We start from the raw sequence: 72,089 nt of genomic DNA, 5'->3' as shown, positions 1-72,089 counted from the left end.
TCCACTTGAGGCAGGAACTCTCCACCAACCTGAAGTGGGCAAACCACCCTTTTCCGACTGAGGACCATGGCCTCGGATTTGGAGGTGCTGATCCTCATCCCAGCCGCTTCACACTCGGCTGCAAACCGTCCCAGTGCATGCTGAAGGTCCTGGTTAGAAGGGGCCAACACGACAACGTCATCCGCAAAGAGCAGAGACGAAACCGTGTGGTCCCCAAACCTGACACCCTCCGGCCCCTGCCTGTGCCTAGAAATTCTGTCCATAAAAATTATGAACAGAACCGGCGACAAAGGGCAGACCTGCCGGAGTCCAACATGCCCCGGGAACAAGTCTGACTTACTGCCGGCAATGCGGACCAAACTCCTGCTTCGGTCATACAGGGACCGGACAGCCCTTAGCAAAGGACCCCGGACCCCATACTCCCCGAGCACCCTCCACAGGACGCCGCGAGGGACACAGTCGAATGCCTTCTCCAAATCCACAAAACACATGTGGACTGGTTGGGCAAACTCCCATGAACCCTCCAGCACCCTGTAGAGGGTATAGAGCTGGTCCAGTGTACCACGGCCCGGACGAAAACCAGACTGTTCCTCCTGAATCCGAGGTTCTACTATCGGCTGTATTCTCCTCTCCAATACCCTGGCATAGAATTTCCCGGGGAGGCTGAGAAGTGTGATCCCCCTGTAGTTGGAACACACCCTCCGGTCCCCCTTCTTAAAAAGAGGGACCACCACCCCGGTCTGCCATCCCAGAGGCACTTACCCCGACTGCCACGCGATGCTGCAGAGGCGTGTCAGCCAAGAGAGCCCCACAACATCTAGAGACTTGAGGTACTCAGGGCGGGTCTCATCCCCCCCCCGGTGCCTTGCCACCGAGGAGTTTCTTGACCACCTCGGTGACTTCAGCTTGGGTGATGCACGAGTCCTCCTCTGAGCCCCCAGCCTCTGCTTCCTCAATGGAAGACGTGATGGCTGGATTGAGGAGATCCTCGAAGTATTCCTTCCACCGTCCGACGACATCCCCAGTTGAGGTCAACAGCCGCCCATCGCAACTGTAAACAGCGTTGGTAGGGCACTTCTTCCCCCTCCTGAGGCGCCGGACGGTTTGCCAGAATCTCTTCGAGGCCAGCCGATAGTCTTTTTCCATGGCCTCACCAGACTCCTCCCAGGCCTGAGTTTTTGCCTCCACAACCACCTGGGCTGCAGTCCGCTAAGCCTGCCGGTACGTGTCAGCTGCCTCAGGAGTCCCATAAGCCAACCAGGCCCGATAGGACTCCTTCTTCAGCTTGACGACATCCCTTACTTCCGGTGTCCACCACCGGGTTCGTGGATTGCCGCCTCGACATGCACCGGAGACCTTGCGTCCACAGCTCCGAGCGGCCGCTTTGACAATGGAGGTGGAGAACATGGTCCACTCGGACTCAATATCTCCAGCCTCCCTCGGGATCCGGTCGAAGTTCTGCCGGAGGTAGGAGTTGAAGATCTCTCTGACAGGAGACTCGGCCAAACGTTCCCAGCAGACCCTTACAGTACGCTTGGGTCTACCGAGTCTGTCCAGCTTCCTCCCCCGCCATCGGATCCAACTCACCACCAGGTGGTGATCAGTTGACAGCTCCGCCCCTCTCTTCACCCGAGTGTCCAAGACATACGGCCGCAGGTCAGATGAAACGACCACAAAGTCGATTATTGACCTACGACCTAGAGTGTCCTGGTGCCATGTGCACTGATGGACACTCTTATGCCTGAACATGATGTTCGTTATGGACAAACCGTAACTAGCACAGAAGTCCAATAACTGAACACCACTCGGGTTCAGATCAGGGGGGCCGTTCCTCCCAATCACGCCCCTCCAGGTGTCACTGTCATTGCCCACATGGGCGTTGAAGTCCCCCAATAGAACGACGGAGTCCCCAGTCGGAGCACTTTCCAGCACCCCTCCCAGGGACACCAAGAAGGCTGGGTACTCTGCACTGCCGTTCGGCCCGTAGGCACACACAACAGTGAGAGACCTATCCCTGAGGCGAAGGCGCAGGGAAACGACCCTTTCGTTCACCGGGGTAAACTCCAACACATGGCGGCAGAGCTGGGGGGCTAAAAGCAAACCCACACCAGCCCGCCGCCTCTCACCATGGGCAACTCCGGAGTGGTGAAGAGTCCATCCTCTCTCGAGGAGCGTGGTTCCAGAGCCCAACCCAAGCCAAGTCCTTTATCACAGTAAACACATTAACGAAGTAAACAATGTCCACAGCAGTGTAGGGATGCTATTGACCATTTAACCGTTAACCTAAAGTAAGAACTTTGACCGATTAATACTACCAGTTAAACGGTTTAAATGTTTTTAACGCTTTTTTGTTTGTTTGTTTTTTGATGCATGGTTAAGAAAAATATGCTGTATAGCATTTGTTCACGGAGCGCGTTGACATGTGCAACCACAAACCAGATATATCTCGCAAAATGAAGCAATGGAAAAGCTTACTGTGTGGGACAATTTTGACAGAAAAATACAGCAGTAGTACAAGCTCCTGACTGGTGGAAAGCAAATGAACGGCACTTCCCGAGGCGTTATCTCTGTATTCCCCGGACATCAGTGCCATCTGAAGCCTTGTTTAAGGCTTTTAATAGTGTGGTTTTGGTCAAGTTTACTAAAGTAAACATTTTCGCGTATGTTCTTCTCGCCACTGTTTCCTGATGGTTTATAGAAAAATTACCCCGAGTCGTCCTCTGTCGTTTCAAAGAACAGCACAACGGAGAGCGCAGGAGGTGCGAGCAAGCACGCTGCGGAGACAGAAGGATTGACGTTGTTTTCTGCCGCGGGTTTAACTGTCAACAGGCTGCCCTCCAGACGAAGAAGAAAAACGATTCCGGTTCTTTAAAGCTAACGGATTCAGTGTATTTTCGTTTTGTCATCTTAATTTGGTTATTATTTAAGTTAAAAATATTTAGTGTAGGCCTATGTATTTTATTATTTTTATTTATATTTTATCTGATCTATATGTCTGTAGATTCCTTCACGCACAACTCGTATTATCTCGGATGTTTCATACGCAAATGTCTTAACAGCGGCTGTTGTTTAGGGTCCTTGTCATCACGAGACAAATCGGACTGAACATGTAGCTCGACTCAATCGCCTTTTTTTGACTTAAAGTAGCATACTGCCACGTTTTCTGTTCATGAGTTACATTTTCACTTTCAACGGCGGCATCATTACGTTCGACCCGCGGGGCGCACATAGTACAAGCCTAGGGTTCGGTGCATCCCTACAAAATAATAGTCCTCCATAGCACCGTTTCTTAAACTGTACAGGGCAGGTCCAAGATTGGGCTTTCTTCTGTGCAACTTAACGGTTTACAGAAAAATGTATATCATGAATATGAAATATTAATCAGCACCCAGCCTGTTTTATTTAGATGGGTGGAGTTAAATCTGTGTGGTGAAGCTGCACTAAACAGCGCAGAGCAGGTGTAAAGCACAGCAATGTTCAGTCAAGTGCAAATACGCAGCAGTCATAACTTTTCTTTACAATAAGCTCATATTTGAACAAGGATTGGTCATTGCAAATACTGTCATGCAGATCGGCGGAGGGTGGGAACCGATGGTGAATATAAATTTTATTGTAACTAATCATAGCTGCGAGCCAGATGATTGACAGGACGAGCGGAGGCACAAGCGCAAAACCACTTTTGTTAATAAAAAAAAAACACAAACCACAAACTGAGGGTTCCCCGTTTTAAAGGGGAATTTCCAAATGTTATTTATTTGTTATAATTTGGGTATAGCTATTTTATGTCATCCGTTATTCGTTTGTTTTTTTTGTGTTTTTTTTTTACAAACGTTTAATATACACAAGTTTTTTTATTGTACTATTTTATTGTTCACAGCCAGGATAACTTATGTGCAGGTGTTCAAATACTTATGTGCAGCTGTATCATACAAATAAATAGTTCAAAAATCATACATTGTGATTTCTGGATTTTTTTTAGATTATGTCTCACACAGTGGACATGCACCTACGATGACAATTTCAGACCCCTCCATGATTTCTAAGTGGGAGAACTTGCAAAATAGCAGGGTGTTCAAATACTTATTTTCCTCACTGTATGTTCTAAATATAATATTTTAAATATAGAAATATGAAATGTTGGGGGAAATGTAATTATCACAGGCCTATGAAACTGTAAAACTGCCAGTATAGTTGGTGGCGTAATGGTTGGTAGTTGGTTTCCTCATTGTAAATCTAAAAATCTCATTACATTATTAGGCAATTGTAATTACAGTGTAAGTGGATTTTGATAAATGGTAAGACGGATTTTGTTGATACTGATTTAATTCTTATAATAGCCATAGTGTATCGTGGTAAATAGTGTAATTACTTAAAAAGATGGTCAACAATATGTAACTTTACTTTATAAGAGGTGTGCCCTAAAAAGGGAGTATGCAACTTTGAGAACACCAAGGAAAGAGCACATTCTTTTGTCTGTTTGGATACTTCAAACACAAGTTTGCACTCCGATTTGACAGAAAAACGCGCATCCTCGACGCGTGATTTACCATAAAAATGTGTGTTTTTAATGTGCGCTTTGGGGTCACGGAAAACGCATGTCGGAAACACATGTTTTTTAAAATAGCAAATCACACGTCAAGATCGGAAACGCACGTTTTCTGTGACCCCAAAGCGCGCGTTAAAAATTTAGTCTCCTAGCTAAGGAGCACCAGGTCGTGCTGACTTACCTTTTTGTTCTCCAAGAGATCGTGGTGGGCAGATATTGCGGCCACATAAACTTTAAGGGTGGAGGGAGACAGCCTTCGCTCCAACCCTTCTTGGAGGAATGAGAGCACAGACCCGATCGGGCATTTCCAGGGGTCTTCTTGGCAGGAAGAACACCAGGTGACGAAAAGGTTCCACTTCAACGCATAGGCATGCTGAGTGGACTCTGCCCTAGCGGAAGTGATGGTAGCAACCATCGTGGATGGTAGGGCACTCAATAGATCAGCCTGGAGGCTGATGTACGCTACTGACCGTGTAGTCTGACCGGACTAGTACATGTTGACCGTTCAGCAACACTAGGAAGCGGTGCAGGGCGAACCGTACTGCCAGCAACTCAAGGCAATTGACATGCAGGAGGAGCAGGGGTCCAGTCCAGGAGCCCGCGGCAGCATGTTCATTGCACATGGCACCCCAGCCCGTGGAGGAGGCATCTGTTGACACAACAATATGCCTGGAAAGTCGTCCTAAGGGCCACAAGGTTCGGCCACGGGGTGAGGGTCTGCAGGCAGGCCCGAGTCACTGGGACCCGGAGCGTGCCCGAATGCCATGCCCATCTCGGGACTCAATCACGAAGCCAAAGCTGAAGCGGTCTCATATGAAGCTGGTAAGCAGCACGCACATGGCGACCGAGTCGGAAACCATACTGAGAAAGAGATCCTCTGCACGGGGCAGAATGGCTCTTCTCCCAGTTGACCCGAAGGCCCAGACGGGCTAAGTGCCGGAGCACTTGGACTCTGTGTATGCACACCTGCTCTCGAGAGTGACCCAATATGAGCCAGTCGTCGACATAGTTCAGGATGCGAACCCCATGCTGCCTGAGTGGCGCAAGGGCTGCCTCGATAGACTACGTGGAGTCACGAGGGGACAGAGCTGGCCCGAAAGGGAGGACCGCATACTGAATGTCCGCCCCTCGAAGCAACCCGTAGGAACGGTCCGTGTCGAGGAAGGAGACATGGAAGTAAGTGTCCTTCAGGTTGATCGCTGCAACCAATCTACCGGACGAACACGGAGGGCGGGATCAGTGGCGGCACGCAGCTCATAGAAGAGCCCTGGGTCAGCTCCACCCTTGTGCATGTGCAAAGGGGCGGCGGCCTGCCCCGTAGCTCTGCAGGACCACGCCACCGAAGTAGACGAGCCCACAGGCTTTGGGAGGGTGCTTAGGACAGCCACGCCACGTCAAAGCCCTCTGTGGACGCCCTCCGTTATGCGTAACAGAGAGTTCAAAAGTGGGGGGGGGGCAGTGCACCCTATGTAAGACTAGAGTAATTTTCCTCTTTGTACAGTAATAATTTGATAGTGATAAAATGTAATACAAACACTAATTTCATTCAGGAATTTCATCCCAGGAAGTTCTCTCTCAGAACAAAACAGAACCGGTTTGGCACAGACTACCCAGCATTGGGTTATTTACATATTGACCCAGCGCTGGGTAGGTATGTGTTGGCCTAGCAGCTGAGTTACAGAAAAACTACCCAGCACTGTGTAAAACATTAAAAAAGAACCCTAATACAATGACCCTGCAGGCTTGAGTTAAAAAAAATAACCAAGCATTTTTAGAGTGTAGGCTATATGCTAAGTGGTTACTGGTGAACATTTTCAACACTTTGAATTAACTTTATGAATTCTGCTGGGTTCTTTTCGGGCATGAGTGTTTGATTTCACACATCCCTTTCATCAGCTCACTGAAGAGAAAAGAAAGGTTCGAATGTCTTTCTGAATACCTGCTGCTGGGCCAGTACTGCTATTACTTGAAGAAGAAAAAGATATGTTTCTGCTGTTATTTGCTTGCATGCAAAATTGGATTTTTATCAGTAGCAATGTATTTGCTCTTCAGAATCCAAAGGTCCATAAATATTTATTTCACCTTAAACTTTTTGGTGCCTCATCGTTTAATTAAGGGAATATTTAGAAGATTTAAGATGAGTAGTCTAAATTCAACAGGAAACCCCTCTCACAAACCATTTTAGATTTGTTACGGAAATGTGAGCTTTTGTAGACTTTTCCGCTAGGCCCAGTAATGTTTAGTCTGGGAAAAAAGACATTATCACACTTAGGTCTAATAAAGGGTTGTGTGTTCTTCTCTTGTAATTGGCAGGCATTCTGAGGTATAAGACCGCTAATTAGTGCCATGCTTTTGTGCCATTTCTGAGCTGTTGATAGTTTGCCGGTGTTCTTAAATAAGTGTTCTCTTACTCTAAACTACAGACAGCTAATCAAGTCTCCCTCAGGACTGCTTTCTCTAATGATAATTGCTATAAGGCTCAGTGATGAAACGCATCACCACCTCACTGATCTGGAACCAGTAATGAAGTTTCTCTAACAACGTCTGCGATTACAATTTATGGTAGCAACAGCAATTTCTAGGACTTGCATATCAGACCCTACATAAACTGCTATCCTTAACATTGAGCTCTCAGATAAGAGTCACAATGGGCACTTTGCAATACAATATCTGCTATCTGCAATTACACAAAAGAGACCTCAATCACTTTTGTATGAGGTGTTGGAATACGGAGAAAAAGGTGGAAAGGAAAAGCCCAGGTAATTGTGAAGCCTATCTTTGATGCCAAGGGAGAGATTGTCAAAGTACTATGGAAATTTAATATCCGGTTGATAAATCATTCCTCGCCTCTGGTGCTCAATCACAGTGGATGTGAAAGACAAAGGCAAGATGGTTTCCTTTCACTGTTCTGCTAATTTAGTAAAGCGGTAATGAATTTCAGCTCATCACAAGGGCTAGAAATATCCCTCTCTCATTTTCACAGAATGTCTTATGCCAGGAGTTTTCAAACTTTTTGATGTAAAGGGACCCCAAACATGATCTTTCCTTTTCCATTGGCACCCTTTCTTAACTGGATTTTATTTAGTCAATTCAATATTCGTATGAATTGTAATTCAGATGAACACACACACACATATATATATATATATATATATATATATATATATATATATATATATATATATATATATATATATATATATATATATATATATATATTTTTTTTTTTTTTTTTTTTTTTTTTTTATGGACACATTGTTTTGTAATAAAACTCTTTTTATTATTACATTTAAATTAATTAAATGTATTACATTTAAAATTACTAAATTAATTGTGACTATTTTAAACTACATAAAATGGATTGAATAGTAAATAAATATTAACACAACTTTGACAGCCCTAAAAACTTTTTTACAGTATACCGGGGTTTTTTATATAAAAGACAAATATTTTTTTTTAATTAATCACATTCACATGTATCCTGCCACTCCTTTATGTAATGGCCTTAAGTCTTGCACATGGGTGAGAGATGAGACCAGACAGCTATACATGTACACCACCCCTAACTGCCAAAGGTCCAGAATTTAAGTCCATTTTTTGTAATAAACAGGTGATATTTTAAGTAATGACGGCCAACAATTCGAATCCGGACCTCTATTTTTCCGATGTGTAGGCTATAAATGTTGTGAAATAATTGCCTATAGTATTACTTTAATGCAGTAGATATTGCACAGCACCAAGATCTTCTCATCTGAACTGCCTGCGGTCTGTCATCGCTCGTCAACGTAAAAATATTTGAGAGGACCAATCAAAACAAAGTAGGCAGGCTTTATGTTCACTGACGGTGCTGACCGCAAATTCCAGCGTTACGCTTCAGTAAATGCTCATAAAGTGCGAGATAAGATGTAAGTAGCTAAACTAAACATTTCATATTTGGCAGCTGTTTTTGGAATGAAATGTTAAACGATCGATAAAAATAATAAGGCAAACTAGTAAACCTGTCTAAATTTGCCATTTTTAATTTAAAATTAAATATGTATATATATTCATATATAATTTACGTGATTTAATGTAATAATTAGTAACTGTCAATGTGAGAGGACAAGAAACATTAACAAATCCATTTTCTTCATATAATGCATACGATTAATAATAAATGTGCACATATTGTGAATTAATTAAAAAAATCTTAGAAAGTGATTAATAAAAAATATTCTAAATATAAATTTACCCTTGTTTTGTTGACTGCTGTAGGAGGGGAAGAGAGGGCAAGATAAGGAGAATGAGAGAAAAAGAAAGAGTGATGGAGATGAGGAGAGAGCAGGAATTGACAAATAATTTACTGCCCACTGACTTAGTTTTAAAGCCATTTCTCATAATTTGTTTGGCCTTCAAACGTCTTAAAATGCACATATGTAGATCAGAGAAATCCAAATTTTCTCGGGGGAGCATGCCCCTGAACCCCCCTAACTACCTAGGTTGTGTGTACAGCAATGTATAGGCCAAAAAATTAAAGCACCTTTGTTTCCTGAACAATTATACGTTAGTGATCTTACAAATGTAAATTGAGTGATTTTTTCAAAACTTCAGGATTCACAACATGAAACAAACAAGTTAGCATCAAGCTTTGTCACGTGAATTTGTGATTTAAACTTTGTGGGGAAGTTTTAATTATTTATGCCAAATATCTGTGTTTGGACTGAAAAAGGTGGTATATGATCTTGGTTAGTAATTTGACAACATTGTAGTAAAGATGTGAAAAAGGTCCCCTTTTTGGAAAAAAGAACCCCTCCTTTCACTAGGCTGGCTACGGGCCTGCATGTAGGTGAGTGGTGTGTATATATTATATTTATATATATATATATATATATATATATATATATATATATATATATATATATATATATATATATATATATATATATATATATATATATATATATATATGCAGGTCCTTGTTAATTAGTGACAGTTGCAGGGAATCAGTACTCGGGTGAGATGGAACAGAGAGGCATGCTGCGTCTCAATTTGCCTACTTATACTACAACCTAAAAGTATGTACTATTTTTGTATAGATACTTTTGACTGTGTAGCATAAGAGTATGCAAACTTTGGGACATACCACTTCGTCATCTTTAACGGACAGTTGTGTCGCTTATTTACCTGCATCCTTTCACCATTTAAACTGCCCTGTCAATCATCTTGTAACAGTTAAAATCCTCCACATTCAATTTAATTTCCTACCGTATCGGAGAGAAATTAACTAGCATGTTGATCTGCCATTCGTGGGTCTTTCATGCGGAGACTCTCCTCAGGTGTTTGCAATTTAAATATAATACTGCATTTAAAAGTTAATGGCCAAACATATCGTTACAAAAGTTCACAATGCTGTTGCAGATTAAATATAATGTGGGTAATATTAAATGTCAAGTTAGATACTGATAATTATTCACTCAAACCCCTTTATCTAAACCTCTACTTAACCTTTGGATTTGCAGGTCCGTCATGTTTGTAGTTTTTTGGGGGTTTTTTTTACACTTTTTATCCGCATTTGTAGTTCTAATTTTGTCCAACTCTCAAAAGGTTGTGGGCAATATCAGCCATTAGAGTGTGGACGGATCTACACTTCAAATTCTAAACGGAAATAGTAGACCATCCGGGTATCTTTGGAATAGCCTACTCATTTCAACATACTACCTGATGCTACGTCTGACGCTGATGGGATGGCTGGATCTGTGACACTGTCATTGTACACTGTCATTGTAATCAAGTCAAAGGAAGTATTTCAATCTCTTTATAAAAAATATTTACTTTGTGTTAAGTTATATTATTAAAAGTGTATATCAATGTATTAATCGATTTTACAGCAATTGTGTGTGTATTATTTTTTTGGGGATGCCACAATTCTCAATATAATATTGAACAGTTCGGTACAGCAATCACGGTTCAATACACACTTGTGAATTGCATTCACACCTTCATCAGTTTTGCATTTAATTAATTATTTTTATTTCTCTCCGAATTGGCTCTGTTTGAGTCAGTGTTAATTTTGACAGCATATATTGATTTAGTTTTAGTCATAGTCTTTTGACTAAAATGCCATTTAGTCTTAGTCATATTTTAGTCACCTGAATTGTTTTTAGTTTTAGTCTAGTTTTAGTCGACTAAATATCATAAGATTTTAGTCGACTAAATCTACAGTAGATTTAGTCTCCTAAAATCTAATGAGTTTAGTTAAATTGTAATACATTAAGAATTTAAGCATTACAAAACCGACTGTCACTTGAACTGACATTTTGACATAATTTTGTTTTTGACATTAAAAATACTCAAAAGAAGAGGTCAATTCACTTTTCTTTTCTTTTTTCTTTTTTTTTTAAATCAATATAGTTTTTATAACTTTGTATTCCTGTTTTATTTATCTGGGAGTTACCTTTAGTTTATTTATTTTTTTAATTTCAGTTAACATTTATTTAATTTCAAGTAATGAAGATTTTTTTTTAATGGTTTTAGTGAACTATAGAGATCGCTAAGACATGTGACCAACTGGCACGGCAACGTCATCAGAATGCAAAGAATTATGGGTACGTTTGGCCCGTTTACATGGCCTGGCATAGCAGGCTAGTGTTCCGGCATGAAAATAATTAAACATTAGAGAGAAAAGCAGAATATAATCCTACAAAATGCAGCGGGCTAAAGAAAACATTGTCAGACCATATTGCCTAAAACTAAATCCTAATGCAAAGACTAGATCTGATGAGAAAAAGGGAATCAAATGACTGGATCCTTACGAGCTGAGCGACTGGTCAAGGGACATCAAACTGTTGCCCAACTTCCAGCACCCATATATATATATATATATATATATATATATATATATATATATATATATATATATATATATATATATATATATATATATATATATATATATATATATATATATATATATATATACAACTACATGATATTAAGTGTTGTTAGTGCGTACACACACGCAAAATTTTCAGAATTCAAGTCGCTGCAGTCTTTTTTACAGATGGATGGGTCTAGCACCTGGAGATTGTAAAAGTGGGGTAGAAAACTGTCGTCCGTTCAAAGTTATGCTAAGTTTTAAGCACCACACTCCTCGCTCTCTCTCATCTATCTGCATACAGTCAGAATTCAACAAACCTGCGTGCGTGTGTGTGAGTGAGGCCGGCTACACACTGCAAGCGCGGCGTGTCCGTTTTTATTTCGGCTCCCATGTTAACAGGTTAGAGCGTGCACACTGCCTGCGTGAGACGCGGAAAACGCGTGCATGCTAGAAATAGGTCAGACGCCTATCTTTCACGCGACACGCAAGCGTGTTGGAAGCGTTTAACATGTATAGGCCTTCCACTTCGTCACCTAGCAGCAGCATCGCCGCGTCAGACACGCTTCTGGTGTGCAAAGACACAGAAAACGCCACGCAGCTGACACACAACAGAAACACCACGCTCACAGTGTGTAGCCGGCCTGAGAGATGGGGAAGCGGGCGCAATCCAACAGTGGACACATAAAAATATACTCCGTCATTTTGTTCATACAGGACATCATTCAAACTGCAAAGTGTTTACTTATATTTGTATATCCCGTTCTTAAGCTTTATGCCACTTCTATCGTGAGAACGACTATTGCAGTTTATTACACAGCAGGTAGACGGCATCAACACTGCGTTCTTCCCTCCATGCAAACTAAGAAGTCTGGCGACCGGCGCCCGTTTGTGCCGCGGATTCCCAAAATGCTTTGCGTTTACCACTGGGAATACGTCATGATGACGACACATTAGCAATCTCTATTATAACCCTGATACTTTATTGAATATGTGTCAAATACTGGTCTTTCCTCCTGACTATGAATTAAATGGGAATTAAATTAAATATAGTTTATTGTGTAAGCAAAAACAAATATTTAATGCGTGACTTTTAATTATAAACAAGCTCGAAATACACCGGGACTCTTATTTTGAAATGTATGCGCCTTACTATTGCAGTTGCAGAATGCTTCAAGTTCAGATGAGGGAGATAAAATATGCATTGTTACATCCGTCTAAAAAATATTACTATATAAACATCGTAAACATTGTCATTATTCCTCAGCATTAGTTCATAAACAATTGCCTGCATAAATGTGAGCTATTCATTGATTGATTGAACCGCTCTGGAGTGCTGTATTGGGGATGCCTGAGCCTGTAGAGCGTGCAACAGCGCCGTGTTCTCCAGCGGTTAGATCAGTTCAAATCAAATGTGCGCATCCGTTACACAGGATATCAGTTCTGAATGGATCTCTTCCCTAATCGTCCCTCCCTAACATTTTTGTCTCGTTTTTATTTGTTGACGAAAATGACAGTACGTTTTCGTCATAGTTTTTGTCATCCAACACTAGTTTTTATTTAGTTATCGTCTCGTTTTCGTCAGTGAAAAATGGTTGTTGATGAAAATTATGACGAAAATTATTCGTCAACGAAATTTACACTGGTTTGAGTGTGCCTGTGAGTCTACGTGCTGTGAGCAAATTTCCAATCACTGTGCACTAAAGTTAGGGGGTGTTTAGCCACGCTTGCAATGCTGGTGTCAGATTTAACACTTTAACAGAGCGGTGAAGTTAGTCTGCAGTGCACACCGACATCTTTTAAATCTGTGGTGTGGGTGGAGTGTGCGATATCACACCCCATGCCTTGCCGGTTAAACATTTAATTTGAGTGTTTCTCCACTGTTTTTAACATGCGTTTTTCTGGGCGTGCGCACTAAAAGCCTGTCAAAAACGTGATTATCTGACTTTTTTTACATTTATTCATTAAAAATTTTATTTATTTCCACATTTATTCATTTCTACATTTATTTATTTCTACATTTATTTGTCCGTAGGGTAATGAGGAGGGCGTAGTTTACCTCAGACATATCAATCGAGCTCAGAGTAGGCGAGGACGAAGCGTTGAGGCCACAGTGAGTATAGCCTACTGACATTGATACTGTCTGTGACTTGGATAGGTATATGGACAAAATCTTAAATCTTACTGTGTGACATGGATAGACTACTCTTTATTCCGGACATGGCCGTAGAACATTGTCTGGTCTGGATTTGTAAAATATCCTGGGCCAACAAACATGAACAGCAACATCTTCAACAGACAGGGACTCTGAAATGGAAGTGCTTGATATTTTCCATTACCGGTCAGAACACACGGAATGGAAAAACGAGACCACAAATTCACTTCACATTCATATTTCCTATTTGTACATGCACAACATGTAACAAACGCTTAAAATACAAGGCATATTTCAAAGATCCAAAAAAGAACGAGTTGTCGGTTACAATAGAACATTTTGTTGCGTCACTTCACGTGTGGACATGTTACAGCATCACTGAATATAATGGGGTTTTCTAGGTGTGGTCTTATTATTAATCACACATCTTAACGACTGAAACTTTCTAAGACTGAACTGAACACAAAGACTGTTCCCTTCAACTGGAGCAGATTTTAATCTTTGAAAGTCAGAGAAGAGCACAAACGTTTACGACTGAGTCAGTCCAAACAACACACTTTAAGAGACTTGTACCGAAACAAACATGTATGTCAAAAGACAGCTGCCAAAACTTATTTGCAGTGCAATTTCCGCAGAAGAAAAAAAACAAGAAAAAACCCTTCCAACAAGGTGTTTTTATTTATTTTTATGAAACAGTAAACATAAAATCATAAAACCCTTTTTTTATCTTTAAAAAGTTATCTAAAAGACACATTTTATTATGCATTTCCTGATCCATTAATTACAACATTTTAGTGCAATTTTTTTTAAACCTATAAATCAAGCAAGGCCTAATGTAGTTATTCACAAATCAGGAATTAAAAATGAATTGGTTTGTATGTGCAAACACGCTCTTTTTCGTTCTGTTTCCAGAGTTACCGGTTCTAACGAAATAAAATTACGCTTTATTGTTCTGAAACAGATGTCATTCAAAATGTAATTTTTTTTATTTTATCAGTCTACAGTAAGTGTACAACGCTCCCAAAATCATTTAACGGGATTGACAACACTGGAAACTCTTTTGGACAGAAGAGCTGCAAAGATATTCAAATAACTATTTCCTCATCATATTTCCTCTGATATATTTGATATAGTTAGTGTATATTTATAAAAGAATTTTCTTTTTTTATTCGTTATACTTTTTTAATCAACATTAGGCTATCAATCATTAACATTAAAATTACTATCCTGAAACAAGTGCCGTTAGGCTATAGCCTACCATTTTTTTTTCTGTTTAACTTTTATTAGACTCCAAGTCGAAATTAAAGAAAAGGGCGTTTTTACACTGGGCACGTTTGCTGCAGTCCAAGTCTGAGCACGTTAGTTCCAGGTTTCCCCCGCAGCGCTGGTCAACTTGATTCTATAGACCAATTTACAGCCTACGTCACACTGATGTCATGCAGGTTCAACTGCGCATGTCGGTTACAAAAGACGGTCTGAAATGTGTTATAATGTATGAAACACATTGGTTTAAATCGTGCTTTAGGCTATACATATAACAACAGTGGAATGATTTCAGCAAATAAGCAGTTACATTTGATTAAATGTTTGATTAAATTGCTGACACTGAATGAAAATAATGAAAATTCTAAAGAAATTTGAGAAAGTTTAAGATTAAGTTTAAGATATTTGTTTATTTTCAAAATGTAGGCATATATATATATATATATATATATATATATATATATATATATATATATATATATATATATATATATATATATATATATATATATATTATAACAACTTCAACTCTACAAGAAGGGTTGAATCATTATTACAAGGGGAGTTCGCCTATTGTTTTCTTTTAATAATATGCAAAGTATGTAATACACAAAAAAAGATTCCAACCATATCAATGGCCCCCAAAATACTAGATTGAAAATATAAATCAGGTTAGACACTTGCCAAGATAATATCTGTGGACTCTCTTTTCATACGTAAATAAATTAGTCCACATAGGAAAAGTTCATGAGTAGGCTGGTTGCTCACAACACAAGAGCTCTAAGTCCAGGTAAACAAAAAGTAAAAAGATGATACTCAACAGTCCTTTTCTTGCTTGGTGGTAGGTAGGAAGTTTAAAGTCCTGATGAAAAAACAATGTCCACTTAATGAAAAAAGAAATAAATCCACTGGATCAGAGCCTTACAAAAAATAGGGTATCCTTCAGCCGTAAAAGGTCTCCAGAGTATACTCCAAAATCCTAGTCCAGAGCGGGCACACATGAAACAGCTCCAAAGTCAATCATCCAAAATCTCTTTTTACCCAGAGTTAAAGGGTAACTAAACCCCTGCTCAGAGCTTAACTCCACCCACTGGCAAATTTTGAAAAATGCAGAGCCCAGCGGAGACAGAGGGGATGAACCGAGGGCGGGGCTGAGCGGAGGGCGTGCACCTGAGACCCGCAGTAACGGGTTGATTGACAGCTGTCTGACTCGCGAGTCGCAAAGATGAAGAATGACTGGAGTGACGCCAGCTTTGCAACAGAGCGGTCATTTCTCCTACCTTCACCTGAAGTGGAGGAGGGTGGATTGTCTGTAGACACAAACCCGGAGCCTTATCAATGCGAGCCGCTGGCTCAAACTGCGTTAACTCCCGATGCAGACGATGCTAGTGAAGCAGCCGCGCAAGAGAACTGACCTAATCTATCTGTGTCCGCAGCAACCACTTGCGTGTCAGGGTTTGAAAGCGCGTCTCATGTATGAAAATGATCTGTACACATGACGGGCGGCAATAATATCGCAAGAAAAGCCTGACGTGTACTGACAACTGCATTATTTAACCGTATTTTCTTCAATACAATGTTAAAGCAAGTGTCAAGTCAGTTTCATTCATAATGTTTCTACTTCATGTAATATGACAGTTCATACTGGAGTGAAGCCGTTCTCCTCATGTGATTGGGGGAAACATTTCTGAGGGCGTGGTGAGCTCGTGCTAGGGGTGCGGATAGTGAGCCGTTGGAGGTACCATCCTACGTCACGATGACCCACAACGTCCAATAGGAAAATTCAACTGCAGTAGCAACCGTTCAACCTTAAGAGGGCAGCACTTTGGCGGTTTTACACCATATTTTATAGAATTAAAACACTTTATACTCAAATGTCAAAACATTTACTCGAATCAATGAACAGCATTAATAAAGCCCCAGTATAACAGATCATTAACTAAAAAAAGTTGGTTTAGGGTTTAGTTACCCTTTAAGTCTCATTTACCTTTACTCTGACCATTACTCTGAGCTGTTAGCAAAAAAACCATGCCAGCTCACCAAACACCCTGTACAACAAAATGGCCGCCATTCCCCTTTAAAGGTCAGCCCATCACAATAAGAGTCCTTAGAGGCCAACAAAAGTCCCCCTAATTCTCCCTCAGACAAAAAAAAAACACATGTAAACGCTCCAAATTAACATACATGCAAAAAAACCTACAATTGATCATTTAGGTATGCCACCTGTACATATACCAGGACTTTTCCCCACATATAATGAACATAGTGCAGGGCTTTACTGTAAGAGTGTTACAGAGTCCCCTCCCCCTGCCGAGGGCTATTTTGGAAATTCCCCCCAAAATATTGTGAGGTTCACGACATTCACATTGTCCATCTTTTCCCCAGAACCCCATTCAACAAGATAGTTCACAGGCCCCAATTTCTTCTTTACCTCCACTGGGCCCTCCCATTTACGGGCTAGTTTAGATGAAAATAAATTATCAGCTTTTGAAATCGGATGAGCACGGACCCAAACCAGGTCTCCCTCTTGAAACTGTACAAATTTTCGTCTGGCATTATAAATACCTGGTTTGTTTGGCGTGCGCTTTCCTTATCGACTTTAGAGCATCCTGCTAGAGTTGTTGCTGCCGTTCTACAAGGGAATATCCTGACTGTCCCGAATTTGGAGGATGAGCAACAAGTCGTTCCAGGGGTCCTTTCAACTGCCTGCCCAGTGCTAGTTCAACAGGTGAGTGTCCTGTGGTCTCATTGCGAGCAGTATTAATTGCAAAACGAAATTCAACCAGCCACCTGTCCCAGTCCCGATGGCTTTCACCTACAAAGGATGCAATCATGGTCTTGATGGTTCTGTTGACTCGCTCTGAGAGATTTGTTTGGTGGTGAGCTTCCTTGTTATTCCCTATCTCTTACATAGATCCTCCATCAACTGGCTTAGAAACCTGGGCCCGCGATCTGATAGTAGGAATTTTGGAACTCCCCACCTCGTAAACACCTCTTCTTGTAGGATCTGGCAGATTCGATGTGTCTTGCGATCTCTGATGGAAAACAGTTCTACCCACTTGGTGAAGTAATCAACTACTACCAGAATATATACATTTCCCTTTTTACTTTTGAGAAGGGGCCCCCTAAGGTCCACCCCTAGCATGTAGCGAGGCTCTTCCACCTCCGTGGACTGCAGGAAACCTGAGGGTTTGGTGTTGCTGGGTTTGTATTTCTGGCAGACTGTGCATTCCTTCACATACTTCCATACATCTTTACGCACTTCAGGCAATCTCTAGGATTTTCAGAAGTGTCTTCATTCGACCCAGATGTGCCCCAAGCGGATTGTTATGGAAATAATTGATGAAGGTAGTGGTAAGAGTCTTGGGAACTACTAGCTGGTACTTTGTGCCTGCAGCAAAGGGTGACACCCTGTACAACACCCCTTGCTGGATTTCCCATCTAATGCGGTTGCTGTCATCCGTGATCCCAAGCCTCCCCTTTAATTCACTCACCTCAACATCCTCACTCTGGGCTTTCAATATTTCTGCCATGGTTGAAGGAATGTCCAAATTCCAATCGGAGGAATTCTTGTCAACATACACTGCTAAGGGGATGCTGCCATGTTGAGCTCTCGACAAGGCATTGTGCGCTACGTTCATCCGTCCCTTTCGGTATTGTACCTGGAAGTGAAACCGCTGGAGCCTTAAGGTCCATCTTGTCAGCCGGGAAGTGGTTTTGGGAGAGTTAAAGGCCCAGGTCAAGGCAGCATGGTCTGTATACACAACGAATGGTACTCCTTCCAGGTAGTGGTGCCACTTTTCAACAGCCCACACCACAGCAAGGCACTCTTTTTCTGAGGTTGAGTAATTCACCTCTGCTCCCCTCAATCCTATCGATGCATACGCAACCACCTTTTCTTCTCCCCCGATGTTCTGTGTCAGAACTGCTCCCAGGCCAATTGAGCTAGCATCTGTCTGTACCTGGAAGGTTTGTGATAGATCAGGTTGAGCTAGTACAGGGGCATGTTGCAGTGCCTGTTTGAGACTCTCAAAGCTTAACTGGGTTTATTTGGTCCATATCCATTTCACTCCTTTCCTTTTAAGGTGGTTCAATGGGGCAGCCAGTTCAGCAAAGTGTGAGATAAACTTGTGGTACCACCCAACCAACCCCAGGAATCTCTAAAGTTCCAACAAGTTTTGTGGGGTTGGGTAATCACTGATGGCGGTGAGCTTGTCTAAGTCGACTTTTACTCCCTCCTTGGACACAACATGTCCCAAAAACTTAAGCTCTGCTTTCATGAAGTGGCATTTTTTTAGATTTAGGGTAAGATTAGCCTCCTTCAGTTTCTGAAAGACAGCTTCGAGATCTTTCAAATGTTGTTGTTGGCTTGGGGAGTAGACAATTATGTCATCTATGCAGACGAAGCACACATTTCCTCTTAGCTTACCCAATACTCTCTCCATCAACCTCTTGAACGTGGCCCCAGCATTTTTCAGCCCAAAGGGCATGGTCAAGAACTGAAATAACCCAAAGGGGGTTACAAATGCTGTCTTTTCCCTGCTGCTTTCTTCCATTTCGACCTGCCAGTAACCAGATTTCAAGTCGAGAGTGCTGAAATAATGGGCACTTTGCAATGACTCCAGTATATCGTGGATGAGAGGCATCGGGTATGCATCTTGGGGAGTCTTGGAATTAAGTCGGTGGTAATCCATGCAGAAGCTTAGATTTCCGTCCCTCTTTGGGACCAATACTACCGGAGAAGCCCAAGGGGATTGAGACGGCTCAATGATACCTTCCTGCATCATCCTATCGATCTCCTTTTCCATCACCTCTTTCTTCAAAAGAGAAACTCTGTAGGCTCTCGACCGAACTGGAACGTCATCTGTAGTTATGATCCGATGGATGGCTTGATTGGTTCTCCCTAGAGTTTCAGAACAGACAGTCAACCATTTATTTAGGAAGGGCTGGAGGATGTCTTGCTAAACTGTCTTTTCTGATAGGGGCTACCACAGTGGCTATCTCCAGCTCCCCTCCCTTCTCGATTGGAACAGCCATGAACAAAGAGGTAACCAGTTCCCTTTTCAGAATGCACTGCTGCTCCCACTGTGGTTGCTGTAGAAAAGGGTAGACTTGAACTTGCCCTTTGACCTTGAGCTCATAGCGGCAACGTTCAGCTGTACCCCAGTTTGTTTCAAGAAGTCCAAGGATCAGAAGAAACGCAAGGTGTTTATTTGACATTATATAGGTGTCAACGGTCCAGACCATTCCATGCCACTCATAAACCACGGGGATTCTACCCTCTGATACGTGAGACTGTCCATCTGCCACCATGAACGTCCTGCTCGAACTCTGCTGGAGTCGATCTTCTGTTTTTTTTTACAGCCTCCAATAACTGTTCACCAAACACCCTGTACAACAAAATGGCCGCCATTCCCCTTTAAAGGTCAGCCCATCACAATAAGAGTCCTTAGAAGCCAACAAAAGTCCCCCTAATTCTCCCAGATTAACTTATTTATAAAATTAATTCTCCCCTAAACGCTCCAGATTAACATACATGCAAAAAAAAAAAAACATTTTCCGTCAGTGAAACAATACTACAGCCTGTAAAACATTTAAATAAATATCAGTAAATAATGGTAATTTAAATTATATAAGAAAGTTAAATATTTGTTAATATATTGGTTTTATATATCCCCACAGAGGTGCTCATAGGCCGCTTTGCTCAGAAAGGGATGTATACACGAGCAGGAAAGAGCATAGTTTTTCTAATATCTTCATGTTTTCTCCTGATGTAATAAAACTAATAATTGTAGTAAAAGTTGTGAACAGCGAAATTATCTTCTGCAGGGTCAAGAACTTTAGGCTTTGTTTGATTATGCGCTGCGAGAGAAAGCAAAACTAAAAATATCCGGCATGTGTGAAATGCGCTATACACAAACCTGACACACCTTAACAAGCACAAACTGTGTTAAATAGTTTGAAGTAAAATGTATCTGTCCTACGGCACAGTTTTCTACTTTACCACAGTAAATTATGCGAACTCCTAATTAAAAGCAAACAAGGAAGAAACGTGCATATGCTAATCCCCTGTGAGAGACGTAAATGAAGATTTTGGAAAATAAATAAGAGATTCCATGTCCAGTAGAATAAAATGGAGTAAGCCTATTGTTAAATTCATGGAAAATCGGGTGACCCAACCCGCAAAACGTAGGCAAAGCTTAAATTTGGCTCAGCTCACAAAATGAAGGTAAAATCATCAACAACATCATCCCTTACATGTGTTTTATTGAACTAAATACATTATAATCAGCTAAAACGAATGCGCAGGTTACTTTGCACCCGAGTCTGTGTTTCACACAATGTTCACGCGAATCGTGGCACAGTTCAAATATGTTCAAATATGTGTTGTAGCGTTTGTCACATGTTGTGCATGTACAAATAGGAAATATGAATGTAAAGTGAATTTGTGGTCTCGTTTCAAATGCATTGCGTCGACGTCACTGTAGCCTATATGTGCGCTGCTTCCTTTCCATGTGTTCTGTGTTCGCCCTTGCCTACTCTGAGCTCGATTGCTATGTCTGAGGTAAACCACGCCCTCCTCATTACCCTAAGGACAAATAAATGTAGAAAGAAATGTAGAAATTAATAAATGTATAAATAAAATAATAAATATGGAAAAAATAAATATATACATAAATAAGGAAATAAATGTATAAATATTGTTTTGCTTTTCTATGTATATTTATTTATTTAGGCTTTATTACATTTATTTGTATATTTATATATTTATTTATTTATTTATTTATTTATTTATTTATTTATTTATTTATTTATTTATTTATGTATCCATTTATTTTTAATATTGGCAGCTTTGGAATTCCATAAGACAGTTAATACAAATTATTTCCTTCAATGGGGACCAGCAACTGTTTGGTTTCCAACAGTCCAACGAAAAAAAATTACTTTAATCAGGTTGAGCGTGAAAACTTGAGCGTGAGTAATCGATGACAGAATTAAAATTGAGTGAACCATCCCTTTAATATTAATAAAACAACAAAAGACAGAGAAAATCACTCACTGCTCTTGACTGAAAAACTAATACAGTAGCTTTAAAAGGTCAGGCCTCAGACGTGAACTCACGAAGCACCACATTCTGACACATAACCCGGAAGCGAGGAGCTTTGTTTACAAGCAGAAGACGCGCCGTATGCTGTTGAATTCTACATTGATCGTGCTTTAGGTCTTGGCGTAGTGCTCAAAATGGGGCTAAAGGGTGCATTTCATGGATTCACGAACGCCGGCGCTACATCATATTCTTGCGCATGCGTCATGGTGTTTCGTGAGTTCACGTCTGAGGCCTACACGGAAAACAAGGACATGTTGAATAAAGTAGTTTTTTTTCTGCGCACAAAAACTATTATCGTCGCTTTATAAAATTATTGTAGAACCACTGTAGTGAGATGGACTTTGTAACAACGTCTTTAGTACCTTTTATGGGTCTTGTGACTGCAAGTTACATGACTGCCAATGGAGGCCTTTCTGAGCCATCGGATTTCAACAAAAATATCTTCATTTGTGTTCCGAAGATGAACAAAGGTCTTATGGGTGTCGAACGACATGCGGGTAAGTAATTAATGACAGAATTTTCATTTTTGGGTGAACAAACCCTTTAATAAGAATCAATGTATATTTTATAGTGAAGTCTATGTAGTGTTTTATTTTTACATTTATTCATTCAATTTCATACTTAAATGCTGCTGTACAGCTATGAGCTGCTAGTGTAAATCTTTATATACATTTATTTTATATTATACAATACACTAGGATTGTGTACAAGGGTTTTTTAGATAAAGTTTTAAGTTTAAGTAAGGTTTTTCAAGTCTTTTAAGTAAAATAAGAAAGAATTGCAATAAAAATGTTTTTATTTTTTTCTCCTCAACCTCTTTCTGTTCCTGTCGCCTAAGAATAGAATAGCAAAAAACTGATGTGACAGGCCATCAGAACCGAACCGAAAACCATGGTTAAAAAATTCTTGCATCCCTTATTTGTATATAAAGGATATACAGTATATATATATATATATATATATATATATATATATATATATATATATATATATATATATATATATATATATATATATATATATATATATATATCCTTTATTTATATATATATAGATAGATAGATAGATAGATAGATAGATAGATACAAAAAAAAAAAAAAAAAAAAAATATATATATATATATATATATATATATATATATATATATATATATATATATATATATATATATATATCCTTTATTTATATATATATATATATATATATATATATATATATATATTTTTTTTTTTGTATCTATCTATCTATCTATCTATCTATCTATCTATCTATCTATCTATCTCTCTCTCTCTCTCTCTCTCTCTCTCTCTCTCTCTCTCTCTCTCTCTCTCTCTATATATATATATATATATATATATATATATATATATATATATATATATATATATATATATATATATATATATATATAGCACCTCAGATAATTTAATAAATAAATATATCCAGCAGTTGCAGCGTGAGAGTAGCTGGACCGTCTCATTAACAGCGCTGACAAACTATATTGGCGCTTTCGCCGCTCTATTGAAGTGGTAACGATCGCCAGGTATCCGTTTTATCCATTTGAATTTGATACAAGCGCAACATCATGTGTACAGTAAAGGCTCTGTGGAGAAACTAGCTGAACCAGACCTCTAGCTCCGACCATGTAAACGTAAGTGTTGAGGTAAACTATAGGCTGCCTACACGACTGTAATCACGACTGTAGTCAGCTATGAGGTCGCCGTGGTCAAGACCTCTGTATTTTTCAGAGGTGTATGTATATAATGTTGTAAAATAATTTCATCAGATTGGGTGATAAGATAATTAATGTGTATGTACATATTAGGGATGCCACAATTCTTAATATAATATTGAACCGTTCGGTACGGCATTCACGGTTCAATATGTGCTTGTAAATTGCGGTTTTGCATTTAATTAGTTATTTAATTAATTAATTTATCAATTCTTTTTCTACACATTCTATCATTTGCCTCCATCCCAATACTGAACAACACGACATACATTCACATCACACGTTAGTGGTAGAGTTATACTCACGGAACACTAGAGTTATTCACAATCACGAAAGTTTATTATTTGCATGTGTTTTAAAGCCTTGCGCGTAGGGCACCATGCGCTTTTCGGAGCGCGCGCACTAAAAGCCTGTCAAACAAGTGATTACTGGACGAAGTAGTCTTACTGCGCTAATACTGTCAAATTCACACAAGGTTAACATAAACACAGTCGGTTATGTCTAAAGTGAAAGTAAAATCGGCGTGTGTGTGTATATATTAGATGCACGCAGGTCTTAAGGCTGATTTATACTTCTGTGTCGGACCTACGCCGTATCCTCTACGCCACAAGTTACGCGTTGGTTTTCATTTATACTTCTGCGTTGTTGTCTGCGTCAATGTGCAATTCCACATGTAGACGCTAGTAGGCAGTGTCCTCGGGCATGATGGTGTAATCAAGACAACAGCCGAAGAAAGAAGCCGCTCGTTGTGTAGAATATGTACATTCATTGTCGGAGTATCAGCAGTGAGATAGCGGCTTTTCTTGCAGCTAGAGTTGTTGTATGTAATACAAATTAAGCATCTCTAGTTGATTAGTAGAGTTACATAAGAGGCGATTCGGCACTGGAATGCGTTTATAAAATCATGCAGAGCTCGTGAGAGACTTCATTCACGAAATTTACCCTATGTGTCCCTTTTTCTTGATATGCATTCACTGATTAACATCTTTGGTTTTAATGAGAAAATAAATAAACTATACTCAGCGGATCTATGTATTTATTTACTAATGTAGCGCCCCCTACCTGTCTTTACTGTAATTAAGTAGGACAGCGCTCCAGATTCATTAGCTAAATGCCTACAGATGTTGAAGTTAGGCCCCTCTGAAGTCACAATGAAATGCTGTTCTGTTAGAAAGTTACTTAAAATTAAACTCTCTATATGCACCCAAGATAAACTGGTAATTATAACAGATATAGAAAGAATACGCTGGTAAGAATAACAAAATGTAAAGGATTTAATTTGAAATAGAAAAAAATAAATAAAAATAAAATATATATGAATATCAGAATGTGAAGTAATTCACACTATCACATTCATAAATCACCCAAATAACACTATCACACTGATAAAACAATATATCAGGTAATATAAATGACTTAAGTAGTCAATATGTCACCAAACCACTCAAAAAGGCATGAACAGGGTTAATACACTGGAATTAAGTTATTAAGATGACTCGCAGAGAGTATAAAACGTCACTCTGAATATTACCTGTTTTCAGTGCACTGAATGTTATTGAAATGAACCAACTGGTATACCAATACTGATTTTAAATGATGTGGGCCCACACACTCACACCAGTCATAAACAACCCACCCCGTTGCAGGCCTGAATCGTAGCTTGTGTTCGTGGTGGCCGGGAAACTGAAAATGGCCCCTTCACTCTCCTGAGCACAAATAAAATCAATAAAGATACCTCACTTTCAACGGAATCCTGTAGGTGGCCTCGCACAGCTCTTTGCGCGCGCTCTCTCGCTCTCCCCGTCTCGCGCCGTTCCTCGCTCGCTCTCGCTCTCGCTCCCGCTCCGCGCTCTCTCTCTCTCTCGATCTCGTCCTCGCCCAGCTCCGCGCGCTCGTCCTCGTCAGCCGACAACACGCACCTCCCTCGTAGCCAGAGGAACCCCAAATAACGTGGGTATTTGGGGCGCTATCTGGTCCTCAATGTCTCCCTCGTTGTGTAAGAAAACCACCGCGTGAACAGTCTTGCGAGTCTTTGAGTCTATAAGCGGCTATATTTAATGCTGATGCGTCAGCCCCGCTAAACTACATAAAATGGCCGCGGAAAACTGGATTAAAGGCAGCGATGTTAACCGAACACCCACAGAACTGAGTAACAACCCAAATCACTTCCACTTCAACACTTGTGTGTCGTACACAGGTCGCTATATACACACTATTATATATCGATGCTTTATCGATAAAAAAAAAAAACACTTTTATTCACCGCAATCTCTCAGCGTCACTCTCCTGGCTGCACTTCTCGTCACTCCCCTCTCCACTCTCCCGCTCACCCCCACGCCCTCTCACGCAGCATCAGAGGCGGGACTTAAAACTCTCATGAACCAATTAAATAAAGGAATATCTAACTTGTTGGTTAAAACCACGTTTTATACATGTGAATAACAATCAAACTTGCTCTTTGATCCCGTATCCTTAAAGGCATACATACACACTTTATATCAACGTGCAATTCACTCACAACAACAAATAAATCTGAACTAAACCCATTAACTGTAAAACTGTATTCTACTGGGTTACATGCTTCCCCTTCTAAACATCTCATGACCCCATGAGATTACTTCTCAACACTTTAAATGTGACTTTAGGCTCAGGATAAGCGTTTACTTTAGCGCACTGAGTACACTGTGCCATAGGGTGACACCACACTGTGTTACAGGGTTTCTTTTCTGACTCTTCCCCACCCTCAACATTTATGACCATCCCTCTATGAACCAGAGTTAAGGGTCGGTTAGTGAGCCGGCCTAGACTATCATAGCTCAGTTTGACTACTGGTCGTATGTCTCTTTTGGGGCGGGAATGAACAGTCTCTACTACTTCTTTGGAAGCATTGGCTCTGCTAGGCTCTTCCCCTTCTAAACCAGGATCTCCCATTTCATCTGGCCTCTGATCTGAAAGTTCTCCATGGCCTTCCTCAGTGAACTTGGGCTCTGCCATTTCTGCAAGGGGTCTATCCAATTCACCTCCACGGCAAACAGTTTCCTCCTCCACTGCCGATTCCTCCGGTGTAACACACTCGGGCCTGTGCTGTCTCTCAACCCTATCCGGGCTATAATACCACAGGTCATCCTCTTCACTTTCAGAATCATTCCTCAATTCACTTGTCCTGGCCAGATTCCTTTCTCCTAATCCTCTTCTCCGTTTTCTCTCCACAGATCTTGTCCTGACCTCCGGCGGTGCAGAAACTTTCTTTGGTTCTTCAGGGTCAGACAACCTCACATGGTCCCCAACTGGTAAGAGATGGTCTCGGTGTAATGTCCTTGCACTTCCCATACCAGTTTCAGGTTTCATGCGATACACAGGTAAGTTTTTTAGCTTTTCCACCACCAGGTAAGGAACAGAATTCCACTTGTCGCCCAGTTTATTCTTTCCACTCAACGCCAGATTTCTTATCAGTACACGGTCTCCCACGGTCAAAGTCTGCTGTTTTACTCGCTTGTCATACAATCGTTTGTTCCGCTGCTGACTTTTCTGGGCAGTTTCAGTGGCTAACTGATATGCTCTCTGTAGCTCTGATTTCATTCTTTCCACATACTGTTGATGGCTACCAGGTCCCTTTCCATCAGGCGAAGTCCCAAAACACACATCCACCGGCAGACGAGCCTCTCTTCCAAACAGAAGATAATACAGTGAGTACCCGGTCGCCTCATTCTTAGTACAGTTGTAGGCATGTACTAATCTGTTAATGTGTTGGCTCCATCTGTTTTTCTCTGCAGAATTCAGGGTACCAAGCATGGAAAGTAGCGTCCGGTTGAACCTTTCGGGCTGTGGGTCCCCTTGAGGATGATATGGAGACGTTCTGGATTTTCTGATTCCCAGCATACTTAGGAGCTCTTTTATGAGACCACTCTCAAAATCTCGTCCCTGATCTGAGTGGATGCGGGAGGGTAAGCCATAGTGAACAAAGAATTTGTCACACAGTATCTTGGCCACAGTCAGAGCTTTCTGGTCTTTGGCCGTGAACGCTTGGGCATAGCGTGTGAAATGGTCGGTTACGATGAGAACATTGCCGATACCTTTTGAGTCAGGCTCGATTGACAAGAAGTCAATGCACACTAAGTCGAACGGGCCACTGCTGGTCATGTGATTCAGTGGTGCAACCTTCTTGGGTAATGTCTTTCTCATTACACAACGGCCACAATTCTTAACATACTGCTCTATGTATGTAGACATTCTAGGCCAATAGAAGCGATCTTTAATCAGTTCAGTAGTTTTCTCTACTCCCAAATGACCAGAGTCATCGTGCAAGGAGTGCAGTACTTTGGACCAGTACCTCTCAGGTAAGACGAGTTGAGTTTTTTCTTTACCACAGGAACTTTTGGTTACTCTGTACAGAAGTTGACTCTTGATCTTTAACTTGGGTCCCTGCCGCTGTAACAGAGCAATGGTACTATTGTAACTCCTAGCAGCTGTAAGTATCTTTCCTGACTCCACTTCTCGCTTCACTACACCAACCACAGGGTCCTCTTCTTGAGCTTTCTTTAACTCGGCATTAGTCAGCTGTTCCATGTGACCCAGACCCAAAGCTGTGGGACAGGAGAATGCCTCTGGAATACTCTGAGGTGAAATGCCTAAGTGATCCACGAGTCTGGATGATGACTCCTCACTTTCAGTAGTCACTGCTAACTGACAGATGGCTCTTACTCCTGACTTTGGTATTTCCTTCCATTTAGAGCAAGCAGTGGATTCACAGGGATAGCGAGACAATACATCCGCATCGATGTTGTGACTTCCTGGCTTGTATTGTAAGCTGAAGTTATAGGTAGCTAATGCAGCTAACCAACGATGACCCGTCGCACTCAGCTTGGCACTAGACAACACATAAGTAAGTGGATTGTTGTCTGTTTTCACCACAAACTGTGCACCATATAGATAGTCATGGAACTTGTCCACAACCGCCCATTTGAGCGCCAAGAACTCTAGCTGATGAATGGGGTAACGTTGCTCGGATGCACTCAGTTTCCTGCTTGCATAGGCCACGGGCCTCAGTCCACCAGAATGCTCCTGATTCAGAACAGCTCCAAGTCCGCTCAGACTGGCATCTACATGCAGTACATATGGTTTGTTGGGGTCGGCGAAGGCGAGTACTGGGGCATGTGTGAGACAGTAAATGATTTTATGGAAAGCTGCTGTACAGGTGTCATCCCAACGCTCTCCAAATGGCTCAGATGCTTTGTAGTAGTTCTTGCCATCCGTCATTTTCTTGTGTTGCCCAGATGTTGGTGGGTAACCTTTAGTGAGCTCTGTCAAAGGCCTCACTATGGCAGAGTAATCCTTTATGAACCGCCGATACAATCCACAAAACCCCAGGAATGACCTTAATGATTTTAGATCGGTGGGCATTTTCCAGCGTGTTACTGCTTCAATTTTGGCTGGGTCTGGGGATACTCCAGCAGCTGACACAATGTGACCCACATACTGAACCTGAGACTGGCAAAACTGGCACTTGTCAATCGATACTTTCAGGCCACACTCTCTCAGACGGTCTAGGACTTTCAACAGCCTCTCTTCATGCTCTTCAAGTGTGCGCCCGAACACGATGATGTCATCGAGGTACACTATGACTTGGAGGAGGTGCATGTCACCAACTGCTTTCTCCATTAGCCGCTGGAATGTTGCTGGAGCTCCAGTAATTCCTTGAGGCATACGTTCGAACTGATAGAATCCCAGGGGACAGATAAACGCTGTCTTCTCTTTATCTTCCTCGGCCATGGCTATTTGATAATATCCACTGCGGAGGTCCAGAACAGAAAACCATTTACTACCAGCCAAACAGTCCAGGGCATCATCGATCCTCGGAGTGGTGTACTGATCAGGGATAGTACGAGCATTTAGAGTTCGGTAATCGATGCACATCCTGATTGCCCCACTCTTTTTCCTGGCTATTACAATGGGCGATGCATACGGACTCCTCGACTCTTTAATGATTCCAGCCGCTAACAGCTCTTTGATATGACGTCGTACATCCTCGATGTCCGCAGGCGCAATGCGTCTGGAACGTTCTCTGAATGGCTTGATGTCTTTCAGTCTGATCGGATGCTCAACCCCTCGAGCTAATCCCACATCCCATTCATTGGTAGAAAACACATCCCCTCTGTTTGATAATTTCTGACGCAGTTTCTGTTCCCAGGCCTCAGGAATGGATGACTCACCAAAATTAAACAAACTTGGGTCTATTTCTTGGGATGTCTGTTCTCCAGAAGATACCGTGACGGTGTCGGTGGGATACACATTGGCAATTACCGTGCCAGCAGGAATGGAGATGTCCTTGGATGTTACATTCTGGAGTAGAACTCGGACACGTTGATCTTTAACTGCTGAAAATGGGAGTACTACGGGGGTTATAAATGTTCCGGCAGGTAGAGGATCCTCCTCTGGGGTGTCTATCACAAAGATATCTTTTCGCAAGGGCAGATCAGTCTCCATTCTACAGGCGGCACACACTTCTCCCTTTGGTGGAACTACACAATCACCAGGCCCTATCCATCTGACTTTTCCTTCAGGCTCATCATAACGGGTTTCAGCTTCTTGCTGTGGCGGCAGATAGATGGCAGGATGTCGAGTCTGGATTCTCAAAGCACATGCAACACTGGATCCGTCAGTATCATGGCTAAGATCAGCAAGACGTTTGAAGAAACTGGCATTTGTACCAATAATAACTGGCAATTGGGAAGGACCTTGGGGTTCAGGACATACCAGTGCCAAGATGGAAAGTGGCTCCTCCACACCCATAACAGAGGCAGGAAAGGTGACGTCAACCACGATATATCCCTTATAAGGGTAACTGGAAGAACTGAGGCCCCATATAGATAATCCAGTCAAGGGGTGAATGGGCACATCAGGCAGGTTCTTGGAAAACCAACTGTCAAACACGATGGTCACTTGTGATCCGCTGTCTAACAGTGCTTGACATAATTGGCCATTCAGCTTCACTTCTACAGTTGATTCCTACTAGTCCCTTAGGAACACTGTTGGGCATATGGATGTTTGTCTGGCTCTTTCTGGAAAAACAGGCTTGGTCTGGAACAGTTCTATTTTCATCTGTCTCGTGCTTTCCACTCTTTGCCTGCCGCAAAGAACGAATGAGCTTCTGAATCACTTGATCAGAATTTGGTGGAACTTGACATTTTGTGGCAATATGACCATCTTCTCCACACCTGTAGCAGAAGTAGTCGTCTCTGGTTCTGGCTGGCTTGGGTCTTAATGACGTGGACACAGACTGTGATGGTTTTTGCCGCTGCTCTGGACCATGAGATGAGCCTCGAGTGGAACTGACACTCAGAACTGCCAACTGCTGCTGTAAGTGTTCGACCTGTCTCTTTAACTCTTGTACTTCCGAATTCTCAGTTTTTTCAATCTTCTTGAATGGTTTGTCTTTAGTTTTAATCACTAATGATGAAGTAGACATAGCTTTGGGCTCACCTCCACTTATTTGTGTCCTCAATTCTTGCAGCTCAGCTTTGAGTTCCTGGATGACAGAGGTGCTGGTTTCTTCCTCTCCATAGAATTGTATGGCTTTTGCTTTGGCAGACATTCTGTGGCGGGCCGCTTCACTCTCCTCTGCCTCACGTATTTCCTTTAACAGACTCAGAAAAGACGGTGGGTGACTTTTCCTTTCTCTCAGCCTCAGTTGGAGCAACATCATGTCGGAATTCACAGCTCCTCTAATCAGCTGTTCCACTCGCACTTTATCTACCAGTCTGAGGGACAGTCCATCTCTTTCCACTACTTTGCTGAGGGTCTTCTCCATCCTTCTGAGAAATTCAGACAGCGCCTCCCCCGTGCCCTGGCGCATAAGACGAAACTTGAAGTATAAATCCTCACCAGACTCAGATGATCCAAAGGTGCTCTCCAACGCTTCCAAACACTGCAAGGCACTCGCTTCAGGATTGGAGAATCGGACAGCTCTTACAATGTCCAATGCAGGACCCTTGAGGCTTTCCACAATTCTACGGCGCTTTTCTTTCTCTGAGCAGTCACACTCAGTTATCATCAGCCTGGCTTGGTCAATCCAGTTTTCCAGGTTCTCCTCTCCGATGGGGGTTGGAACTACAGCTGAAAAGGTGCGAAGGCGTCGGTATGCATTGCTATCACTAGGGATCTTTACCGTTTTTTCCAGTACTTCACCCATGGCACGTATAATTGATTCAGGGGAACTGTCTGTGGCACTGTGTGAAGAAAGCAAAGCTTGAACATCATTGAGAGACTTTCCTTCATCCATCAGGAACTTTGTCAACTTCGCAGTGAAACCTCCAGAATCTGTTTCAGATGCTGATTCCGGTGTCTGGATAACGATGACTGACCATGGCTCTTCTTGTTCTCCCCATGACACTTCAGGTGGGGTGCTCTTAGAGTCAATGGTGTGTCTGCACTCACACAACACCAGCAGAGAATGTGAGGTAGGTCCTTCTCTTGTGTCTCGTACACAAACTCTTAGTACGCTTTTACTCCTTCCATCACCACTTCAATTGCGGCCACTTCTGTGTGAACAGGTACATTTAGCAGCATTAAAGCATGATTCACATCAATGGCAGCCTCTTTGCACCAGCTGGTTAACTCGGCTTGTAGACAGGGGTCGTTCGTTAGAGCCATGCTAACACTTTCTGCAGTTCTCAGTCACGTATAATGCAATGAAAGGATATGCTTGAGCTTAACCTTTCTCTTTCTTCTTTTAGAAACTCATTAATGACTTACAAGAGGGAGATCCCGGACGAGCCCCCACTTTATGTAGCGCCCCCTACCTGTCTTTACTGTAATTAAGTAGGACAGCGCTCCAGATTCATTAGCTAAATGCCTACAGATGTTGAAGTTAGGCCCCTCTGAAGTCACAATGAAATGCTGTTCTGTTAGAAAGTTACTTAAAATTAAACTCTCTATATGCACCCAAGATAAACTGGTAATTATAACAGATATAGAAAGAATATGCTGGTAAGAATAACAAAATGTAAAGGATTTAATTTGAAATAGAAAAAAAATAAAATAAAATAAAATATATATGAATATCAGAATGTGAAGTAATTCACACTATCACATTCATAAATCACCCAAATAACACTATCACACTGATAAAACAATATATCAGGTAATATAAATGACTTAAGTAGTCAATATGTCACCAAACCACTCAAAAAGGCATGAACAGGGTTAATACACTGGAATTAAGTTATTAAGATGACTCGCAGAGAGTATAAAACGTCACTCTGAATATTACCTGTTTTCAGTGCACTGAATGTTATTGAAATGAACCAACTGGTATACCAATACTGATTTTAAATGATGTGGGCCCACACACTCACACCAGTCATAAACAACCCACCCCGTTGCAGGCCTGAATCGTAGCTTGTGTTCGTGGTGGCCGGGAAACTGAAAATGGCCCCTTCACTCTCCTGAGCACAAATAAAATCAATAAAGATACCTCACTTTCAACGGAATCCTGTAGGTGGCCTCGCACAGCTCTTTGCGCGCGCTCTCTCGCTCTCCCCGTCTCGCGCCGTTCCTCGCTCGCTCTCGCTCCCGCTCCGCGCTCTCTCTCTCTCTCGATCTCGTCCTCGCCCAGCTCCGCGCGCTCGTCCTCGTCAGCCGACAACACGCACCTCCCTCGTAGCCAGAGGAACCCCAAATAACGTGGGTATTTGGGGCGCTATCTGGTCCTCAATGTCTCCCTCGTTGTGTAAGAAAACCACCGCGTGAACAGTCTTGCGAGTCTTTGAGTCTATAAGCGGCTATATTTAATGCTGATGCGTCAGCCCCGCTAAACTACATAAAATGGCCGCGGAAAACTGGATTAAAGGCAGCGATGTTAACCGAACACCCACAGAACTGAGTAACAACCCAAATCACTTCCACTTCAACACTTGTGTGTCGTACACAGGTCGCTATATACACACTATTATATATCGATGCTTTATCGATAAAAAAAAAAACACTTTTATTCACCGCAATCTCTCAGCGTCACTCTCCTGGCTGCACTTCTCGTCACTCCCCTCTCCACTCTCCCGCTCACCCCCACGCCCTCTCACGCAGCATCAGAGGCGGGACTTAAAACTCTCATGAACCAATTAAATAAAGGAATATCTAACTTGTTGGTTAAAACCACGTTTTATACATGTGAATAACAATCAAACTTGCTCTTTGATCCCGTATCCTTAAAGGCATACATACACACTTTATATCAACGTGCAATTCACTCACAACAACAAATAAATCTGAACTAAACCCATTAACTGTAAAACTGTATTCTACTGGGTTACACTAACATAAAGAATCTCTGGACTACAAAATATTGTGTTATAGCAGACGTAAGGAAGAAACTATCATCCCATTTCTGGACACACACACACTCCTATCGCAGATTTATTTATTTATTGACCTGAGGGAGAGGTTCTGGAAGACCAATCACAGCGCTTGCGGTCCGCGTAGAATTGACGCGTTGTTGCATTTTTGGAGAAGTGCGCGTCAGGGTACGGCGTAGGGTATGCGCGCATCACACAGCCTACGGCGTAGCTACGGCATACACTCGACGAAGAAGTATAAATTGGCCTTTAAAGTGACAGCAGCGCAGCCTAGTGAACACGCTGTCCTTTAAGGGACAGTTCACCTCTAAAATTATGTCATTATTTACTCACTCTAATGTTGTTCCAAACCTGTATTCATTTCTTCTGTTGAACACAGACAGTTGAATACCAGACAGTTGATGGTAGTGACTGACATCCATATTATTATTTCCTACAATGGGGACCACCAACTATGGAGACAGATTAGTCTCATTAATAATTCACGCAAAAAACAAGATGCACACATGTGTAGCCAATTTCACATGCATAAAACCAAATTCACGTGCGCAGATTAAAATTATACATTCATAAAATACATTTCACAAATGCAAAACACAATTCGTAGATTTACAACTGTGCACAAAAACTTCTGAATGTTTAAAATGTACACGTTCATCCTGTAATGTGAATGTGCAAATCGTCATTCACGTGTGAATTGCTTTGGATTTGTGCGTGTGTGTTTTTGAGACTTTCCTGGCAGCACTCTCCTCCCACCCAGTCGAACAGGATCAGTCGAACGCTTTAGCCAATCAGATTTAAGCTTATCAATCGGCCAATCATTATCGCGTGGGGGCGGGCCCGGGCCCACCTGCTGTTACGTCATTAGCTTTCGACCACAAGCAGAGGTAGTAGTAGTGGGAAGTTCGGATCATTTTACTGACTCGGATCTTTGAGTCTCGTTCAGCAAAATGAACGAATCTTTTTTCGAGTCATTTCGAGTCATTTCGTTCATTTCAGAAAAATATAATTAAAATGTTAAACAGCCCAACCCATCTAGTACTTATGAAAATGTTGATTACATTTGTAAAACTAAATAAAAATAAACTATAGGGTACTGCAACCAAAGCCAAATGATAAGAAACTGAAACGTTTAATTAATTGATTAGTTGTTGGGTCAGGCTATTGCAGTCTAACTCTTTTAGTTCACCTCACCTCCTGATCCGAGACATTCTTTCTTTTGCAACTTCATATTTATCACGTTTGTTCTCCGCCTCTCGTGTCTTCGAACTCCTCAAGACGTTAGTTGTCGACTCGTCTGTGTCTGACTCTGATGGGGCTGGACCGGGCCATGTGACACAGGTCCGGGAACAGAATGATTAGTTCATCTTTCGAGTCTCGAGTTCGGGTTTGAGTCTTTCGTTCTTCCTGTCAGTCCCATAGAGTCTATGCTGTCAGTAGCGGAAACAGAAAAGATTCGTTCTTTCGAGTTCGGGTTTGAGTCTTTCGTTCTTCCTGTCAGTCCCATAGAGTCTATGCTGTCAGTAGCGGAAACAGAAAAGATTAGTTCTTTCGAGTCTCGAGTTCGAGTTTGAGTCTTTCGTTCTTCCTGTCATATTCTCAGTTAATATCAGACATAAACAAATATGGGAAATATATTGACTATTCAAGTCTAACATCACAAATTCAAGTCAATTAGACTATTACTCATTTTGAATCATATAGCGCAAACACACACATATACATGATAGATAGATAGATAGATAGATAGAGAGATAGATAGAGAGATAGAGAGATAGAGAGATAGATAGATAGATAGATAGATAGATAGATAGATAGATAGATAGATAGATAGATAGATAGATAGATAGATAGATAGATAGATAGATAGATAGATAGATAGATAGATAGATAGATAGTGTGTGTGTGTAATATGTTTTTGTATAGGTGCTATAGGCCTATAAGCTATGTTACAAAGGTTTAGGTAACATTTTTAAACTGATTTTTATTCATTAATAACACAAGGACAAAAAATAATAATATAACTCAATAGAGAAAAATAAAATACAGTTGATTCAAAACGAGTAATAGTCTAATTGACTTGATTTTGTGATGTTAGACTTGAATAGTCAATATATTTCCCATATTTGTATATGTCTGATATTAACTGAGAATTATATATAAAAAATAAAAATAAAATAAAAAAATAACTACGTGCTTGTTAGTAAAAAAGTTGTGAACTAGTGTTCAATACAGTGACAAAGTCACGTGTCAAAAGAACGACTCAAACGTCAAACCCGAAAGACTCGAAAGAACTAATCTTTTCTGTTTCCGCAACTGACAGCATAGACTCTGTGGGACTGACAGGAAGAACGAAAGACTCAAACCCGAACTCGAAAGAACGAATCTTTTCTGTTTCCGCTACTGACAGCATAGACTCTATGGGACTGACAGGAAGAACGAAAGACTCAAACCCGAACTCGAAAGAACGAATCTTTTCTGTTTCCGCTACTGACAGCATAGACTCTATGGGACTGACAGGAAGAACGAAAGACTCAAACCCGAACTCGAGACTCGAGACTCGAAAGATGAACTAATCATTTTTGTTCTTTCCAGTACAGATTCAGCGTAATGCGCATGCGCGGTCAACACAAAATGAACGAATCACTCTCTGAGACAACTCGGAAGTCCTGAGTCATATTAAAGATTCGTTCAAAATGAACGAATCGTTCATGAACGACACATCACTAAGAGGTAGGCTATGTGCAGTGTGATCGGTTCATTTCTGTGTTTACTGAAACGAAGAAGTTACAGATCAGTTGAAGTGATAGTTTATTAACTGCTGTGTGAAAATAAACATTTATGTAGCCTATTGATGGATTCTTATGTTTACTTCATAAAGAATTATTCATATGCATACCATACAATGCTAGGATTGTCTCCATAGAAAGCATAACAATGGTTTGAATGATGAGAGATGGTGTATATAAATAGACTATTATGAAAAGTATAAAGTTTTTGGATATTTTTCACTTGGTCTTGTTCTATTATTTAATTAGGAAAGAGCAGTCACAGCAGTGTGTTTGTACCTGAATGTCATGTCCACCACACATTCAACTGATGATGATCATTTATGGAATGAAGTGCATACATTGGAGACCATGTACGTTTCATCTATGCTTTGTTTTAAGCTGCATGTATACAGTTTTATTGTTTCAGATTTACAAGACAGATGATGTATGAAGTTGCAGAGACAACCAATACCTTGACCTTACCATTCCTACTGTAATTCTTTCAAAACACTCATGTTGCAAGCCATCCATTTTGACTGTTGTTTCAACAAGAGGTTTAAAGTCATGCATTGTTACTGTATTAATGTACACACTCAAGGAATAAAGCCCTGCTATGCATTATTAAAGGGGTCAGAGAATGGTACATGCACTTTTACAAGTTGATTATACGGAAATGTGTGTTGGCAGTGCCTGTACACAACCATCCTATAATGATAAAAATACATCCAGTGTTTTTTTTTAATCTCCTTATATATTTTCCCCTGTCTCAAATCGAGCCGTCTGATCGTGTGACGTTACACGGTGTACGCCCCTCCTAAGATTGTTGATTGACAGCAGCGTTTCAACACAGACGCGCCCTGAGCGAGCTGTCATCAGTCCGCCATTGTTGATACGCTGGAGCAGAATGGCGTCTAAGCGATTGTGGTGTTGTGTTGTTGGGTGTAATAACGAACACAGCAGTCATTTTGATGTTGCTAAATCCGAACCGCTGAAGACCCAGTGGCTGCTGAGTTTTGTTTTAGAAGGGAATATTCCCCCCGATCAACGTCAATGTTTGCGTGAATCATTTCTCAGCAGACGGCTTTATAAACAAGCGTCAGTATAAAGCAGGTTTTGCTAATAAGCTGCTCTTGAAAAAAGGATCGTGTTCCTGCTGCACCTCAGGAAGATGTGAGTGTAACGTTTTATTAACCTTTATATTAATCTTTGCAAATCGCTTGCACACTTCACGATGAATGAGGCTAAAGTTTACAGGGTAAGTTACATTACGGCATGCTTTCTGTGTATGACGTTCTCAATATAATTCATAATCCCACGTTTATAATGAACAACGCGTTATGTTTGTTATTACAAACTGTGTAAGTTACTCGGGTGATAAAGTTAACGTGGTAACACTACACTAAGCTTACTTTTGTACATGGTTTATAACGGTGTCTGTTACTGATTAAGAAGTAATGTAAAAAAAAAAAATCTTATAGCATAACATCAATCTGTCAATGAACTAACACATCAGTAAACACATAGCAACTACTACTCTGCCAGTACAAAGATAGATCAAAGTGACATGACGTTAACCAACCATTCAGAAACGTTCGTATTCTGTTCCTGGTCCGACTCCGGTTCAAAATGATAAGGTTGCTCAGATGTGTCCTCAGAGACTCCCGTTGCCATTATTTCTCGAAAATATACCCTCAAATGTTGTCAAGGCAACACTCCACGTGTGTTGTGGTGTTGTGTCGGGTCGAACCGAATGCCCCACAGAGCAGAGGGGGCGGGGTGAGCAAAGCTCATTATCATTTAAAGTCACATACACTGAAATGACTTGCTGAAAACTGAGCTGGTTTTGACCAGGTAAAATGAGTGTTTTCTTACAATACTAATGAGAATTTTTAATTAAAGTATATTACAAACTTTTCATTTAGACACTAAAGAATCATATTAACTTGTACAAAAATGTCATTCTATGACCCCTTTAAACGTTCTTGCAACTCAGAATTAAAAGATTCAAAGATATTTGCTACAGTTGATGTATATGTTTTATTAATTTGAAAGTTTCTGAATCCTTTGGGAATAAAACCAATATGAAATGACTTGGCCATGATTAAACCCAAAAAATTCACCCAAAACTTCTATCAATCCTATCAATGGTTGCTATATCTGCTTTGTTTCAAACATTCTTCCAAATATCCTCCTTTTTGTACAGCAGAACAAAGAAATTCATACAGGTTTGGAACAACTTGAGGGTGACTAAATGATGAACTTACAATATCAAGTATGAATAAAAAGTATGAAGAAGGACAACATATATTACAGATATATGTATATGTATATGTATATATATATATATGTATGTATATATATATATATATATATATATATATATATATATATATATATATATATATATATATATATATATATATATATATATATATATATATATATAGTAGATTGATAAGTAAATCAATATTTATGGCCAAATGATACATTTAAGTGCAATACATCAGGTGAAAAGTTAACAAATGAAATGTGTTTAATCTAGACCTCTCGCTGTCAGAACAGATAACAGATTTTGGTTTGATATTTAAAACAGTCAGCAGCACGTAGTATAATAGGTACAGGCAGATGAAGAGCAGGAAGCAGGAGATGAAGTGATGGTAAAATAATTGAATATAGTTTACTGAGTAATCTTAGTTGCATGATGTTAATTGCATCTTTGATCTTTGTCTGATCAGCATAAAAACTCCTTTTTTTTTGCCAGGCACAGTAAAATTTATGCTTCACAAAATTTTTCTGTGACATTAAAAACCTTGAGATCACAATACAGCTCAGAACATGAAATAACATGTGTATTCAATAGAAGACATTAATACAAAGTATAAAAGAGAATAAAGAAACTGAAAATACAGGGGAACAATAATACTTTAACACTGTATACTGTTGCACAAATGGCATAATATCTATCACTAAACAATGAGTGCTCATAAAAATAAATCTCGATGAGGTTAGTGCTAAGTGGGACTCGCCACTCAGATGATTGTTTAGCACTCATTTATGTGATTGTAACTGAGAGAGATGTCCGTCTCTGTACCTGCAGCTAAAATCCAACACAACAAGCATAATTTTCCTCTTCATATGGGACATCTGATTACCACAGCAGTTGCTTACATCTGTTAATATTTAATAAACTATCACTTCAACTGATCTGTAATTTCTTCGTTTCAGTAAACACAGAAATGAACCGATCACACTGCACATAGCCTACCTCTGCTTGTGGTCGAAAGCTAATGACGTAACAGCAGGTGGGCCTGGGCCCGCCCCCACACGATAATGATTGATAAGCTTAAATCTGATTGGCTAAAGCGTTCGACTGATCCGGGTGGGAGGAGAGTGCTGCCAGGAAAGTCTCAAAAGCACACACGCACAAATCCAAAGCAATTCACACGTGAATGACGATTTGCACATTCACATTACAGGATGAACGTGTACATTTTAAACATTCAGAAGTTTTTGTGCACAGTTGTAAATCTACGAATTGTGTTTTGCATTTGTGAAATGTATTTTATGAATGTATACTTTTAATTTGCGCACGTGAATTTGGTTTTATGCATGTGAAATTGGCTACACGTGTGCATCTTGTTTTTTGTGTGAATTATTAATGAGACTAATCTGTCTCCATACCAACTGTTTGGTTTCCAACATTATTCAAAATATATTTTATGTCCAACAGAAAAAATGACTTCATTCAGATATAAAACAACTTGTGCGCGAGTTATCGATGACAGAATTTTTTATTTTTGAGTGAACTATTCCTTTAGTGGTTAATAAAACAACAAAAGACAAAGAGAAAATCACTCACTGCTCTTGACTGAAAAACTTTAACACAGTAGTTTTAATAAGAATCAATGTATATTTTATAGTGAAGTCTTTGTAGTGTTTTATTTTTACATTTATTCATTCAATGTCATACTTAAATGCTGCTGTACTGCTCTGAGCTGCCAGTGAAATCTTTATATATATTTATTTTATATTATATATTATATTATATACACTCAGAATGTGTACAAGGGTTTTTTTAAGTAAAGTTTTAAGTTTAAGTAAGGTTTTTCAATTCTTTTAAGTAAAATAAAGAAAGAGTAATTGCAATAAAAAAAATATTTTTTTTCTCCTTAACCTCTTGCTGTTCCTCTCGCTTAAGAATAGAATAGCAAAAATCTGATGTGTCAAGCCATCCGAACCGAAAACCGTGGTTAAAAAACCGAGGTATGTATTGAACCGTGGACTAACTGTATTGTTGCATCCCTAGTACATATTGTGAATACATTTATTAAACGTGTTTATCTAGCGTTCATAGCTTTCAGTGAATTAACTTGTCTAAGAAAAAATATCAGTTAACCCTATGTTTACTTTCTTCACTGACACAGATGAAAATGAAAAGACTATCAGCCAGAGAGATCAGCTTTAGGAGGGGAAGAGACAGGGCAAAAGTGAGTGAAAGAGTGATGGAAATGAGGTGACGATATAAATGAGAGAGTGATGAAATGAGGAGAGAGTGATATAAATGAGAGAGTGATGAAATGAGGAGAGAGTGATATAAATGAGAGAGTGATGAAATGAGGAGAGAGCAGGTATTACAGATAATCTAATTATTTAAAACTTAATTAATTTTTTAGCCTTCAACCATCTTAAAATTCACATATGTAGATAAGAGAAATCAAAAATGTCTTGGGGGACCATGCCTCCCGAACCCCTCAAATATGGGACTTCTGTGGTTTTAAAACTCGTTATGGCAGTTGTATGCTCAAAAGTTGTTTCTGTTTCTGGAAACCTGTTTGATTTGACCTCATATCTGGAGTTAATGTGTTGCAGTCAGGAATATTTATATATAGGCCTACTTAATATTAAATTAAAATATTCAGACTATTTTGACTGGATGTGAGAATAGCCACAATATTTGGACCATCATACATTGTTGTTGTTGTTTCTTATGTTTTATGATATAGCAAAACTTTTGATTTTGCATTTTGACATTGACTGTAGGCTGCAATCTAGGTTGTGAATTATTTCTGTTGTAGTTGTGTATTGCTATACCACGAGACTCAACATGTTGCTCCACAGAGAGTAAGGCCTCCGTTCATATTCGGAACACAAATTAAGATATTTTTGTTGAAAGCTGATGGCTGAGAAAGGCTTCAGATAGGCCTCCATTGGCATTCAGTACATTTATACTCCCAAGACGCATAAAAGGCACTTAAAAAGTCGTTACAAAGTCCATCTCACCACGTGACTCTACAATAATTTTACGATGCGACGACAATAGTTTTTGTGCGCAAAAAAAAAATCTAAATAACACCTTTATCCAACTTGTTATTGTCTTCCGTGTGTGCCTCCACGACGCATGCGCGAGAATATGACGCAGATCCGGCGTTCGGACACATGACCCAGAAGCGATTTGTTTACAAGCAGAGGAAGACGCGCATGTCTAAGCTGTTGGATTCTACATTGATCGTGCTTTGTGTCTCGGCGTAGTTCTCAAAATGGGGCTTAAGTGTGCATTTCATGGATTCCCGAACGCTGGCGCTACGTCATATTCTCACGCATGCGTCGTGGAGGCATACACGGAAGACAATAACAAGTGTGGATAAAGGTGTTATTTTGATTTTTTTTTGCGCACAAAAACTATTGTCGTCGCATTGTAAAATTATTGTAGAGCCACTGTGGTGAGATGGACTTTGTAACGACGTTTTAAGTGCCTTTTATTGGTCTTGGGAGTATAAATGTACTGAATGCCAATGGAGGCCTATCTGAAGCCTTTCTCAGCCATCAGCTTTCAACTAAAATATCTTCATTTGTGTTCCGAATATGAACAGAGGTCTTACGGGTGTCGAACGACATGAGGGTGAGTAATTAATGACAGAATTTTCATTTTTGGGTGAACTAACCCTTTAAATGGTCTCTCAGTCTAGTTCTGTAGGCTACACAATCATGGGGCAGACTGCTGACTTGACAGTTGTCCAAAAGACAGCCATTGACACCTTGCACAAGGAGGGCAAGACACAAAAGGTCATTGCAAAAGAGGCTGGCTGTTCACAGAGCTCTGTGTCCAAGCACATTAATAGAGAGGCGAAGGGAAGGAAAAGATGTGGTAGAAAAAAGTGTACAAGCAATAGGGATAACCGCACCCTGGAGAGGATTGTGAAACAAAACCCATTCAAAAATGTGGGGGAGATTCACAAAGAGTGGACTGCAGCTGGAGTCAGTGCTTCAAGAACCACTACGCACAGACGTATGCAAGACATGGGTTTCAACTGTCGCATTCCTTGTGTCAAGCCACTCTTGAACAACAGACAGCGTCAGAAGCATCTCGCCTGGGCTAAAGACAAAAAGGACTGGACTGCTGCTGAGTGGTCCAAAGTTATGTTCTCTGATGAAAGTAAATGTTGTATTTCCTTTGGAAATCAGGGTCCCAGAGTCTGAAGGAAGAGAGCTTGAGGTCCAGTGTAAAGTTTCCGGTTTGGGGTGTCATGTCATCTGCTTGTGTTGGTCCACTGTGTTTTCTGAGGTCCAAGGTCAACACAGCCGTATACCAGGAAGTTTTACACTTCATTTCACGTCATGCTTCCTTCTGCTGACCAACTTTATGGAGATGCAAATTTCATTTTCCAACAGGACTTGGCACCTGCACACAGTAGTCTCACGCCTCTAGTTTCAGCATCTCAAGTTTTCATTTAGTATGGACTTCCTTCTCTTGTCCCTATTTGTCCTGCCTGTTCTTGGCCACCACAGCATGCTAATAAGCAACCGGTTAATAGTGAGAATTGGACTCTGAACTAAAGTGTTACCAAATGCCATAGAGAATTTGTTTGATTCATAGGATTTTGCAATGACTTTATGGTTTCCATAAAAAAAATTGTCATCACCAGGATTACAAGTACCTTGCCCACTAAATGATTCAATACTCCCAAAACTTGCCTACTCTCTGTCAATAATTCCCTCTTGATTTGGAAAATTATACATATTCATCTAACGTTACACCAGTTTACTGACTCACTGACAGTCAGGGGTTTCCAGAGTAGCCAATATCCTTCCAAATCAGGCGAGCTGGGCTGTGATTATGAGCTATCCCACTGCTGCAATATTAATGGATAGTGTGAGGCAGTCCCTGGGCAAGCTTAATCACAGACTCTCACTCTCTCTCCTCACTGCCTATGAGACAGCTGTGAGGAAAAAGCCTTGTCTGAGGCTGTGTGCGAGTGCCATCCAGACCGGCAGTGAGTCCCAGTGCTGACATTTCCTAAATGGCACATGTTTGTCAGCAATGTCACACGAAGAGAAGTTCCTGCAGCATTTAACAGGCTGCTCATTCATATGAGAGCCATTACGCATTACATTTACAGAAAAACAATCAAATAAACAGTGACTCAGACATTCGTCACATGGTGAAAGTGGTGTCATATGAAGAATCATGACGGTGAGCTGCTTTCAGAAATCATTCTAATATGCTGATTCGATGCTCAAGAAATATTTCTTATTATTATTATTGTCAGTTGTGCTGCCTAATATTTTTGTGGAAACCATGATGCATTACCATTCAAAAGTTTCGGGTTAGAAAGATTACAAAACAAAAATAAATAACCAAAAGCTAATATAATAAAGCCTATATCAAGCTAAAATTATATATGATATTTTATAGGGGTGTGACGAGACACTTAACTGACAAAAGCCCACACTGTCACAGTATGATAATTGAAATGAACTGATGACATCAGCGTTTTCTCCAGAATGGCTATACAGCTGAATAAAATTATGCTGCATTATTTTCCTGTTTAACACTGTAAAGCTGCTTTGAAACAATCTACATTGCTAAAAGCGCTATATAAATAAAGTTGACTTGACTTGACTTGACTGACGAGACGAGACGAGACACGAGATTGGGTTCACAAGACAAGACAAGATTTTTACATAGTATTTTTAAAGGGGTACTTCAGAGATGGGAAGATGATTGTATTTAAACTGGGTCATTTATGTTGTAGAACATAACGGCGCGTGTCCAGTCTGGCGCATTATCAGATCATGCCTATGGAAGCTTAACTTTCATAGGAATTCATTGAAAAGTTGAAACACTCACTTTGTTACGTACCACTCCGTTATGAATGCCCGAGCTGAGCGGCAGCGGCTGTGTGCATTTACATTCTGTGAGTGAGATCCCACCCCTATGGGCGGGTTGATAACATGCGGAACTAGCTCCTTCTACTGGCTGTAGTCTATAGCCTCTGGCCAAAAAATCCTCCGATGACGCAAAATGACGATATTTGTGTTATCGGAGGATTTTTTCCAGAAATAAAATGCATAATTCTCATTCAGGGGGACATGAGGTGGGGGGGGGGGTACCATAATTTGAATATACTACCGGGTTTCTACTGATACAAAGCTTAATGCTAAATCGCTGAAGTGACCCTTTAAGAAATCCTCAGTGATGAAATACATGACTAGAAAAATAGTCATCAGGTGCATTTTGAAATGTTTTAATTAATCAACTTTCTGAATATGAATTATCATATGCAGTAAAAGACAACAATACTCAAAAACTGTAAAAGACTTCTTTCCTGTATGACTGTCTCTTCAGACCTAAGAACTGCACATGATTTATAAGCTTCTACTTTTGACCTCTTAACTGAACTCCTTTCGACAAATTGATCATAGATATTAAGTGCAAACAATAAGTGCAACCATAATCAAAATAATATCTCAATATTCAAAGTGCAAATAGCAAATCAAGCATGATACAGAGCTAAGATATGGTTAACTACACAGCCCAGCCTAAGGTAGTTTTCATATTGGGTGATATTTGCATGCCTCAGGGAGTCGCTTTCAAACAGCTGTAACTTATTGAAATTGCATTTTAATGTGCGCTCGGGTTTTACTTTCACTTTTAATTTTGCAATCGTGCATACTCTGTGAATAGGGAGCAGTGGAGCTGAATTTGCATTTTAAAATATAAGACATTTGTCTGACGCTTCTGTTGCGCAACACATCCTCTGCCAGGGTCCTGTCAGTCTTCTCGTCATGTGATCAGTGGCAGTACTGCGCACTATGGTCGACTCAAACAGCTTGTGTTGGATGAGCTGATGGAATTGAAGCCACCGTTCTCCACTGGAATTAAATTGTTTTTATTTCTATAAAAAAGCAAAACGACAGTGGAGGCATTATGTAAATGTTGCCATGGCATATTCAACCCTAACTTCACCCTCACACTCAATCATGACAATATGACGCGAGACAGCTTTTCACCTTTTTTTGAGAAATCCCCAGACATTTTAATCTCACAAGATCTCGTGGCATGAGATCTCGTCACACCCCTAATATTTTATATTTTCAATTAACCTGATTGGTTTGATTCAAGGCTTAGAACTCTTTGGAAGACTGTTTTGAAATCCTTATGAAGAAAATGAATAGGAATTACTTCTGGAACCAAGAGACTTCAGAGGGAGAGATTACCAAAATTCTCAAGTGTGGGTTGGAAAGTGTGGGTTCCCCCCTCACTTATAAGAATAATTTCTCATAAGCTTGTGTATATTTTTAAAAGCTGATAAGCATGGGCGTGGTAGTGGGGGGAAAAGTGGACCTGACTACCCAGGGCCCCATCTAGGGAGAGGGCCCTTTGAAAAGTCTGGAATATATTTTAACATGGAACATGGGGGCCCATCAGGACTGCCTATGCATAGGGCCCAGGATTTTGTGCTACACCCCTGCTGAGAAGTTATTAAGCAATATCTCATGAAGGTTTTTTTTTTCCTTTGTGTTTTATATAAACACGCCTCTAGGAGGTGCTCTAGGCATATGTTTTCTTTGATTGGGTTTCCCTAAAGAGATATACGCTGTTGAGTAATGCAGATTTGTTGCGATTTACCGTGAAATGCGTGTCTTCATTAAAATCAACAGTCCGAAAAAGTCAGGACTTTTCACTTTATACCTACCTTTGACTAGGCATAAGATTTAGTCTCAGGCGTGCACTACGCCTAGATGGTGCAACAGGTATTCTATGCAGGACTTAAAACACATTTTTATAACCGGGTGTACGTCCACCTAGTGCAATCGGCCCCAGGAGCTGCCAGAGCAAGTCAAGTCAAGTCACCTTTATTTATATAGCGCTTTACAATGCAGATTGTTTCAAAGCAGCTTCACAGTGGTAACAGGAAAATAATGCAATAGAATTTGATTCAGCTGTACAGCCGCTGTCATCCAGGTCATTTCAATTATCATATAGTGTCAATGCGGGCAGATCAGTAATATAGTTGAATATTTAGTGTCCCAAGCAAGCCAAAAGCCAAAGGCAACAGAGGTGACGGTGGCAAGGAACCAAAACTCCATCAGGTGAGATAATGGCGAAAAAAACCTTGGGAGAAACCAGGCCTAGTTGGGGTGCCAGTTCTCCTCTGGCCAACGAACAAACAGAGTATGATAATGATTCAGGCAGCATTACAGTTCAGAAGTCATATTAGATCGGAACATTCAGAATATTTATCCAGTTCCTTCTAGTCATCACACAGGAGACGGTTTGTTGAGGATCAGTGCCACTGGATGTCGTGTCGATGAGGCCTTCACAGGGGAGAGTCTAGTTGACACGGTCTCAGCTGACACTTCAGGGCTGTGTTGGTAGCGTCAAGGCTAGGGATGTAACGGTGAGAACATTTTCCCACCAGTTATTCGACGTGTGACAACACCGGTAATAACGGTATCACCGGCGGGGGCTTTTAAATCACTAATTCTATCTAACCAAAAGTAAAACGCACACGACTGCTCAGGCTTTCATAACGCAACTGAAAACTGAACTGAAAACGCGCCAGTGCGCACACACCGTTAATGACAGCTCGTCTGTAAATGCGCGTTCTGTGAGGCCATGAATGAATGACAGTTCCCTTTCGTTCAGTCACTACGACGTAACGTTAGTGACTAACGAATGGGGGTTTCGCTTAGAAGCCTATCAACTTCGAGTTTTGAGAAAACGCCCAATGGCGTGCCAATGCCATGGGGCATGCGGAATTTGCATACGTAGCTCCGCCTCACTGCGTGAGTATATAGGAAGTACGAGGCAATATCGCATTATGTTTCTGCTTTCGGAGCCAAGAGTACCTACCTCTTCACTCCTACAGCCTTCTGAGACTCTGTCAGCTTCTTCGAGACGAGCAGCTTTCCAGTCGGTGTTGGTGTGACGGCGCGTTCCAGTGATCGCATACTTCCTGCCTGCTGATCTGTGCAGTGGTCCGCCTGACAGCTGGTGTGTGTTTCCCTGGGCGCTTCGGCATCGACTGCAAGGTTTTCCTCTCACAAAAAGAGCTTGCGCGTGGCACGTCTTTTTCAAGACGGCTCGCCCGTGCACTTCCGGGTGCGATCGATTTTCCGCTGCTGTCTGAGGACGCATTCACTGCTCGAGCGTGTTTGGGCTTCAGCGCGCACGGGCAGTGTTTGCGGATGTGTCACGTTTCCATTGCGGGGGCGTGACCATCGCGATGTCACGGTCGAGACTCAATGATCTCCGTGAGGAGAGAGAGTCCCCTCTGCCACACCCCAATCTACCGTCCCCGAGTGAGATGGTACTTTGGCTGGTGGCCAGGGTGACCTGAGGGCGGTGCTGTGGTATTAAGAACCCCGACGTTCATTCCTCGGGCCACACCCCCCTCTCATACATCGCTTCCGCGAGTGTTGGATTGAATCTACGGCCCGTCTCTGACGCCCCGTTCGTTCAGTTCACGCTCCGGATAGCAGTGAGATGTCGATCGCCGCATCCCAAGGTGGGCTGGAGTCCTTTGGGGATGACGATTAGGTTGTGCTCCGCCTCCGGGTGTGTCAGCACTGCCTGATCTGACCTAAAGTTGACAGCCATGTTATCTCGGGCAGCCGCGAGTCTCGCGCTGGTGTGGAACTCCGCCCAGCCGCGGGTGCTCGTGGTTGCGCGATTGGTTTTTGGGGGCGGCACCCGACAGCTGTTGGGCCCCGCCCCCAATGCCTTTCGCTCCCGGGGTGCATGAGGAGATCACGCGGTCCCGGAAGTCCCCGTGCTTCTCGCGACCGTTTGGTGGCCTCCTCCGCCTTCTCTGCCCTTGATGGGGCCGCGGCCTAGGGTACACTGGGGCCCCCTCCCCCCCCACTGTTGAACTCTCTGTTGCGCACTACGGTGTCCACAGAGGGCTTTGACGTGGCGTGGTGTGGCTGTCCTAAGCACCCCCCCCAAAGCCTGTGGGCTCGTCTACTTCGGTGGCATGGTCCCGCAGTGCTACGGGCAGGCCGCCGCCCCTTTGCACATGCACAAGGGTGGAGCCGACCCAGGGCTCTTCATTGAGCTGCGTGCCGCAACTGACCCCGCCCCCGGGCGGTGAAGGTGGCCACACGCTCCCTGGGTCGGGCGATGTCCACAGCTGTGGTCCGGGAGAACACCAGGCCTTACCTGGTGATGTGGAGGACGTTGAGCGGGCCCGCCTCCTCAACTCACCCATATCCCAGGCTGGCCTCTTCGGCGGCGCGGCTGAGAACTGCGCCCAACAGTTCTCGGCCGCCCCAGAGCAGACTGAGGCTGCAACACGTACTGCCCCGGCGGCCAGCTGCTGCACCAGCCGCCGGCCCAGTCGCCTCAGTCCGCTCGCCGCCGAGGGCGCCCTCCCTCTTCCCGCCCGGCCCCAGCAGCAGCCTTCACCTGGGCCGCGCCGTGGAGGTGGTTGAGGATGTCGCCCAGTCCGCTCCCCAGACTGGTTAAACGCCAGGATGGAGGTGGACAACTCAGAGATGGGTTCCAGTTCTTCCCAGGGGATGGTAGCAGGGCCTCTCCTTCCCCCGGTGGAGGGCCGGGGGAAAATCCTTCCGCTGCTGGCCCCCGGGCTAGCAGCGCTTGGGAAGAACTCATGTTCCTGTCTCTGAGCACCCAGAGACCGGTGATGACAGTGCGCGCCACCCTCGGGTCTCGCCACTCGCATCCCTCTCTGTCGCCAGCCCCCTGGCAGAGCAGACCCCAGTGGAACGCGAGTCCTTCCCTGGTCTCCTCTGTCAGGGCGCAGCCGTTAACCGTGCTCCGACCCGGGGACGCCCAACAGCCTCCCCTGTCCGCGCCGGTAACGCTGCCTCGCTGCCCCACCCAGGGTACGTCTGTCGTCCGGATGACCCCGTTGGTGCAGTCTCTGGAAGCCTGGCTTCAGCTTCCGGGGCTGTCCCGCTGGGCTGCCCGGACCATCAGGCTCGGCTACGCGATTCAGTTCGCGCAGGCTCCTCCCCGTTACAGGGGAGTCCGCTATACCATGACCGGGGCCCATGCCCCCGTCATGCGTGCGGAGATTGCCACTCTACTGGCGAAGGGTGCGATCGAGCCTGTCCCTCCAGCCGAAATGAGGTCGGGGTTCTACAGCCCCTACTTCATTGTACCCAAGAAAACCGGTGGGTTACGGCCAATCCTGGACCTTCGCATCTTGAACCGATCCCTTCACCGGCTTCCGTTCGAGATGTTGACTGCGAAACGCCTTTTCGAATGCGTTCGTCCGTACGATTGGTTTGCAGCGATTGACCTGAAGGACGCCTACTTCCATGTCTCCATCCTTCCTCGACACAGACCGTTCCTACGGTTTTGCTTTCGAGGGGCGGGCATACCAGTACGCAGTTCTCCCATTCGGGTTATCTCTGTCCCCTCGCGTCTTCACGAAGATCGCCGAGGCAGCCCTTGCGCCCCTTTGGCAGCACGGGGTCCGCATCCTGAACTACCTCGACGACTGGCTCATACTAGGCCACTCTCGAGAGCAGGTTTGCGGACACAGAGATCTGGTTCTCCACCACTTAACCCGTCTGGGCCTTCGGGTCAACTGGGAGAAGAGCAAACTTTGCCCCGTGCAGAGGATCTCTTTTCTCGGTATGGAGATCGACTCGGTCGCCATGTACGCGCAGCTTTCGAGCGAGCGTGCGCAGTCTCTGCTGACTTGCCTCCGACAAATCGAGAGCAAGAATGCGGTTCCACTGAAACTTTTTCAGAGGCTCCTGGGGCATATGGCATCTGCAGCCGCGGTAACGCCGCTCGGATTGCTTCATATGAGACCGCTTCAGCACTGGCTTCGCGATCGAGTCCCGAGATGGGCATGGCAGTCTGGCACGCTCCGGGTCCAAGTGACTCGGGCCTGCTTACAGACACTCACCCCGTGGTCGAACCTCAGCTTTCTACGGGCTGGTGTGCCCTTAGAACGAGTTTCCAGGCATGTTGTCGTATCGACGGATGCCTCTGCCACGGGCTGGGGTGCCATGTGCAATGGACAAGCAGCCGCGGGCTCCTGGACAGGACCCCAGCGTCTCCTGCATGTCAATTGCCTCGAGTTGCTGGCAGTACGGTTCGCCCTGCACCGCTTCCGAGCGTTGCTGAAGGGTCAACATGTGCTCGTCCGGACAGACAACACGGCCGTAGTAGCGTACATCAACCACCAGGGCGGTCTACGCTCCCGCCGCATGTCTCAACTCGCCCGCCATCTCGTCTTATGGAGTCAGAAGCGCCTGAGGTCCCTTCGTGCTGTCCATATTCCGGGAGTCCTGAACCACGCAGCCGACGAGCTCTCGCGGTTTCAGCCTCTCCCGGGAGAATGGAGACTCCATCCCCGGACGGTTCAGCTGATTTGGGAACAGTTCGGCGACGCACAGGTAGACCTGTTTGCCTCCCACGACTCTTCCCACTGCAGCCTGTATTATTCCCTGACCGAGGGCACGCTCGGCACGGATGCACTGGCGCACAGCTGGCCGCGGGGCCTACGCAAATATGCGTTTCCCCCAGTGAGCCTACTCGCACAGCTTCTGTGCAAGATCAGGGAGGACAAGGAGCAGGTCCTTTTGGTCGCCCCGTACTGGCACGGCCGGACCTGGTTCCCCGAACTCATTCTCCTTGCGACAGCCCCTCCCTGGCCTATTCCTCTGAGACCGGACCTCCTTACTCAGAGACGGGGCACCCATTGGCACCCGCGTCCCGACCTTTGGAACCTCCACGTGTGGCTCCTAGACGGGACCCGGCAGGTTTGAGTGGCCTACCACCTACGGTTTGTCGCCACCATCACTTCCGCTAGGGCAGAGTCCACTCGGCATGCCTATGCGTTGAAGTGGAACCTCTTCGTCACCTGGTGCTCTTCCCGCCAAGAAGACCCCTGGAAATGTCCGATCGGGTCCGTGCTTCAGTTTCTCCAAGAGGGGCTGGTGCGAAGGCTGTCTCCCTCCACCCTCAAGGTATATGTGGCCGCAATATCTGCCCACCACGATCTCTTGGAGAACAAAAAGGTAAGTCAGCACGACCTGGTCATCAGGTTCCTGAGGGGAGCTAGGAGACTGAATCCTCCTCGCTCTCCTCTCGTACCCTCTTGGGACCTCGCAGTAGTGTTAACTGCTCTGCAGAGACCTCCCTTTGAGCCTTTGCGGTCGGTCGATATTAAGTTTCTGTCTATGAAGACGGCTCTGCTGACCGCATTGGCCTCAGTCAAGAGGGTCGGGGACCTGCAGGCATTTTCGGTTGACGAAGCGTGCCTGGAGTTCGGGCCGGCTAACTCTCACGTGATCCTGAGACCCCGGCCTGGATATGTGCCCAAGGTTCCCACCACTCCGTTCAAGGACCAGGTGGTGAACCTGCAAGCGCTGCCTTTGGAGGAGGCAGACCCAGCCTTGGCATTGCTCTGTCCAGTACGCGCTCTCCGCGCCTACGTAGACATGACGCAGTGTTTCAGGACCTCAGACCAGCTCTTTGTCTGTTATGGTGGAGAGCGGAAGGGAAGTGCTCTCTCAAAGCAAAGGCTGTCTCACTGGATAGTGGACACCATTGCTTTGGCTTACCAGCAGCAAGGCCGACCATGTCCCCTTGGTGTGAGGGCACACTCCACCCGGAGTGTGGCTTCCTCTTGGGCTCTAGCGCATGGCGCCTCGCTAGCAGACATCTGCAGAGCTGCAGGCTGGGCGACACCCAACACATTCGCCAGATTCTATAATCTCCGAGTGGAGCCAGTGTCCGACTATGTACTCGCTCCCCCGAGGGACCGGTAAGGACCAGGTTCAGGTGTCTTCGCTTGCTCGCCACTCCACTCCACGGACTGGATACGTGCGACATTTCCTCAGGTGAGTTCCCCGAGAGCCCTGAGCTCCTCCAGCACTGTCGACGCCGACATCAGTTCAGTCTGCCCTCTCGAGCCCAGACCCTCATGTCCGGCCAGGTGCCCCATGTGCATGGTTCCCTCTGGCGACCCCCACATGTGTATTTCACCGTAAGTCTCCGCAGTGAGCGGGTTTCTTCCCTTGGCGTGTCCCCGCCACCCCTAGGGTTAAAAATCCACCTTCGGCTGGTACCCTAGAGATCTTCCATATGCAACCCTCTCCGGGTCATATGTGTCTCTTAAGTCCTCCCCACGGGTAGGCATCTTGGCATTCCCTCACTGGGATATGCTTCCCAGTGTACCTTGGTAATCCTGTGTTAAGTGGGAGTCCTTCGTCCGTACTAGTCTTACGACAGGGTACTCACACTTACGCAGGGCACTGGAAGACAGCTGAGTGGCGGGATTATATTGGGACCCCCATTCGTTAGTCACTAACGTTACGTCGTAGTGACTGAACGAAAGGGAACGTCTCGGTTACGGATGTAACCCTCGTTCCCTGAGGAGGGAACGGAGACGTAACGTCCCCTTGCCACATCAGCTGTGTTGCCTGGAACGCAGGAGTTCAGTCTTGGCTCCTCAAGCAGGTAACATAATGCGATATTGCCTCGTACTTCCTATATACTCACGCAGTGAGGCGGAGCTACGTATGCAAATTCCGCATGCCCCATGGCATTGGCACGCCATTGGGCGTTTTCTCAAAACTCGAAGTTGATAGGCTTCTAAGCGAAACCCCCATTCGTTAGTCACTAACGTTACGTCTCCGTTCCCTCCTCAGGGAACGAGGGTTACATCCGTAACCGAGACGTTTGTCCGTAAATGCACGCTCTGTGAGGCCATCGGTGCATCTCAATCAGCTCCCTATTTCAGTAGTCAGGGCCCTGATCAGGCATTGATCGGTCTATGTTTGAGACGCACACTATGAATGAATGACAGTTCGTCCGTAAACCCTTGTTTATACTCAACGCATCCGCACGAGCGCGAGGGTGCGCGGCAAAAATTAAGTCATCGCAGAGTGCCAAGCGGACGAGTCAGCTGAGCGGACGAGTCAGCTGAGCGGAGGCTCGTGCTGCGGAGCCAGACGAAAGTAAACAATGTGCGCTCTGAGCGGCCGTGCACATTTTACTTTCGGTTTTGAATTAGCGCCAATTCGGTGGCGGGTTGCTTGAATTGTGGGTTCATTAGCCTATTATTTTTAATGAAAAACACAACAACAAATGACAAACTCCCTTAAATAGGCGCTTTTACGTTTCACTTTGAAACCAAATTTTCCGCGATCATCTCAGCTCCTGATGAATGAACCCTGCTGAGACTCGCGGTCGGATTTTATTACTATAAAAAAATCTAAACAACGGTGGGGCGGTGCCACGGTGGGCAAGTGATGTAACCGGTGTTGAGTCTGAACACCGGTAACACCATTAACACTGACTATCGTAGCAAGCCTAGTCTAGGCGCTGGTCCACCATCTGATCTAGATACGGCCCAGATCCAGACTACAGCAAACCTTGGGATATTAGGGATGGGAGAAAAGGTTGATGCATCGATGCATCGCGATTCGTTATCCAACGATTCAGAATCGATTCTCAAAAATTCAGAATCGATTCTGTGTTCAATTCAAACGGCCACTTCACCACTGTGCGTGCGTGCGCGCGCGGTATTAAACGCAAAGTTTTTAATTTCAAAAGCATTTCTAAATTAAGTTCATGTTTCCAACTAATGAAATTCTGAGCCAAAATGTAGGCTATAATGTAGGCTATAAATGTATGCTCAAGTAGGCTATAAGATGCTTTCCTTGCCATTAATGCTTAATAACACTCCTATATCTCCGATGCGGTGCCAGGGACATAAACCTACCAACATCCATGGCATAATTTTTGGAATGACTTATCGAATATTGCTGAACTACTGCACAATGTTTCAAACGAATGGAAAATTCTGAACAAAGACAGAGTTTTGGTGAGTGATTCGTTAAATGTCTCTAACATGACTGTTGCAGCTCGGCAAGTTCTCTCATGTGAGATGTTATGCGCACACACTGAATTTGGCTTCTCAGCGAGTGCTAAAGTTGTTTTTCTTCTGCATTAGCCTATGTTTTAAAGATTTTTTTGTGGCTCTAACCAAAGTAAACTTTTTTTTGCTTTAAAGACATTTTTTGTTAAAATGTTCTGAAGAAACTGAAAAATTGTCACAGTTGTAAATTGAGAACTGTTTATTCTTAATGATTGTTCTTTGCAATTGTATGGCTTACTATGTTTCATTAGAGCTTGTTAATCTTGAATATAACTTTGTTAATAAAATAAAAGTATTGAAAGAAATCTTCATAATCATTTTTAATATGGCAATACTGTCAAACAGATATTCTAACTATAAACAAAACATATTAGCTCCAATTTTGGTTAACATGTAAAGTTCATGTATTTGCACAGCAGGATAATTAGTTATCAAAAATGTATGTTAAGAATCGTTTTGGGAATCGGATCGTTACTCCCAGAATCGGAATCAGATCAAATCGTTAACTGCCTTAAGATTCCCACCCCTATGGGATATACAGAGAGACTAACATTACCGTAGATGGCCTATGTTAATGCAGCCTAAAACAATCATTTAACTGATTTGAATAATATAAATTGATAATGTTCTATGTGTATGCCATAGTAAAGAGATGTGTTTTTAGTCTAGATTTAAACTGACAGAGTGTGTCGGCTTCCCGAACAATGACAGGAAGACTGTTCTAAAGTCTAGGTGCTAAATAGGAAAAGGATCGACCACCTGCAGTTGATTTTGATATTCTAGGTATTATCAACTGGCCAGAATTCTTAGACCCCAATAGATGTGATGGAGTATAATGCATAGTATAGTATTTGATAATATAGTACTTGAGTGAGGAAGAGCTCGCACAAGAACTGGGGAGCTAAACCATTTAGTGCTTTGTAAGTAATTAGCAAGATTTAAAAATGTATACAATGTTTAACAGGGAGCCAGTGCAGTGTTGCATTACAATAATCTAGCCTCGAGGTCATGAACGCATGAACTAACTGTTCAGCATTTTTCATTGAAAGCATGTGCCGTAATTGAGATATATTTTTAAGATGGAAGAATGCAGTTTTACAGATGCTAGAAACGTGGCTTTCAAATGAGAGATTGGTATCAAAGAGCACACCCAGGTTCCTAACTGACGACGAGGACTTGACAGAGCAGCCATCAGGTGTTAGACTGTAACAGTTTATCCACTGAAGAGGCAAGTTGAGAACCCAAATGCAGCTTTATTCCAAACAAAAACATAAAACAAGGACTTGGCAAAAACAAACTATAAAGAGCTTTAACTATAACTGAACTCACCGACAGCGGGTTACAACATTCAATAACAGACAGAGGGAGGACCTGGACCCTCAGGCGTGGGAGGACCTGGACCCTTAGGAGCCGTGGACGGCCATGGCGGCAACGGCAGTTCAACGGGCCACAGAGGCGTGGCCTCCATGTACCCCTTGCCCCCCCAAAAAAAATTTATTGGGCAGGACAGCGGGCTCGTGGGCTGGAGCCTGGGCAGTGCTAGACCAACAATCGTCCTCTGCCTCCCCCACTGTGAAACTTGAACCACTCAAAAATAAAATAAAATCAATAAACTGCCATAGGGTAGAAGGGTGCTCAACTGAGGGCATGAGTTCTGAGAGGTCAGGGTCCAAACCAAAACAAAAACACCTCTTCAGGTGGACCTCATCCCATGGCAAAAAATCCATGAACAACAAAAAATCTTTAACATATTCCTCAACGGATCTTCCTGCTTGAAGAGTCAAAAACTTGGAAGCTGCTGGGTCCATGTTTGGCGGTCTGATATTCTGTAACAGTTTATCCACTGAAGAGGCAAGTTGAGAACCCAAATGCAGCTTTATTCCAAACAAAAACATAAAACAAGGACTTGGCAAAAACAAACTATAAAGAGCTTTAACTATAACAGAACTCACAGACAGCGGGTTACAACATTCAATAACAGACAACACACGGCAAACATGAGGGCTTAAATATACTGAGACTAACAACAAGTGACACCTGTGAACCGTGATTAAACAATGAACCAATGACAGGACAAGACACAAGATCACATGAGGGCATGGGAATCACATGACAATGAAACATGACAAAACCAGGAAGTGAATGACAAGACTAACTTAGAAACATGACACTCAAACATAACATGAACATGATAAACTAAAAACATAACCAAGAACAATGAACATGAACCAACACCAAAACACGTGACATAGACAGTATTCTAGGTTACTGCGTGCAGAGGTTTTTTGTCCAATAATTAGAAATTCTGTTTTTTCAGAATTAAGTTGTAGGAAATTACTAGTCATCCAATGTTTTATATCCGCTATGCATTCCTTCAATCTTGTGAATTGGTAAGTTTAGTCAAGGTGCGAAGAAATGTAGAGCTGAGTATCGTTAGCCTGACAAGCCAGACCCACATCAAGATGTTGGTCTGGAAACTCACCATTGACAGGGCTCAATCTGAGGGGCGGGATAAACGGTTGTCTTTCAAATTAGGGATGGGCATTTTTGTCAATTTCTCATTTCGATCATCGATAGGTCTCAAAAACGAGTACTCGAGTACTCGGGGCGGGGCATGTCCGTCATTGAGATAATGAAAACTGTTATGAAAATGGTTGTTGACAAATACAGACGTGACATGAAAACAGGTACATGAAAACATGAACATATAAAACAAAAAATAACTGCTAGATTATGATGCATAAATGAAAAAGAAACATCTTTATAAAATGACCGTCTCAAATATCCAAGTCGGTAATATCGAGCATTGCATTTGAGCTGAAACTGTGAAATAACACCACCCTGCAGAGCTTGCTAGCTGGTTAATAAACTCAACCAAATGCACCCTATATCAATATTAATATGAAGATTATTATGAACCTATTACGACATAAATCAACACAAAAGGACGTGAATGCACACGTGAACTTCAGCGTGCTAGATTTTACAGGCGAAGGGTTTGAAACGGAACATGTGCGCTCTTCCCTTAACAACGCTGATACACGGACAACGAAAGCACACAGAAACAACATTTTATTAAAATCCTGTTTTCATTATAATGCTTTGACAGATTGACTCTGCACATCATGCAATTAATTTTATTATTCATGATCGAAGTGTTTACAGACATCACTGCGCGTTTTCGAACTCATAACGAAAAACAACTTTAAATAAACTAAGTCTACTGTTAAAAAATACGATAACAGTATAGCACTGCTGCATTACTAATATCAATGATTCTGAGAAACAAATAGCCAGTCTAAAAAGAATATGACTGTCTTTAAACCATCATGTCGAGCATGAAATATGCGTTTGAGCTGAAACTGAAGAGAATGAATGTGTGTAACTTAATTTGGAATGCGCAAGCTCTTTAGGTTTGTGTGTTTGTTGGTGTGAGCGCAAAGAAAACTCTCTCTCAAAGAGCTCCCATCCCATGTATTACGAAATGCTATAAAATCGCTTGCATGTTCAAATTGGCAAGGTTTAAAAATACGTGGCCAGTGATTTCCATCAGCTGTCCGGAAACGACAGCGAAAGTGTTGAATCTGAGCGTGCAGATTGCTTTTATAGTGCAGGTGCGATGTCTTTTGAAACCAGAATTCAATTAGCTCATTTTGAGAGCTAGGGAAGGGAGTAATGCTGAAATTACTTCTCACAAGAAAGTTTTCAAATGACTGATTTTATGTCATAATCTTTGTTGATTCATTTAATAATAAACAGAGTTGCGAGAGTGAGTAAATTATTTGCAATATTTAGACCTTTTATGGTATCGATTTAATATTGGTACTTCGGTATTAGATTGTGGTACCGTACCGAAGCCAAAATTGTGGTATCGAGCCATCCCTAGTCTGATGTGATATTGTAGTAGATGGTTGCATAGTTATAATTTTCTTCCTAATATTATCAATCTTGCATGTAAAAAAGATCATAAATTCATTATTGCTGTGCTGTTTGCAAATGTCAGAAGTTGAAGCTTTATTTCTTGTCTTATTCTTAATTTAGTCACTGTTTCAAATAAATACCTAGGGTTGTGTTTGTTTTCTTCTAAGAGAGTCGAGAAATAAGCAGATCTAGCAGTTTGTATGGCCTTTTTGTATGTCATCATCATGTATAATCATGCTCTCTTTCCACGAAATCTGAAAAACTTCCAGTTTTGTTTTCTTCCAGCTGCGCTCTTTTTCTGGCTGCTGTTTTAAGGGCCAGAGTGTGCTCGTTGTACCTGTTACAATCCACGCCTGTCCCAGACTTTATTTCCCATAATCCTCCCTGTCTCACACCTGAACTTACTCCATCATTATCTCTCCCTGCACCTGGTCTTCATACTTTGCACTCCCTTCTCATCCCTGCTACACCACACCAACTTGTAACAGTACCACGGCATTGGACTATTTTCTTGCAGTGCAGAGGAGCAACTATGTCTAAAGTGCTGGAAAAGAGAGTCAATAGTTTCTGTTGCAACATCGAGTTCTTCTAGGCAAGGATCTGGGATGCTGAGAAGATGGAACTGATGAGGAAGTTTATTTACAAAGCAGTCTTTAGTAGCAGCGGTGAAAGTCCAGCTAAATTTGAAACAACGGGACGGTTTTGCAGCCTTTGCTACATTAAGTATGCATGATACTAGATAATTATCTGAGATGTCCTCGTTCTGATGCAGAATTTCAACAGTATCAGCATTTATTCCATGTGACAATATTAAGTATAAATTATGATTACAGTGATGAGTGGGTCCTGACACATGTTGCCTAACTCCAATAGAGTTTAAAATGTCTCTAAATGCCAATCCCAATGCATCTTTTTCCTTATCTACATGGACACTAAAATCATCAACAATTAGTACTTTATCTGCAGCCATTACTAACTCTGATAGAAAATCACCAAATTATTTGATAAAGTCTGTACAACGTTGATATTAAGATGCAGTGTATTATTTGTATTTGCACGTAAAAAAAAAATGTTGTTTGAAAGACAATGCACATGATGAATACACACACATACAAAGTTATAAAAAAGTACTTTTTTTTTTGATAATGTTATTTTTGTTGATGATGTTGTTGAATATATTATATAGAAATAAGTTATTACAACAGAAATTATGTGCATTATAGCAGAGTAGAGTTTACCTTCCTTACATTCCATTAATATGAGACTGTAGGTTTTATCAGAAGGGCTAAAATGCCCATGCCCTCCTCTGCTGGCATGGGCATAACTGCTATAATTAAGGGAAAAAGCAATCTACTGTAGACAGTGCACCTTTCACCCACAAACTGTGAACTCAGCAGAAAGAGTGTGATGTCTTTAAACTCAGCAAGACAAGAAAGTGATTCAGGAGATGATGAAGACGAAGCAACGACAAGCCAAAAATGGGTCTGAGCAGGTTGGAGGCCTGAGTAAACCTTGTTGCCTTTTAGTGTTTTTTTTTTCTTTTTTTTTCTTGGTTTGCTGTGGTAATGTTTAAAATGAAAGGCATACCTCTGGACTACACTACTTCATGAGCAATTGAAAGTTGTCCAGTTCAGCTGAAAGACATATTGAGCGGATCTACACCAGGGTCAGCAAGAGCTTTTAAATATTGATGAATACTACATGAGGGTCTGGCAGGTATTACGCTCACAGAAACTTCTGGGAATTTTCAGGAAACACTGAATGAAACATCGAGGACCACATGGATGCTGTACAAGAATTCACGATGTGGTAATGCTCCTAGGGAACATGTCCAAATAGGCCCTTGCTCTCTCTTTTTTACAGCACTCCAAACAGAGGAAATCCATATTGCCGTGGAACTGTCACCCATTGGGGATGAACTGTTTGAGTTTGCTGCTCTCCACTTCTCATTTCTGGCAAGCCCAGTAAATAAGAACCAGAGTTCTAAGTGAGTTGCTGCACAAGGCAGAGACAAAGATGAATCTTGCAACACTCTAGACTGGACTCCATCACTCATGCTTCCATCGAAAGGGAGAAAAAAACGTCTACGCCAATCTGAAAGAAGCTATCTTTTCTTCTGGTTTATATTCCCCAACTAATGATGGACCAGCATTGAAAACTATATTTGCATTTGTATTTCCTGAGGAAAATACCAGGGCTTGCAACGCAACAAACAAGAGCACCTGAAGCAGGCAGTCCAAAGTTTCATAGACTACTTAAATTCGATTTTGAATTCCAAACTTTAGGGACGGACCTAGTATGATTTGTTTGACTGGAAAAGGGTTGCACATGAGGACTGCACATGTCTTTGCAACATCTATAGTGCTTGTGGATTGTTTTGGCCTATACATTCATGTCCATAAATTTGCGATACAGTTGAATTTTATAGAGAAAGACCTTAGAGTAATCACCTTACTGTTTAGAAATATTTTAAATAGGGCTGTGTAAAATAATGCCAATTTTATTTCCAAGATTGAAGCCACCTACTCCTCCCATTTCCTATGGTACATTGTTCTATGCTCACACTATTAGTGTGCCATCCACACCAGCTCCACAAAGCCATGTAAGCTGTGTTTTGAAGGCTGCACCCTCCGGAGTGGGTGGGTGTCAAATTTCAGAAAATGTACATTATAAAATTGACTGGTTACTTTCGGAAGGATGCACATGCAACAGAAAATTACAACCTCTAGAGCAGGGATGGTCAACTTCGATAGTGACTTTTTTTTTTTTTTATATAATAATTTGTTACATTTTATATAGCGCTTTTCTAGGCACTCAAAGCGCTTTACATATATAGAAGGGGGAATCTCCTCAACCACCACCAATGTGCAGCATCCACCTGGATGATGCGACGGCAGCCATATTGCGCCAGAACGCCCACCGCACATCAGCTGATTGGTGGAGAGGAGACAGAGTGATGAAGCCAATCTGTATATATGGGGATGATTAGGAGGCCATGATGGAGAGGGGCCAATGGGCAATTTTGGCCAGGATGCCGGGGTTACACCCCTACTCTTTATCGAAGGACATCCTGGGATTTTTAAGGACCACAGAGAGTCAGGACCTCGGTTTAACGTCTCATCCGAAGGGGCACCCCCTGAGCACCCCCTGCTGGCCTCACTAACACCTCTACCAGCAGCTACCTGGTTTTCCCAGTTGGTCTCCCATCCATGTACTAACCAGGCTCAGCCCTGCTTAGCTTCAGTGGGAAACCAGTCTTGGGCTGCAGGGTGATATGGCTGCTGGTGACGAGGGCCAACTCCTTCATACCAAAGGGCCAGATTACTAATCCACACTCACACCTTTCATACCTTTTTATTAAGGAAAATTGATGTATAATTAATGTAATTTTGGTAACACTTTAGATTACAGCCCGGAAAGTAATGCGTAAGTAAAGTGAATTTATAGTACAACTTTCGGTAATCATAGTGTAGCCATAAAGTAAGTACGTGTAGGTATAAGGGAAGAATATATCATATTTGGCGAATAAAGGGTTAACTATCAGGAAAATTAAAAAATTATTAATACTGAAAGTATTTTTTAATGAAGGGGTAATTTAATTACCCACTTACCACTTACAAGCACCACTTACCCTGTAACTACATGGATAATTACCGTAATTATCTATGTAGTTACAGGGTAAGTGGTGCTTGTTATTCCATGTAGTTACAGGGTAAGTATGAATCTGCGGGCTGTAAATTAAAGCAGTGTTTGTTCCCCTCTTGATTCATGTAGTTACAGGGTAAGTATGAATCAACGGGCTGTAAATTAAAGTGGTGTTTGTTCCCTTCTTGTTTCATATAGTTTAGGGATGCACCGAATCCAGATTTTTGGGGTTCGACCGAATACCGAATCCACTGGTTAAGATTCTGCCGAATCCGAAACTGAATACTGAATCCTACTCCCATCCTCAGTCCATTATCACAGTAAACACATTAATGAGGTAAACAACGTCCACAGCAGTGTAGAGATGCTCATATTGCAAAATATGCTATGCGGTACTAAAATACAGCAGTACTACAAGCTCCTGACTGGGTGAAAGCAAAGGCGCTTCCCGAGGCTGGCCACTCTAGTGAGGTGTTATCTCTGTATTCCCGGGGCATCAGTGCTATCTGAAGCCTTGTTTAAGGCTTTTCGTAGTGTGGTTTTGGTCAAGTTTACTAAAGTAAACATTGTCACGTATGTTCTTCTCGCCGCTGTTTCCTGATGGTCTATAGAACAATTACCCCTAGTCACCCTCTGTTGTTTCCAAGAACAGCCCAATGGAGAGCACAGAAGGCGCCTGCGCAGTCAGCAGAGGCGCGCGCTGCGGAGACAGACGAAAGTATAAGCAAGGCTTGAGAGGGTGTTTTCTGTCAATAGGCTGTGCTCCAGACTAACAAATATCACTTAGACATTTTACTTTAAAAAAAATAAAAACCATACAAGGTGAGGGTTGAGGTAGGCCTGCTATTTTTTTTTTTTTACAAAATAACTATTCCGGTCCTTCAAAGCTTCAAAAGGATTCAGTGTATTTTCGTTTTGTCATCTTCATTTGGTAATTATTTAAGTGAAAAATAATTAGTGTAGGCCTATTTATTGTATTCTTATTTATATTTTATCTGATCTGTATGCAGATGTTTGCACTTTTTAACGGGTCACAGACACTAGTCAATTGTATTGTTATTTAATGCCAATTCAATATTATAATCGTATCAGTTAACAGTTAATAATCAGATAATGAGCAGCAGTTGTCTTTGGGAAAATTAACCAACTGAGCATCCCTACAGCAGTGTATTTTTAATTTAATTTAATTTGAATTAAGAATAGGCAACATTATGCCGGGATGACTGTCCTTCCTTTGCCATACCTGAAGTTGCTGCATTTTGGCTGCTGTCTGTAGATTCCTTCATGCACAACTCGTATTCTGTCGGAAACTAAACAGAACTAAACATGTAGCTCGACCTGAATCGCCTTCTTTTGAGTACTGCCAAACAACACGTTTTCTGCTCACAAGTTCCATTTTCACTCACCTACTGCATTCGAACGGTCCACCTAGTAAACACGTTCCCATAATCAATGGCGCCGTCATTACGTCGACCAGCATAGTGCGTAGTGTAAGCCTAGGGTTCGGTTCAGTGGAAAAAAATTCTAAGGTTCGGCAGAAACCGAACCCCGTCAAAAAGCCCAATATTCGGCCAAATCCGAACCCTGGTTTCGATGCATCCCTAATATAGTTACAGTGTAAGTACAATAAAAACACTTACACAATCTGATATCACTAGGAAACATTTATGTGAAAAACGACTTAATTCAAAACAGATTCACAACACTTCTTATTCTTTCCTTTTTTTTTAAATAAACTTTTAATTAAAAAAATAGCGTCCTGACAGAAAGAGGCACGTTTTGTCACTTTTTTGTTTCTTTAGTTTTTTTGATCTTAAGAGGAATCCTATGTCTTTTGATATTCTGTATTATTATTTATTAAAAGAAAAAGTACACCCAGAAATGCTCTCATAATTTACTAATGTTTTTGCATCCGACCAACTGTTACCAGCGCGTGCATGAGTAAAGAAGCTTCAAGCTTTCATGACGTTCTCGCACGAGTGGCGACTCTGTCTCTCTGGCGTCTCTGTCTTCTAGTCTTGTTTGTTTCTCATTGCTATTATCATATATTATGTTATTGTTTGTATAGTGTTGTGAGCATTAATTAAAATAATTAAATTAAATAAAAATATATGGCATCCGACATCCGCATGACCAGTCACGCTTCAAGTTACGTCAAGCGTGAACTCAACCCTCTCATTCACGCAGATGACTGCTGGTCGGAAGCGATAGTCTACATTTAAAAAAAATAAATAATAAATATCGGTATTTTTCTTACAAACACTTTTTCTCATCACAGGTGTCGGGGCATCCGAAGTCTCCATGAGAGGCTGGATACAAACTGGAGCTGATGAACTATTTACCTCAGGACTAGTGTCCCGAGATAACAACAGAAAACCAGATGGGAAATGATTAGCGTAGCTGCTGTTCAGAATATTAAAGAATATACATTTATTCATCCATTGGGATCATATGGATTGCTGTAGTTCCCTTTCGTTCAGTCACTACGACGTAACGTTAGTGACTAACGAATGGGGGTTTCGCTTAGAAGCCTATCAACTTCGAGTTTTGAGAAAACGCCCAATGGCGTGCCAATGCCATGGGGCATGCGGAATTTGCATACGTAGCTCCGCCTCACTGCGTGAGTATATAAGGAAGTACGAGGCAATATCGCATTATGTTTCTGCTTTCGGAGCCAAGAGTACCTACCTCTTCACTCCTACAGCCTTCTGAGACTCTGTCAGCTTCTTCGAGACGAGCAGCTTTCCAGTCGGTGTTGGTGTGACGGCGCGTTCCAGTGATCGCATACTTCCTGCCTGCTGATCTGTGCAGTGGTCTGCATCCAGCTGGTGTGTGTTTCCCTGGGCGCTTCGGCATCGACTGTGAAGTTTCCTCTCATAAAAGAGCTTGCACGTGACGCGTCCTTTTCAGGATGTTCCGTCCGTGCACTTCTGGGTGCGGTAGATCACTTTTTTCTTTCGACGGGCACGAGCGCTGTGTGACGTGTTTGGGCTTTCAGCACGCTCAGGCAGCGCTCGTGGATGACTCATGTTCTCTCTGCGGGAACCTGGCCATCTCAGTGTTACGATCGAGACTCCGTGAATTCCGTGCTGATGCCGGAACGAGAGTCCCCTCCGTCCCCCCCCAATCTGCAGTCTCCTCTGGAGGCGGCACTTTGGCTGGTGACCAGGGTGATCTGAGGGTGACGGTGTGGAATAAAGCTCCGACGCTAGTTCCTCGGCCCACACCCCCCTCTCAGGCACTTGACCCGGCCCGCGCTCAAGCGTCTACATCGGGGCCGGCTCCTGCTGTCCCGACTGTGGCGTTTGGCGCGGCGGAGGAGGAAGTGATGTCTATCGCCGCATCACAAGGTGGGCTGGAGTCATCTGAGGATGAGGATTCGGCTGTGCTGCCACCTTCGGGTGTCCCAGCATTGCCCGAGTCGGACCCAGAATTGACAGCCATGCTCTCTCGGGCCGCCGCAGCGCTTGGACTGGAGTGGAACCCTCCGCCTCAGCCCGAGCGTTCGCGGTTGGATGATTGGTTTTTGGGGGCGGCGCGTTCGGACACCCGTCCGGCCGCTCCTCCAATACCTTTCTTCCCCGAGGTGCATGAAGAGGTCGCGCGTTCCTGGAAGGCCCCGTTGTCTTCCCGTGAACGTTTGGCGGCCTCTTCCGCCTTCACCTCTCTCGATGGAGCCGCGGCTCATGGGTACACTGGGGTCCCCCCAGTCGAACGTTCTGTTGCGATGCAACTGTGTCCACAGAGCGCTTCGTCCTGGCGTGGTGACCCAAAGCACCCCTCCAAGGCCTGTAGGTTTTCGTCATCTCTGGTGGCGAAGTCCTATAGAGCTGCGGGGCAGGCCGCCGCTTCTTTGCATACCATGGCAACTCTTCAGGCTTACCAAGCCAAGTTGCTGTGCGATATGCACGAGAGAGGGGCTGATCCAGGGCTCAGCAATGAGTTGCGTGCCGCCACCGACCTCGCTCTCCGGGCGACGAAGGTGACCGCGCGCTCCCTGGGTCAGGTGATGTCCACAAATGTGGTCCAGGAGAGACACTTATGGCTCACCCTGTCTGATATGCGCGACGCCGAGCGAACACGTTTCCTCGACGCCCCCATATCACAGGATGGGCTATTCGGCGGAGCGGTCGAGAGCTTCGCCCAACAGTTCTCGGCCGCTCAGAAGCAGACTGAGGCAATAAAATACATCCTGCCCCGGCGGTCAGCTGCTGCCTCCACCCCACCGCCCGCGCAGGTGCCTCAGCCTGCTCGCCGCCGAGGACGTCCTCCCGCGGCTTCCTCCGCCTCTGCGCCACCCAAGCAGCAGCCTCCACCCGGGCCGCGCAGAGGCAGCCGCAGGAAGGCGTCCCAGTCCGCTCCAGCCCCGCAGCCCGCGAAGAAACGCCAGGCTAAGCGGCGCTCCTGATGCGGACGGCTCAGGGATGGGCAGTTCTTTCCAGGAGACGGCGGCAGGGCCGCTCCTTCCCCCGGTGGAGGGCCGGGGGAGAATCTTTTGTTCAGCTGCTGGCCCCCGGGTCAGCAGCACCCTAATGTGGTTAAAGAAAGAACTGACAAACCCATCCCTGAGCCCCCAGAGATCGGTGACGGCAGTGCGCGCCACCCTCGGGTCACGCCACTCTCGTCCCTCTCTGTCGCCAGCCCCCTGGCAGAGCAGACCCCCGTGGAACGCGAGTCCTTCCCTGGTCTCCTCTGTCAGGGCGCAGCCGTTAACCGTGCTCCGACCCGGGGACGCCCAACAGCCTCCCCTGTCCGCGCCGGTAACGCTGCCTCGCTGCCCCACCCGGGGTACGCCTACTGTCCGTATGACCCCGTTGGTGCAGTCTCTGGAAGCCTGGCTTCAGCTTCCGGGGCTGTCCCGCTGGGTTGCCCGGACCGTCAGGCTCGGCTACGCGATTCAGTTCGCGCAGGCTCCTCCCCGTTTCAGGGGAGTCCGCTATACCGTGACCGGGGCCCATGCCCCCGTCATGCGTGCGGAGATTGCCACTCTACTGGCGAAGGGTGCGATCGAGCCTGTCCCTCCAGCCGAAATGAGGTCGGGGTTCTACAGCCCCTACTTCATTGTACCCAAGAAAACCGGTGGGTTACGGCCAATCCTGGACCTTCGCATCTTGAACCGATCCCTTCACCGGCTTCCGTTCAAGATGTTGACTGCGAAACGCCTTTTCGAATGCGTTCGTCCGGACGATTGGTTTGCAGCGATCGACCTGAAGGACGCCTACTTCCATGTCTCCATCCTTCCTCGACACAGACCGTTCCTACGGTTTGCTTTCGAGGGGCGGGCATACCAGTACGCAGTTCTCCCATTCGGGTTATCTCTGTCCCCTCGCGTCTTCACGAAGATTGCCGAGGCAGCCCTTGCGCCCCTTTGGCAGCACGGGGTCCGCATCCTGAACTACCTCGACGACTGGCTCATACTAGGCCACTCTCGAGAGCAGGTTTGCGGACACAGAGATCTGGTTCTCCACCACTTAACCCGTCTGGGCCTTCGGGTCAACTGGGAGAAGAGCAAACTCTGCCCAGTGCAGAGGATCTCTTTTCTCGGTATGGAGATCGACTCGGTCGCCATGTACGCGCAGCTTTCGAGCGAGCGCGCGCAGTCTCTGCTGACTTGCCTCCGACAAATCGAGAGCAAGAATGCGGTTCCACTGAAACTTTTTCAGAGGCTCCTGGGGCATATGGCATCTGCAGCCGCGGTAACGCCGCTCGGATTGCTTCATATGAGACCGCTTCAGCACTGGCTTCGCGATCGAGTCCCGAGATGGGCATGGCAGTCTGGCACGCTCCGGATCCAAGTGACTCGGGCCTGCTTACAGACACTCACCCCGTGGTCGAACCTCAGCTTTCTACGGGCCGGTGTGCCCTTAGAACGAGTTTCCAGGCATGTTGTCGTATCGACGGATGCCTCTGCCACGGGCTGGGGTGCCATGTGCAATGGACAAGCAGCCGCGGGCTCCTGGACAGGACCCCAGCGCCTCCTGCATGTCAATTGCCTCGAGTTGCTGGCAGTACGGTTCGCCCTGCACCGCTTTCGAGCGTTGCTGAAGGGTCAACATGTGCTTGTCCGGACAGACAACACGGCCGTAGTAGCGTACATCAACCACCAGGGCGGTCTACGCTCCCGCCGCATGTCTCAACTCGCCCGCCATCTCGTCTTATGGAGTCAGAAGCGCCTGAGGTCCCTTCGTGCTGTCCATATTCCGGGAGTCCTGAACCACGCAGCCGACGAGCTCTCGCGGTTTCAGCCTCTCCCGGGAGAATGGAGACTCCATCCCCGGACGGTTCAGCTGATTTGGGAACAGTTCGGCGACGCACAGGTAGACCTGTTTGCCTCCCACGACTCTTCCCACTGCAGCCTGTATTATTCCCTGACCGAGGGCACGCTCGGCACGGATGCACTGGCGCACAGCTGGCCGCGGGGCCTACGCAAATATGCGTTTCCCCCAGTGAGCCTACTCGCACAGCTTCTGTGCAAGATCAGGGAGGACAAGGAGCAGGTCCTTTTGGTCGCCCCGTACTGGCACGGCCGGACCTGGTTCCCCGAACTCATTCTCCTTGCGACAGCCCCTCCCTGGCCTATTCCTCTGAGACCGGACCTCCTCACTCAGAGACGGGGCACCCATTGGCACCCGCGTCCCGACCTTTGGAACCTCCACGTGTGGCTCCTAGACGGGACCCGGCAGGTTTGAGTGGCCTACCACCTACGGTGGTCGCCACCATCACTTCCGCTAGGGCAGAGTCCACTCGGCATGCCTATGCGTTGAAGTGGAACCTCTTCGTCACCTGGTGCTCTTCCCGCCAAGAAGACCCCTGGAAATGTCCGATCGGGTCCGTGCTTGAGTTTCTCCAAGAGGGGCTGGAGCGAAGGCTGTCTCCCTCCACCCTCAAGGTATATGTGGCCGCAATATCTGCCCACCACGATCTCTTGGAGAACAAAAAGGTAAGTCAGCACGACCTGGTCATCAGGTTCCTGAGGGGAGCTAGGAGACTGAATCCTCCTCGCTCTCCTCTCGTACCCTCTTGGGACCTCGCAGTAGTACTAACTGCTCTGCAGAGACCTCCCTTTGAGCCTTTGCGGTCGGTCGATATTAAGTTTCTGTCTATGAAGACGGCTCTGCTGACCGCATTGGCCTCAGTCAAGAGGGTCGGGGACCTGCAGGCATTTTCGGTTGACGAAGCGTGCCTGGAGTTCGGGCCGGCTAACTCTCACGTGATCCTGAGACCCCGGCCTGGATATGTGCCCAAGGTTCCCACCACTCCGTTCAAGGACCAGGTGGTGAACCTGCAAGCGCTGCCTTTGGAGGAGGCAGACCCAGCCTTGGCATTGCTCTGTCCAGTACGCGCTCTCCGCGCCTACGTAGACATGACGCAGTGTTTCAGGACCTCAGACCAGCTCTTTGTCTGTTATGGTGGAGAGCGGAAGGGAAGTGCTCTCTCAAAGCAAAGGCTGTCTCACTGGATAGTGGACACCATTGCTTTGGCTTACCAGCAGCAAGGCCGACCATGTCCCCTTGGTGTGAGGGCACACTCCACCCGGAGTGTGGCTTCCTCTTGGGCTCTAGCGCATGGCGCCTCGCTAGCAGACATCTGCAGAGCTGCAGGCTGGGCGACACCCAACACATTCGCCAGATTCTACAATCTCCGAGTGGAGCCAGTGTCCGACTATGTACTCGCCCCCCCGAGGGGCCGGTGATGGACCAGGTTCAGGTGTCTTCGCTTGCTCGCCACTCCACTCCACGGACTGGATACGTGCGATATTTTCCTCAGGTGAGCTCCCCGAGAGCCCTGAGCTCCTCCAGCACTGTCGACGCCGACATCAGTTCAGTCTGCCCTCTCGAGCCCAGACCCTCATGTCCGGCCAGGTGCCCCATGTGCATGGTTCCCTCTGGCGACCCCCACATGTGTATTTCACCGTAAGTCTCCGCAGTGAGCGGGTTTCTTCCCTTGGCGTGTCCCCGCCACCCCTAGGGTTAAAAATCCACCTTCGGCTGGTACCCTAGAGATCTTCCATATGCAACCCTCTCCGGGTCATATGTGTCTCTTAAGTCCTCCCCACGGGTAGGCATCTTGGCATTCCCTCACTGGGATATGCTTCCCAGTGTACCTTGGTAATCCTGTGTTAAGTGGGAGTCCTTCGTCCGTACTAGTCTTACGACAGGGAACTCACACTTACGCAGGGCGCTGGAAGACGGCTGAGTGGCGGGATTATATTGGGACCCCCATTCGTTAGTCACTAACGTTACGTCGTAGTGACTGAACGAAAGGGAACGTCTCGGTTACGGATGTAACCCTCGTTCCCTGAGGAGGGAACGGAGACGTAACGTCCCCTTGCCACATCAGCTGTGTTGCCTGGAACGCAGGAGTTCAGTCTTGGCTCCTCAAGCAGGTAACATAATGCGATATTGCCTCGTACTTCCTTATATACTCACGCAGTGAGGCGGAGCTACGTATGCAAATTCCGCATGCCCCATGGCATTGGCACGCCATTGGGCGTTTTCTCAAAACTCGAAGTTGATAGGCTTCTAAGCGAAACCCCCATTCGTTAGTCACTAACGTTACGTCTCCGTTCCCTCCTCAGGGAACGAGGGTTACATCCGTAACCGAGACGTTATTGCTGTATGTGCCTTTAGATGCTTCAACTTTTAGGAACCCGTTTTCATTAGCAGAGATGATTTATTTTTCTGTTCTCATCTGAAGAAAGAAAGTCGTATACATCTTGGATGGTATCAGGGTAAAAGATGAGTAAACGGTGAGGACATTTCTGCATGCACTGTATTTTCTTTAAATGCGTAATACAGAATAGCTAGATACATAGGATTCCTTCTTAAGATTAATCTGTGGCAAGGACAAGAGAAGAGGAACCTCAAAGAAGAGGAACAAGAGGAGGTGAAGCCAAGCAAGCGAATAAGTGTTGTAAATCTGTTTTAAAAAAGTTTCTTTTCAAATAATTCCGGGCCGAGAACAGTTTGTAATCATGCCGTGCAATGCCAGGCACAAGTGGAAATACAACTGACTTTGGTAATGTGCTGGGGGCGTCTGAATATGGCTATGGCACGATGCCGTGAGAGGAGGAAGCTCTCGCGAGCTACCTCTCGCCTGATGCTGCATCGTCCTTGAAAGCCCCGGCAGGGCTTATGCAGGGCTTGGCAAGGGAGGCGGCATTCTCGCTAGAAGGCTTCCGAACCGAAGGTCGATCTGAGGACCGTCCTTCAGGCTAAGAAGGCTGCTGACAAGCAGTCCTAGCTTCGGCCAGGTCGCTCAGAGCTGTCCACCCCGAGGGGGAGCGATTGAGGTCGCCTCCTCCGCGGAGCTCTGGGGAAATCGATGCTGTGTTCTCGCCGTCAAAGACGCTTCAGGCCACATCGTACACACGTTGCTCCAGCCGCCTCGAGTAAGACCTGCGGCTGGGCAGCGAACGCGTCTGCACACCGAAAATCTTTCTCGATTGCCTACTGCTGGTCAGCTGCTTCAGGGGTTCGGGAACGAGGCTCGGTTGACACCCGAGGCCAGCCTCGAGAGGCTGGTTCCCTTGGCAGATTATCTCAGTGCATGGTGATGCCTCCCGAATATATCTGCGTGGGCCCTGCAGACTGT

The sequence above is a fragment of the Gobio gobio genome (genome assembly GCF_949357685.1).
Source record: "Gobio gobio genome assembly, chromosome: 16".
In the NCBI taxonomy this organism is placed as follows: domain Eukaryota; kingdom Metazoa; phylum Chordata; class Actinopteri; order Cypriniformes; family Gobionidae; genus Gobio; species Gobio gobio.
This window is presented reverse-complemented; position numbering follows the sequence as displayed.